Source organism: Equus caballus, chromosome 17, assembly GCF_041296265.1.
Source record: "Equus caballus isolate H_3958 breed thoroughbred chromosome 17, TB-T2T, whole genome shotgun sequence".
Taxonomy (NCBI): domain Eukaryota; kingdom Metazoa; phylum Chordata; class Mammalia; order Perissodactyla; family Equidae; genus Equus; species Equus caballus.
Window position 1 is genome coordinate 17548148 of NC_091700.1, and position 53324 is coordinate 17601471.

At 46.1% G+C, this 53324-nt stretch overlaps 1 protein-coding gene across 1 annotated transcript; it reads left to right on the forward strand.

The window, feature by feature from the left end:
• Positions 1-17062: 17062 nt before the first annotated feature.
• On the forward strand, positions 17063-44630 carry ATP12A (ATPase H+/K+ transporting non-gastric alpha2 subunit). The gene is made up of 23 exons (XM_014731937.3): positions 17063-17208; positions 17820-17978; positions 20894-20953; positions 22872-23075; positions 23845-23958; positions 24926-25060; positions 25192-25309; positions 25588-25856; positions 27063-27261; positions 27428-27537; positions 29070-29204; positions 32820-33012; positions 34962-35137; positions 35830-35966; positions 38743-38893; positions 39413-39581; positions 39669-39823; positions 41570-41693; positions 41873-42018; positions 42497-42630; positions 42860-42961; positions 43472-43563; positions 43649-44630. The coding sequence occupies exons 1-23, from the start codon at positions 17200-17202 to the stop codon at positions 43675-43677; spliced, it is 3120 nt and encodes a 1039-aa protein (XP_014587423.2). The 5' UTR covers positions 17063-17199; the 3' UTR covers positions 43678-44630.
• The last annotated feature ends 8694 nt before the right edge of the window (positions 44631-53324 follow it).

Below are 53324 nucleotides of genomic sequence, written 5' to 3' on the forward strand. Positions count from 1 at the left end.
TTCAGGTTCCTCCTTCCCCTGGTTAGCCCGTTTCCAGAGTTATTCCAGCACAGCAAAGAGAACAGATTTGTGCTGCCCTTTCACTTTTTCGTCCCTTTTACCTTCTATAGGAGACTCTATCCTAAAAGGAATAGTAATAATCAAAGAGGAAAGGCAGGAGGAGAAACCAAGGGCTGGATGATAAATGTGATGGGTAGTCAGCCCTGAGGACCAAGAATCCACATACCAGGTAGAGGCTCTTAATAGAATACGAGGCATCTCGTCACTCACTATCGCATGTGACCCTCACAGCAACCCCATGAACTAGGCAAGCTGAGTGTTACTCCATGAGGAAACGAGATTGACAGAAGAACACAGGTTTTCTGGTTTCTTATCCAGTGTTCTTTTCACTACATCTAGCTACCCCTTGGGCAAATACATCTGACTCCAGACAACTATTTTCCCGATTGAATACTATGAAGATGCCTGTCGAGAGAGAGGGACCCCTAAAAGGCCATTGACCCAGAGGCTGGTTGGAAAGAAGCCACCATCCCACTTCTTCCTTCTCATTGCCTGTTTCTTGGGAAAGGTGGGTCTCCATCAACACAATTCCTGGGTGTCTGAGTCTCAGCTGATACCGGATGGGGTGCAACACTAAAAGAAGGTAGAAGTAAGTAACCAAAATAAGTATAAATAGACTACATTCACCTATTAAAAATCGAATCTATCATGTGGGTCATTTTTTAAACCCACCTATATATTACTTAGAAGAGGTAAACCTTAAAGGAAACTGACATAGAAAGATTGAAAATAAATTGATGGAAAGAGATGTACCAGATAAATACTAACCAAAAGAAAATATGTGCCACAATATTAATACCAGAAAAAATAGAATTTAAGGCAAAACATTATTAATAAAGATGAAAGGACCCTATCTAATGATAAGAGGAAAAATCCATCAGGAAGACGTAACAACATGGCCAGTCATAGAGCCTCTAACCCATAAAGCACAAACTGGCATAAACTACATAAGCTACAGGAAGAAATTAGCAAAGCCACAATTATAATGGGAGATTTTAAGACACCTCTGAATCAGAAACTGAAAGATCAAACATACAAAAACCTTGATAAAATGATTGAACAACACAATTAATGAGCCTAATCCCACGGTGCCCAGACTCTACCTGGAGGCACCCCAGGTTGCTGAAGAGGAGTCATGAAGACACTGGGGGAGACATCAAGATTCAAGGGAAGCAGCTAGACTCAATATCTGTTCAGGCGTTGTGTAAGCTACGAACTTGGGAGAGCTCACAGTTTCAAAACTAATTCACACTGCATTCTTTCCATGACTTCACATCTCTGTGAAGCTGGGGCTTTGTCAGTTGTCATAATAAAAAGCAGTTACCATGGGAAACCAAGATGGCACGGGACAGGAGGGTAGCAGAAGCATCCACCCTGCTTCCACAGTCTGAGAAGTTGTGCAGTGCCCAACAGGCACACACATCCCATTCACAAGCAATGTGGTTATTTAAGAAGTTAAAAATTGTTTCTCTTTCAATTATACGTATTATTTTTTCAAATAGCTACAAGCTGTTAGGCTTGTACAGTAGCAGGTAGGCAGCAGGCCTGTCCTCCCCACACGCCTCCACCCCCAAGCCCCTAATGCCTAACATTTATAGTTGGGGCTCCCCATCTCCTACATCAAACCAACAGCAGTTTTGTCCCTCTAGGAGGACAGAAAACTCCAGATCAGAAGAGTCTCTCCCCAAACACCTTGACCTACCTAAGCCCTCTGTACTACACAGACCCAACACCAGGGAAAGTTGGGTGACTCCCATCATACCAGTATTGACTTTCTACCACCTGGCAATTGGATTGTAAAATAGAAATTACACTTAGTTATAGAAAAGTGAAGTTCCGTTTCTCACACACTTGAGTTTGTGACCTGAGTCTCCCACTCCGTGAGCATTGGTGCTCAGGAAATATCCAGGGGTCATGACCCTTAACCTAAGTCATGGATGCCACAGCTTGGGTGATCTCTACATGTGACAGAAACCTGTGGCCTCTTGAAAGTCTCTTCCCCAGTGAGCTGTTCAGGTGATGATTTCTGAGAACAAGGGAGAGGGAGGGAGCATAGAGACTCTCATGTTTACTTTATACGGTGCTATATGACTTTCATAATCTAAAAACTTTTTTAGTTAAAAAAAAGAACTTCTTTGTGTCAATGATATCTCAGTTTAAAAAAGGAAAAAATGTTTATAATATGCCTAGCACATAGTAAGCACTCAGCAAATGAGAGTTATGAGAAGATCAGTGAGAAAATCAATATAAACAATGATTCTTGGCAGACGGCTGTGCACAAGCAATGATATTATGTCCTTTTCAATGAGGATTTGCTCTTATTGTTATTGTTTTTATTCTGCCAAATCTTTAAATAGGATGTTTTCACTTACTGATCACGCATCTAATTGAATGACTTAATGTAAATATAAAAAGTTTCTAAACAACAGAACGTGGTACATAAACTCAAGTCAAATCTGATACTTAGATGGATATTTACAAAGATTGCGTGTGTATCTTAGTGGAAAAATTAATTTTTTAATAAAGAGATCTCTAAAATTACTTTCTTACTAATTTCCCATTGTTTTGTATTGCTAACTGCGGGGAGTAGGAGAAATAATATGCCAGCCTGAAAATTCTTTGCCTAAAGCCATTAAAATGCTAGTCATTGAAATCAAACAATTGAACACTGATGATTCTCATGGCCTCTTCACAGACCACATTTCCCATGCAGCAGCAGCCTGAGCACCTTTTGTCTACTATTGGCTACCCATTTTCCTTCCTGTAATATGGAATTCCTCATAATCCCCAACTTCCTACCCACTCCTTCACTCTTTTTGGCTTTGCAACGATATTGGACAATACTTTCTTCACAGTCTAACATATGGCACTTTAATTTTGGGGATGGAGAATACACAAAATGAATTATTTCTCTGCTTTATTGGGCTTAGAGTATTGTATGTTGTGTTTACTTAAAAAGAAGATCACTCATACTACATATAACATCCAAAAATGTTCTATAAAGGCCCTTACTGAATTCATACAGCTTTCCTGCTAGAGCCAGATCATCATTACAGGCATTTGTGAAGGGAATGAAAAACATTTCCTATGTCTACTCAGTGCTGTTCCCAATCTCTGCCAGGCTTTGAAAAAAGATAATGTCCTGCATTATGCACATACATAGACACACATGCACACACAAGAATCAGTGTTCCTCATCAGCAAATAATTCTTTATCCATCAGTGATTGATGCTATGAAAATGACAAGTTAAGAGCCATGGATTTTTCAGTCTTAACATTTTAGTGAACACATCAAATAGATAGCTTAACTTAAAGGGTTATCCCGCTAATTAGCCTGAGTTCCCAGAAGTTAAGAAAAGAATGGTATGGATTCAATCACTTCCATATACTTGCCAAAATAGAGGGAAAGAGCCATGCTCATCATAAAACTAAATTCTCCTTTTTAAAGGGAAGATGATAATGCTAACCGGCAAGTGATAAAACTGATTAGACAGTTTTGAAATTATCTAAAGAGGTCATCCAAGAAAAGGAACAGCACTTCATTAAGTACTTCAGTTGTGTTTTACTTTAAAAGTTCCATCGCGGGCTCTGTATGTCGGCCCACACAGGTTCCCTAATACTCCCATAAAACCAAAGCAACGCGTTTCTGCGGCTGCCGTAACTAGCGCTTCAAGACAGAAAACATATCCTTCCATCCGTCCTGGTTCCTTGCCCGCTAGATAAGGAGGTTACTTGAGGAAATTGAATCTTTTGTGGAAATCACACATCTGGCCTTGAAAATGTGATTTTCCAGCCTATATCAGAATCCATATTTACACAGACCTTATGAGAACACAGATGAAAATTCTATTTAAGGATCTGATGAGCTCATAAGGAAACTACAAAGTTTAAGTCTAAGTAAACATATTTGGGGAGCATTCTCTCTCTTCTTAACCCAGGAGTTTCTTCTAGATTGGGAGGAGCGCTCTCTCTGAACTAGAAAGATGAATTCTGTACCTCCTTACATACAAACTCACTTTTCCTGGAAGGAATTTTCCGAGACTTCTAATTTATGTCCCTGTTAATGAGTTTTCCAGGTTTCTGAGGAAAGAATGCTACATTTTGCCTGTGGGAAAGTGCTCTACACTCCGCCCTCCCCTTGCCTGCATTTGCCACCTTTAATCCAGTCAAGGACTTGGGCTGTGGCGCTGACATTCCTATGTGACTGTGAGATGGGAAGCGAGTTTACTCAGCTCTAATTGCCAGTTCTCCCTGGAATCCCTTTTTGCCACCTCTTCTTGGGACACTGACTGTCAGGTTTCCCACGACGCCTCAGTGCGGCTGCCTGCACCTGCCATCAACCTGCCGATCCCAGTGCTCTGAAGGTGAGCCCCAGTAGAATGGATTCATCACCTAGGAGGTTCATAATAGCCTGTGCTATTCTTAGAGTGTGGAGAAAGGAGAGGGCTGGGCAAATAGTTTCCAGTATTTCAGAGGAAGGCTTCTTTCTTCTATCAGCTCCCATAAAATACTCTGTGGAGCTTTACAGAGATGGTTCAGCAAATCCTCCCTTCCCTTTTGCCTGGAGTCGGAAAAATGAAGAAGAGGCTACATAGCAGAAATAACTCCAGGTTGCAGGCCTGGATCTGTCCTTGCGTTGTCACTCACTTGCTCTGTGATATTGTGAAAGCCACGTATCCCACTGAATTTCCATTTGCCCATCTATGAAGTGCTTGTAGCAACTATATTAGTCTAAGTTCGACCAGAGAAACAAAACCGGTAGGAGATAGATAGTAAGAGACCGATTGCAAAGAACTGGCTCACACAATTGTGGGGACTGCTAAGGCAAGTCTAAAGGCCGTCGGGAAGGCGGGCTGGACCTCAGGGACATGAGCCGAGGCTGCCGTCAAGAGGTGAAATTTCATCTTCAGGGAAGCCTCGCTTCTGCCCTGCAGGCCTTTCATCTTCGTGGACTGGGCCCACCCAGGTTATCCAGGACAAGCTCCCTTGCCTAAAGTCAACTGATGATGGGCTTCAGTCACATCTTCAAAATACCTCACAAAGACACCTAGATGACTGATTGATTGAATAACTGGAGGCTGCAGCCACACCAAGCAGACACATCAAGCTAACCATGAATGTCTGTCCTTGCCAAGCCCCAGGCATGGGAAACAATGACCCTCACTCCACGTACTTGGGAGGTTTTAAACTTGCTCCCTGTTAGAAACATGAGCAGTTACGTGAAAAAGAACCCAATGGATATTAAATTCTAAACTACTACCCTCATTCAAATTCTCCCATATTTGTTAACATACATGCATGTAATTCGACATAATTGTAATCAGTGTACACATAACTTAATTTCTGCTATTTTCACCTAACTTTATTTCATTTAGGCATGTCCTTGTATTGATAGTTTCTACATAGTTGTCATTTTTTTTCAATTAATTCATTGCATTCATTCATGTTAGTATGCTATGATTTTAAGCCATAGCCCCTTTTTTTGCCATTTGAATAGTTCCAAATGTCTGTTATTTAAAAGACACTACAGTGAACATATTTATGCAAATAATTATTTTTAATTTTGAATGAAAAACATTGTTACCACTTCTTCATATCCTCCAAGGCACCAAGCCCGCTGCAGACACGGCACCTACACTGCCCTGCTGGGCACCTGCAGAGGTGAAATGCAGGCTCTCCCGTCAGCTCCCACGCGTGCACACAGCACCAGCTCTCCCAAAGAACTCCCGGAGCAGGCTGGATCCATGAAGGAGTTTGCAGGCTTGGGAAGAAAGGAAGCATTCTCACAATGCAGGGTCAGATTCAGCACACGATAACAGCGTACTTACTGTTGTTAACTATATAGTTGGACTAATTAACCTCTTCTTTCTGATTTACCATGACCTTATAAAAATCAGTGATTTTTCTAGGGCAGCTTTTCTGTCCTAGTAAAGTCTCCTCTAAGGGAGGTTAGTGGGGTCCTAGCACCTTTCGAATGCTAATGCATGGCAACTCTCCAAGAGTAAAGAGAAGGCCACAGTATAAAACATGGTTGACTATATTTGTCCTTACGAACACGTTGCAGGACTAATATTCCATGGCACACATTTGGGGAATCACTAATCACATAAATAGAATCCTCAAGAAATCACCTGTGTTTTTCCATTCTCACACATTAATACTCAGAGCTGAATAATCTAATTCTGTGAGTTTGAGACGGAAGAGACCAAGAAAACCAGAGTGTTTAGGCAGTTGTTTGGATCTCTCTGGTTCCCAAATCTCCAAATCTAGGTGATCCTGTGAGTCGCAGACTTGATACCTACGCGGATCAAATCCACCAGAAAGTTGCTGAATGCCGTAATTCCTTTTATTGTACGGAAACAGTTCACATGCTGTATTTGAAAACAGAGCTTATAACCCATATGAAATTTAGCAGAAGTACCTTGGCCTCTCTGAGTTCCCATGGAAACTGAGAATTCAACTCACTTCATTGCAACCTCTCAGATAATTCAGAACAAGAGCCTCTGTTCCGTGTTCCTCTCACCTGGAGCTGATTATTCATTGTCTGTGTCCCCACTGCTGCCCAGACACCCCAAGGCTAGTAAAATAGCTTCAGAACAAACCATAAAGATCTGGTTCTAAAACAGTGTTTATGAAAATGGAGCAGTTGATGACAGCATCTGGTTGTGATAACATCAATAGCTTTCTCCTAGAAACCCCCTCCTAAAAGGCAATCTGATCATACAGGTCTCCTTTAGACTGCAGAGGAATGACAGAAAACTGCCTTTGACATTTGATTTCTTTTCTATATTCTAGAAGTCTTCTGTGTGGCTTACTAGGCCATTGAGCTTAAGCTTCTATTAGCTCAGGATTCTCCAGAGACATAGAACCAATAGGATGTTTACCAGAGAGAGATTTACTTTAAGGAATTGGCTCAAGCATTGATGAGGGCTGGCAAATCCAAAATCTGCAGAGCAGGCCAACAGGCCAGAGACCCAGGAAGACTTGATGTTGCAGCTTGAGTCCAAAGGCAGTCTGGAAGCAGAATTCTCTTCCTCTGGGGACCTCAGTCTGTTTTCTCTTAAGTCCTTCAGCTGATTAGATGGGGTCCACTCACATTATGGAAGGTAATCTATTTTACTCTAAGTCCACTGATTTATCTGTTAATCATATCTAAAAAAATACTTTCATAGCAACTTCTAGACTGGTGCTTGATGAAAAACCAGGCAGCATGACTTACCCAAGCTGACACATAAAATTAACCATCACAGAGCTTTAGCCAGAATTTTCCAGGAGCTAAAAGTTTGCATCAGAAGTAAGATGGAGTGACAGGACTGAGACCAGATTTTTCGGTTCCATGTGGCGTGACTTCCACTACTTGCTAAAGTGGAGCTAGCAGAGGATCTGGTTCCCAAGCAGTGTCAGGCCCAGCCCCTTGGAAAAGTGGAGGCTCCAGGGCACAGCCCAGAGGCTCGCTTCTCCCGTCTAAACCCAACCCCAGCTAGTCTTCCCCGGCCACGTAGGGAGTGAAAGAAGGAGAAAAAAGATGCCTCTAAGCCACCACATAAGTGCCACTAAGCTTCCACAGGCATTCCGTGAGAAGAGGCAGTTAGTGTTAGAGATCCAAACAGCCTATAATTGCTGAGACTAGCACGATTGCCAGTCACTCGCTTACCACAGGAGCAATACCATTCTCACTGCAGATGAACCAGCTCTTACACACTCTTTATGAGAGCATAAAGACCAAATAACTCAGCACAGAGAAGCGGAGAACAATCGACAACACCTGGCATTTGCTGAACTGGACTGGAAAATCTCCTGAAGAGATCCTAGGCGAGAATTGGAAACTGACAATGTGGAGGTAAGGGGTGTTCTGTCGGCCCTCGTTCCTTTCTGCTAATTCAGAACCCTGGCACCTACAGAGGTCCTCCTGCAGCCCTGGAATGCCAGGAGAGGTCAAGTCTCCGTCCTCCCCTTCCTCTGCTCCAGCCCTGGTCACACTCCATCCACGAGACACTAAGGTTTTTCACCACTTCCAGCAAGTCCCTGCTGAACCTCAGTCTTCCCGGAGGCATTGCCACTGTTGGTGCACAGAGCCTGCAGGTGCCAGAACCTCAGCGTTGAGGGAGATCTGTGAAACAGACTTTGAGCTTTTACTGTCAGTCCTCTCTCTTCCACAGGCCAGAGATGCATCCATGGGCTGGGCCATGAGACAAATCAGAATGAAAACACACTGCATCGTCCTTCCAATGACTAAGGTTTTTATACTGGCCCAACCTTTGCATACCTCACTCCTACCTCCCCACAAGGAGGCACCTCACCTGACCTCCTCCCTTTTGGTCTGCCCTGCCGGGTAACCAGACATGCCCAGGTGGTCCTAATGTTGGACACAATTTAGGCTCCAGCTGGAAGCCCTATCACACTTGCAATGTGTTCCTCTGCCCTTATGTAAAAAAATCACACACACATAAGTTACTTTTAAAAATATAGAACTAATTTGAAATCTGGTTACTTTGGGGTCATCACAATTCAATATGTTGTTTGCAGAGTGATTCTACATCCCCGTTTATGAAAAGCTCTACCCGAATGTCAATAATACCTACACGTAACCAGAAGCCAGCACATGGCTGTGGTGCTCAACTTGCTGCTGGTGCCTGTGTACCTGAAGTCTCCCTTGTTGTGTAAGTGGCTTGTGCTGACTCACCCACACCTCACATCCCCTCTCTCTGTGAACAGAGCTGCCCTTTGTTAGGATGTGGCTCTGAAGCATTTGCCCTTGTGGGGGCGGAAGATAATTCCTTTACCTTCTAGGTCCTTCTGGCTGGTCTAAGAATTAAATTGACACGAGACAGAATAATAAGAGAAAATAAAGTTTATTAACATGTATACTTGGGAGAAACCCAGGAAAACCAAGTAACTCACCAGAGTGGCCAAAGCTGCCATCTTAAACACCATTTTCAGCTAAAGACAAAGGAGGATATTGGGGGTGGTGGTTTGAGGCTTCAAAGGGGAGGAAGGCAATTCATATGGAGCCGGAAAAGCAAATGTTCGGTAGACAGAACCTTGACCAGGATGGGCTTAGCAAGGCCCCTCACAGTCTACTGATAGCAGGGTTCTCTATGGTGATGGCCTATCCTGGGGACAGGCCTTCTACCTTAAATTCTTTTAGGCAGTTGGGGGAAGGTCAAAGTTCCTTTCAGAGCCTTTTGTCCTTAACCAAAGAGACACATTTTGGGGTGGCCAATTCTGATACCCCACACCCTTTAGTCCACAGATTTTAGCCACAAGAGCACAGCACCATTGCAACTAAATGCAATAAAACTACCAAACGAGTATGAAGGCAGGGAAAATGTTCTCAGATCATAAAGTATTAGAGGTAGAAGGATCTTAAAGAGCATGTAGTCCAGGGCCCTTGACCTTGCTGTACATTAGAACCATCTGGGGGAGTGGTTCAACCTCAGCTCACACCAGCCCAATGAAGAGACTCTCTGGTGGGCCAGGCATCAGTATGCACAGGTGGAGGACCAACGATCCACTCCAGCGGGTCTCAAGCCCACTGGTTCAGAAGAATCACCTGAGGAGTTTATAAACATAAACTTCCAGGATTTATCCCACTCTTATTTGGGTGTGGGGTCCAGGGAATTTTTAAAACTCCCAGGAGATTCTGTGATCAGTCAGATATGGAAACCATTGATATACTCAGCTCTGACACTGTCTGAGGCCACAGAAATGTTAAATGTCTTACCCCAGCATATACGGTTGATGAGGATTTTAGGCTGGTTACTTTTAAAACTGCAGATGAGAAGCAGGCTCCGAGGAGCAGAGTTTGCTTGCCCTTTGTTGGGAGACATTTACATTTGTAGGGGAAACCCCCACCTGTGGGGATGCCTCCCTCTCTGTGCCAGGAAGAAGGGAGATGACCTCATCTCTAGAAACTCTTAATCAATGCCAAAGGCACGAACTTAAGTTGGTTACTGTCCGGCAACCTCATGTAACTGATTTAGGGTGGTGGCTTCTGGCCTTTACTTAATCCGATTTGATTCTTACCTAAAAGTTGTGGGACCACCCAATGGCCAGACCCCACCTGCACTGATACCATTTTAACTTTTTTACATGTTCTTTCCTTTGTCTTGTAAAGAGATGGCTCACATACCTATGCCTTAAATTTAGCCTTACTCTCCACTCATGTTTGCAGCAGAAGCGGCGGCAGCAGCACCTCTGCCTGACTGCCCATGGGTCCTGTCCCCACGCTATTCCACACTATTCTCTAAATAAAAGAGCACTACTGCCAGATCTTGAGAGTCCAAGAAATCTTTCTTTCGACTCCTCGGCTCACCGACCCTGCATCACGGTCAGCAAACAACAAAGCCAGGACTAGAATTCAGGTCTACAGATTCTTGACTCAGAATTATTTGTAAAGAAATTAAGTCTCTCTCTCAAGTTGGAAAGAAATATCTACTTTTATGTTTTGGGTTTCACAAAAAATTTGAACCACGTTAGTTTTCTCTTATCAGGACCTGCTCACATCCAGAAATAAACTCTAGCTGCAAAATAACTTTTTCAGTAGCTTATAAGGAACTTTCCCAATTGCAAGAGTCAAGCGCTAAAATAGGGGTGATGAAGGGAGATTGTGGAACCTCCTTTTAAAATGATATTTAAAAAATATTCTTTCCTTTCTCCAAGAGAATTGAGACGTGGAGGCACCTACTGCGTGCCAGTCACTGTGGCCATGTCTTTGAGAGACCTAAAGAAAGATAAGACATGGCACCAAAGAGCATATGTCCTTGTTCCTGAAACCCTGCGATCAGGAGCCTGTCAGCCAAGACTATGAATGCCTCAGCCCTTTGAGGAAGGTAGAGTGTGAGGCGGGCTGTCACTCAAAGGAAGCCTCACAGAGAAGCAGCATGCTTCCAAATCCTGTGCAGCCCTGGGAGAAGGGAAACATTCACAATTTGTTTTTTCTTATAATCTTGTAGTTCCTGGCTTCTTTGTGCTGATTATCATTGGAGTTTGTTTGTTGTTTCTTTTCTTTTACTGGTGGGGTTTTTTCCTGGTTGGTTTGTTTGGGGTTTGTCTTTTACCCAAGCTGTCCATTGCTCAGTCGGAAATGAAGCATTGGCACGCGGTCACAGTCTGTGGTGCTCTCTAAATTCTTGGTGCCTGAGTGATCACAGGTGGCCTTGGGGGACGATCTTATCTAGGTATCCCGAGCTCACTTGCCCTTGTAGAATGTACTCCCTCTGCTGGTCACCTTTAAAATTGAAAATTGGTTCTGAGAAGGCATTGAATTCCCACAGCTCTTCTCAGCTCCAGCCATGCGACCCACCCCCCACCACAGTAAAGGCCTGACCCCCAACGCCTCTAGAGAGCAGGGCTGCCGGAGTTAGCAAATAAAAACATCCATTTAAATTTGCATTTCAGCTAAACAGTGAACAATTGTTTTACTATAAGTAAGTCCCATGCCATATTTGAGACATACTAAAACTTATTTGTTGTTTATCTGAAATGCAATTCCCACGGGAGCCCTGTGTTTTATCTGGCAACCCTAAGAGGGAGGAAAGAGAGATTCAGATGAGGAGAATGGTCAGCGCAGAGTCTCAGAGGCCCCTGGGATGAATACTGCTCAAATGTGGTAGTGGCTGGATGCTGGTGACGGTGGAGCCAGTAGACTAAGACGATAACCAGCCCCACTGAGACCCTTTTAATTTCCTCTCCCTACAGCTCCAGACAGTTAGGCCCTGTTCTCCTGCATCTGTTGATTAACTGAATGCAGTTTGTCCTGTGTTTCTGACTCTGGCTGTTTCCCAGGCTGAAATCATGCTGGACGCATGTTAATTAACACGCATTGTGCTTCAGCAGCCAGTGGCTTTATGTCCTAAGGGGACACTTTGACAGCCACGAGAACACCTGTAAATGTCCCAAGGATTTCCTCCCAGCTTTCCCACTTCTCCCCCAGTGCCCAGATGCACTTTGGGAGCAGGTCTGACCCTTTGCCACCTCCCCTCTGTGATGGTGGGTAAAACTTCAGAACCTCAACTACCCACTCTCCTCTTAGGGGACCCTCCCAGGAGAATCTGCAGCCAAGTAGCTGCCGTTTTCTCCCAATTGTCCCTTGGGAGCAGTTTCTCATTTCTTTGACTTGTTTTTATTTCCTCGGGTTTACATACAAAATGCCCAAAGTCTCTAACCACACTTTGAACTCTTCACTGGGTTGTGGCATGGTCCACTCTGTGCACCTTTCTGGATCAGCAAGAACCCAGTTGTGCTCTGGCGTGAACAAGACCAGGAATTTGGGATGTGTTCCTTCTCTTTTTTTCCCCGTTTGCTTCTAGGGTGAATTTTTATGATTTTGAAGTGCTGATCCCAGGATAGATATGTTGACAGGGTTAAACTAACTTACTTCATGCTAACTTAAGATGTTGGGTTATCACAGACAGTTATCTAAAGTACAGCAGAGAGCAAGAGGGAGACGACCAAGAGGATGAAGTGATAGCTATCTGCGCCTGGCTAATATGGGACACTGACCCCATAAGACAAGGTCATTCTTCTGGTGCACCCAAACACCGAAGCTGGCATCTCACAAGGGACAGATCAGGCAAGAAAATTGGGGGAGATGAACACAGTTCTATTAATCACTGGAAAAAGGTCAAACTCTACTTTTTTAATTAACTTAGATCATGGTAAAGAATGACGGCACCCCATCACTATTATTAGATTGACGCTGATCTTTGCAGATGAGACCGGTCATGTCTCAGATGACGTTCTTTAATTCCATAGTTCTCCTCCCCTACACAGCTCAGTTCGCCCTGGAAACACAAGATGAAAATACATCCATTCGGGGCAGGGAGAGGGGAGAGTCCTATAAACTTCTCTAACTTCGACTGGGTGACTATCACTTGCCCTTTCCCTGGTTTCATTTCAAACACTCTTGATAGAACAGATAAATTACGTCTGAAATAACAGTTGCTTAGACACTAGACTTGCTCAGGGGTTTGGGGTACTAAAGCACACAGGAAGAAAGCGGCAAACTCCTTGTTTCCAGTCTGCTCACCGACAGGAACCTCCCTAGAAGAAAGGGAACTGGGTTCGAGTCTCACGTGGGACAGCTTCCAGACCAGCAGCTTCACAGAGTCGCAAGGGCTCTTGGGTTTGCTGCAGAACCTCTTGTGTTTCCCGAAACGTCCTTTTGATTATGGTGCTCTCACCCTCAGGGCTCCCCAGGGCAGAAGGACAGAGCCCAGGCCAGGCACAGGCCCACCTCCGCAGCCGGACCGCCGGCTCCCAGGCCCCTGCTCTCCCCTAGCCGCCTCAATGTTCCTTCCCAGCCTTCTCCTCACGCTCGGCTCCCACCGCCCTCCTCCTCCTTGCTTGTCTCAGGTTATCCAGCCTTCAAAACCCGCATGCAAGCGTCATCCCATCCCATCGCATAGAGCTCGCTCCTTCCTCAGCTCCTCTGGAACCCTGGCGTCTGCCCACTGACTCAGTGCTGGACCACGTGTGGCCTTTGACTTGTCCTGTGTTGACATTCTAATCTGGGGTGATGTATCTTATCTCCTCAACCAGGTTGAAAGCTCCTTCAGAGGAAAGAGCTAGTATAGTGCTACACACAGATCACAAACCCCCAATAAATATTTCACGAATGAATAAATATCACAGTGTCTGCTTTTGGCTCCCTCACTCTGAAGAATATGAGAGCTGGTGACCAAGAGAGTGTCACCTCACACAAAAGAGGAGAATTCCTGCAGAATCAGCCAAGCATATTTGCATGAATAATGTCCTTCATGTTGTATGTGTTATACGTCATATATGTCACATATGTGTATGTATATTATAACTTCCATGACAAAGGTGAAGATGATTCAAGGGGGAAAAACGTGTTTTCACCTTAAAAAGAAAAATCGAAAGGCTGCAGAATGCAATTTTTTTCAACCACCTATTAAAAGGAAATGGTAATTTTTTGAAAAAGGATTTTATTACCCAAAATAAGTCACAGAGCATAAACGCTGTAGTAACCGAACATTCGGGAAGCTAGGCCCACAGGGGAAGACGCAGGCGCTGTGGCGCTGCGCGGGCCGCCCGTTTGCGAAGGCGAGTTTCCTTTCTGCAGGATGCTGCGACTCCCATCCCCGGGGTCCAGATACAGTAAAGCAAGATACGAGGACACCGTGGAGAAGGGTGCCTGGCTGAAGTTTTGTTTTGTTTTTGTTTTTTCATTCTGACTTCAACTCCGGGCGGCTCTCATGGGTGGAGAAACGCTGCCTAGTCACAGCCTGGCACGAAGCGTGGACACAGGTGTGGGGACAGCCCGCGCGCGTGGGAGAGGAATCTGGGAGAGGAAGAGGACCGTGGGCAGCGGCGGGGACCCGCCCGCCCGAGAGGCAGGAAGTGAGCTTCCCCCTGTCGCCTGACCCTCTTCTCTGCGGGTCCACACCCGCACCGCGGGAGGCGGCGGTGCACAGCCGTTTACCCAGGACTCTGCCAAGAGGAACTGACACACTGACCAACCCTAAGGTGGCCGCTATTTCCGCCTCTCTCCTACCTTTCATGGAGAGTGCAAAGGGACAGAAAAAAATCTGAATAACTAATTCTAATAAAGATCTTGCTATCTTTCCTTTAAACTCTTAAAGCATTTAGAGCCTGCACCATTTAGTGCTAAATTCTTTCCTGTCTTAGGTCATTTACGATTGTTTATTCATTAATCTTGCCTCTCCAACTCAAGAGTAACTTCCTCAAGGGCAGAGATGACAAAATTTTAGTACCATTTCCGCCCCCCCACCCTCTTTGTCTAGTACAGTTTCAAATACATTAAGTATATTAATTGATTAAAATGAGCTAGGGGGCCAGCCCCATGGCCAAGTGATTAAGTTCTTGTGCTCTGCTTGGGTGGCCCAGGGTTCGCCAGTTTGGATCCTGGACACAGACCTACACACCACTCATGAAGTCATGCTCCAGTGGCATCCCACATAGAAGAACTAGAATGACCTACAACTAGGATATACAACTATGTACTGGGGCTTCGGGGAGAAAACCAAAAAAAAAAGAGGAAGATTGGCAACAGATGTTAGCGCAGGGCCAATCTTCCTCAGCAAAAAAAAAAAAAAAAAAAAGAGCTAGGAATAGTTACATATATTATGACAGCCTATCCCAAATATGTAATATTTGTCAATCAGAACAGTCCTACAAAAGACTTTTGGGATAGATAGCCCTCTTTTGAAAGACAGGAAAACTCAGCCTCAAGTGGAAGCTGCTCCTAGAATATTCAAGCTGAGGAGGTGTCCAGGTTGTACGTACCCTGACCTTTATGGCCAGCCCAAGAAAGGTCATTAGATTTGGATGGAGTTCAGGGTCATCGCCCAGAACAGCATGGGAGACTGAACAGCACGGTGGCTGAAACGAGATGAGTCTGTGTTTTGGAGGGGGATCCAGGTCACAGTTCTATTAGGTGAGGACTATCCCGGTGCCTGCCTCTCAGATACCTGGAGGCCACTCTCCTCAAGGAATAATGGGAGGTCTGGACTGTGGAGCTGGACAACCAGTGACAGCAAAGCGATAACCTGGAGTGAGGGTGAGTGTGGGGGGGACAAGATTTGTCCTCTTTGGTCGAAGTCACAGTCCAGGACACCTGATGGCATCAGAGGCTGCCACAAGGGCCACAGCAACAGTAGCTGAGACTGGCACCTAGTCTGCAGGACTAGAGGGGTGCTGGAGAACCTGACAATGTTCTCTTTGGTCCAGTTTGATAGCAGCTAACATTTTTTCAAACTTGACACCAACAAGAATAAACAGCAACCTTCTCTAAGGGGAGTTGCTACAATTTAGTAATTTTTAAACCTATGCCATCACCTCTTCATTAGCCTACTCCTCTCTCCACCTCCTGCTCTCCTATCCCCCCCCCCCCCAGTCAAGTCACTGTGAATCGGGGTTTGCCCTTGAAGTTTGAACTAGACTTGAGTTGAGGGGCATCTCTCTAAGCATCCTGCTTCTCTAGTCCATACCTGTCCAAAACGGTGGAGAGGAGGCTAGAACAGGTCAAGGTCAGCAGCAGACACTTGTGCCTGCAAAACCCTTTCTTTTGGATTCCCAGCAAAGAGTGGGAACATCAGTTTCATACAAATTTTGTTATCTCCTTACTGCTATCCTCAAATCTCTTCTCGAAAGAGCATTCTCCAGGAGAGAGGAAGGACACCACTCAGACCTCCCCAGAAGTCCACTCTTGCTTGAGTTTGAACTAGAATTTAATGTGCTCTCCAACACCAGACAACCTGTGATGTGTATCTGTATACCAGATGTCCACAGACTTCCTGTTTCTTACGATTTAGTTAAGGAGTGGCTCATGGGTGTTGCCCCTGCTCCACAAGGGGGGCAGGGGACTGAATTCAAATTCTGTTCTTTTGGAGAGAAAAGAGGCGGGGGAGGGGGAAAGGGAGGGAGGCGGGAAGAAGAAAGGAGGGAGTGGGGGAGGGAGGACCGGCAGATTTGCGCGGAACATTTTCCGGGAGAGGGCGATCTCCATCCCGGCTTGCGGATGGGTGGGCTGTTAGCAAGTGAGCCCACAGCTTTCCTTCTCCCACGAGGCAAGCTCGTCCCCGAGTTCCGGCCTCGCCGCCCTGCGGCTCTGCTCTGTATCCTCCATCTCTCCTGTCCACCCTCTCCCGCCAAAACTGTGTCAGAACTCCAAGTTCTTCTTTGGATCCTGCAAACTAATCCAGCTACTACTCCTCAGAGGCTCTCTCGGTCCTTCCCAAATTCACTCTGAGACCCACGTTTGCTTCTCGAAACCCATTCTCCGGCCACACGGTGGCCTTTCATTGCCAGGAACTGCACTTCCCTCCTCTGCTCACATATTTTTACAAATTCCTTTATTGGCAAGCGAATTAAACTTAAAAGAGCAAAGCGGGTGTGAATGTTCACAAAGCTCGGACCACGGCGAGCCCGGCGCGGCAGGTGCGGGGCGCGGGCCTCAGGGCCTCCCCTCCTGGCCCCCCACCCCGCCCCGCCGCGCGGGTCTCCGCCCCCGGGCCGTCCGGCGCGGCCGGCTGGGCGCAGGCACGTGGGCGGCGGCGGCATTTAAGGCCGGGCTGCGGCCCGGGGGCAGCGGCTGCGCTCGGCCGCGGGAGGCGCGCAGGGACCGCTCCGCAGGCGGCGGCGCCCGTCGCGTCATGGCCCAGGTGCGTGCAGCCCCGCGCCCCGGCCGGCGCGAGGGACGGGAGGGCCGCCGAGCCGCGCCGGCAGCGAGGGGCTGGCTGGACGGAGGGCCGAGTCCCTGCGCGCGGGGCAGCGGCCCCGGGGTCCTGGCGGCTCCGGTGCGGAGCGCGGAGCGCGGCGGCGGGCTGGGGCTGGCGCGGACGCGTGGTGGTCTGGAAAGCCTCCTGCCCGGTGCTGGGTGCACGAGTTGAGTGGGCATCCCCCACCCAAGAAACGGGACGCAGGCCAGAGTGTCCTGCGGGAACGAGGTGCTAGGGAGGCTCTTCGGCCCCTGGGAGGGATCTTGTCTCGAGTTGGGGGAAACCACTTCCCTACCTCCAGGGAGGGGTCCACCTAGGGAGATGCCACAGGCCTGTCCCCACCCAGCCTTTCCTTGAGCCAGGAGGAGAGGACAGGAGAGAAAAGTGAAGGTGGGGAGAGCCCATCCCGCAACGCTGCGCCTTCCTCCCTCCCCAGGAGGGTGAAAGGAGGGCCGGGCTCCATTGCCTGAGCTCCTGACCCGCCAGGAGACATGCTCTGCACCGCTTCGGAAAACCTGCCTTGGGCCAATATTGCACGTCTGCTTCTCTTTCAGAAAACGCCGGAAATTTACTCTGTGGAGCTCAGTGGAACTGAAGACGTGGGGAAAACGGACACGGGGGATGGCAAGGAGAAGTACAGGGGTCTGAAGGACAAGCGCTTGGAACTCAAAAAGAATCACCAGAAAGAGGAGCTTAAGAAAGAAGTTGATCTGGTCAGTTGAGTTGGTCCTTTAGCCAAATGGGTCCCACTGAGGACTGCCCCTCCCCCTGAGAGCTTGCCCCTGTAACCTACCTCTTACTAAAGAAAGATCAATCCCAAAGACTTGAAAATCTCAGATTTGTTTCCTTGTTTAAGATTTTAAAAAACGGTGTGATAGTATCTGCCCAGGGGCCAGGCCTCCGCGGGATTCCTGCATTCTGGTGCAGGCACTCCCAAGTGGAACTCGGGCAAGAGACTCACCCAGGCCCCACAGGCATGGCCGCCGCTCCCCTTCCTGGCTGCTTCATTGACAAAGAAGTAACCATGCGCTCAGTTTTTTGCTGATAAGGTAAAACTATTTGAGCTGGAACCGCCCAGGAGGAAACCAAAACCACTCAACCTTGCTAGATTTCTGGTATAGAGGCCGGCTGAGAAAGAATAGTTCCAGGGGTAAGAACGTTGGGCTTGGATTCAGACGACCTCAGGTTCAGCCGAGGTTCGGCTTCTCTGCTGATTGACCTGTAACTGGGAGCAAGCTATCTAGCATCACTGAAGCTCCTTTTCCTTTATGTAAATTGGAAATAATTTGCGTGGGTCTGTCAGGGGGAAAGTAGGATAACAGGCAGAGTATTTTGTGAGTAAAGTGCTTAATGGAAGCCCGATGTTATTACCATTGAAGAAGCACTTTGGTGTTATTAAACCTGGCCACATGGAGAACAGCACTGCCGCCCTGAGCAGTGCTGGTAGTCGCAGGAGTGCCGGAGGGGAGACCCACAGCCAGCTGAGCTGGTGCTCCATTGTCCCTGCTGGTCCCTGCAGGCTTTAGAGCTCCATGGCTGCTTGAGGTTTGTATGCCGATGCTGGCACTGGCACAAGCTCCCGTGGGCTCGAGAAGCAGTTGTCAGATACGTGGGAATTTGGCAAGCTGACTGACGTGTAGTAGCTCGAAATTTGGCTTTTCATTTATTTTTCCTGGAGAGCTCATTAAGCATTCTTGGCGTGCCACTAGGCATTTGTTCGTATGTGTTCTGAGAGACGTTTAAGAACGCGGCCCTGAAATTGGACTGACCTGTGTTCAAATCTCAGTTCGACTGAAGTTTAGTTTCCTAGTTTGAAAAACAGGAATTAAAAGCGGTGCTTACCCCTTAGAGTTGTTGAGAGCATCAAGTGAGAGAATGCAGGCAAGACTTGGCATAGCGTCAGACAGTAGCTCCTCGTTCTTATTTCCTGTGCATCTCTGGCGTTTAGGATTGACGACATATCTAGTCTTCCTTGAAATTGCTACTTGTAACATGAACATGTATCCATTCTGTTATATGCCTGTTTATTATAGTGAGATCTCCCTTCTTTGAGCATTTTGTCAAGATGTGTAATACAGAAGAATAATTTCCGTAGTATTAGCCAAAGTGTTCCCCCGCTTCCGGGCTGAGAGGAGCATCTTTCTTCCCTGCTTCATGCCCAGCCTTCTCACGAGAATCCTCTAATTTGTGACAGCATACTGGGATGCTCTTGCATCTGGACCTCTCCAGCAAATTAGAACCTGATAAGGAAGCAAGTCTCTCTGGCTTCTGAATAAACAATAGGTTGCTAATGACCCTAGCCTGAGCTGCTGGATGCTGTCCTGTGCTACTCCAGGGCTGGCCAGCAAAGTGTACCCCAGACATCCCCCACCTCCTTCCTCTTCTCCATACTCTCATCCCTGAAGCCAGGGCTAAAGGGGGGAGGAAAGATTTTCTGCCTCACAGTACAAGCCGCTTAAAGTCTGAGGCGTCCATGCAAACAATGGCTCTAGTCATCCATTATTGTATCTGCCCAGAACTGAGCATAGTGTGCCCAGAACTGTGTCTTAATCTGTTGAATCCATATCCAGTTGGTAATCGGTATAATGAATGAAGGGGTAAAGCAGAAGCTGGCTGAGGAGAGGGCAAAAAATTTTTTATTGGTAAGTCTAATCTCTTAATGCAACATGAAACTTTGTTTGCATAAACTTAAGAAAAGAGGTGGTCTGGTACCAATCAGCATAAGTCTTTGTTTCGGACAGTCAGAGTTTACAGAATGCTGAGTGTGGGGTTTTCTGCTACACGAAGAGGCTTCTAGCCCTTGAGTGCAGTAGTTCTCAAAGGGAGAGGAGAGGAGGATTTATCCCCCAGGGGACACTTAGCAATGTCCGGAGACATTTTTGGTTATCACTTCTCGAGAGAGGAAGCAAGTAGGTGGCATCTAGTGGGTGGAAGCCCCCACAATGGAGAGTTATTGACCCAAAATGTCAGTAATGCCAAGGTTGAGAAACTGCTTTAGTCTAATGAATCTGTGGCAAATTAGCAAGTATGGGTCATACTGGTATTTATTTGGCAGGTTTTAAATCTGCAGGTCTTCTCTAACCGGTGAACTGAGTCTCAAGTCCTTGAATAAGGAAAGGCGTGCTTCTCTCTGCCAGAGACTACCTACCAGGGAGGGCTGCACGGGGAGGAGTTGTCAGAACAGATGATGTGCTTTGGTTTTGCTCATCACCCTCAACTAATCCCAGAATTCAGGTCTGAGTTAAGGATCCCAACAGCCAGTGTCTGGACAACAGGTGTGCCAGGACTCGAATGTGTTGGAGATCAGATTGAGGTGAAATGCACTGCTTTGTTCATAAAAACTAAAGACAGCTACTATGTGGTAACTGAGAAATTACGCCTGAACTCTTCGGGGCTGGCCAGAAAGTGCCCTGGCCGGTGTGTCAGAAGGACCAGTCTCTCCTGCAGCTCGCCTCTCCCGTCCCTGCAGCAACCACCTGGCACAAGGCTTCTTTGTTTTTCTCCCACACTTCCTGACCCCCTCCCATCCTCCAGTGCTGCTCCCAGCATTCATGGGCTAGTCAAAGCTTAGGGTTTGAGTCTTTCGGAATTATCTAATTCACTCTCTTGTTCCTTTCATGGACTTCAGGAGGACCACAAACTCAGCATTAAGGAATTGGAAAGGAAATATGGTACCAACATCGTCACGGTGAGTCATCAGGGAACTGGTGACAGGGAAGAGAAGCCCAGTGAGTGTACAAAGGAGAAGGCTGTGTGCTGAGGGTGTGTGGAAAAGAGCACGGCACCTTTAGGATGAGTGACTTTGAGGACGCCAGTGACCCACGCGCCTGGCATGAGAGAGGGCTGGTTAACCTCAGGAGCTGGTGTTTCTCAACCACGGTCCTGGTCAAGCCTTCCGCTGAGCTGTATGGTTGGTCATAATTCTCTTGACTGTGTGGAGGAAAGCTGTGGTGTCCCCAGAACGGTTCAGATGCTTCCTCATTGTCTTGGTCAGAAGTTGCTTTTACTCCCTGCAACCAGGAAGCACAATCTTCTTATTGAAGAATGGGGAAAACCGGTGTTAAAAAGCAAGGATCCAGAGTAAGTCTCAGAACCTGGCTTGTCCACCTCCTCTAGGAAGGGACAACACCTCCAGGGCACACTAGTGTGCTCCTGAGCTCTCACAAATTCTCCTGCTACAGAAGTACTGCTTCCTTCTATGCATTCAAACTCAAATTTCAAGAGTTTTGGTGTCTTGACATCAGGAGATTTGGTAACATCTGTTCAAGTCAACAAAAATGCCTACTATGTGCAACACGTTGGAGTAGCAGTAAGAGGGGCAAAGAGGAGCAGGTGATCCCTGGTCTTCAGGAGGAAGGCAGTGAGCAGGAGAGGCGGGCGTGGAGGAAAGGGTCAGCATTCACCCTCTTCTGCTTAGGTGGCAGATGAGAGGGTTACCATTTATATGCTGAGAGAATGATAAGTTCTGACCAGAGGAGGCTCCCCGGATGGGGCGGTGGTTGAATTGGGGCATAGGAGGATGATTCAGATTCAGTTGGCGGAGTACCCAGGGGGCCAGAAAGAACAGAGTGCATCTGGAGAGCCATCCAGGGTCCCGGGAGCCAGCGTGCATGGGAAGGGGAGAGTGAGGCAGAAAATGAGGCTGGCGCGAGGTGATGCGTGTAACTGTCAAGCGCTTTCGTATTAAACTCAGGGGTAAGGACTATGTTAGTTGTATAAGGGGTACAATTTCTAAACAGGAAAGTGGTTTTATTGATAGGATTAGTTTTCAAAAGGCAATTCAGGTAGAAGGTAGATATAGATATCTAGAAATATATCTATACATATGTATTTTTTAAGTGGGAGATGGAAGGGTCTAGAAGAATGGGACAATAGTCCAGGATTGTGAAATGAGCATCTGAGACAGGGCAGCAGCAGTAAGATGGGAAGGAAGGAGGCGGATTCAGGAGACGTTTCAGAGAAATAACTCATTGGACTTTGTGTTGCAGGGGTTTTGAATGAATCCCTAATCCCGTTTTCCAAGGTGGAGAACCAGGAGGAAGAGGAGGTTTGGTCCCGTGGTGGACGGGGCCATGGCGGGGCAGGGGGTGAGAGACTAGAGAAGGCAGTAAGGAGGAGAAGATAGGAATTTTATTTTGAATTATACTATTTGAAATGTCCTTGGAACCACATGGCGGAAATGTTCAATAGTCGTTGAGAAAGAGGAGCCTGGGGTTCTGGAAAAGGAATTGCAAATAGGGGGTGATGATATCAAGTTGGTGACTCAAAATCCAGTTATTCAACAAATATTTGAGCCTCTACTACAGAAAAAGCAGTAGACCTTGTAAAGGACACAAAAATGAACAAGGATAATGTCCTTACTTGTTAAGTTGTTTACTATATAATTAGAGAGAAAAGGTATGTCAAAAGACTTTCTCCATAAAAGACAGTTTGTGGGGAAAAATCCTTGTGAATGATAGTACAGGATTTCCAGGCAGGTGGAGGGGGCTCCATGCACATGGTAATACCTGCCTCCTTGGGCACGGTAGCAACGTGGAAGTGTGACTTCCAACCCCTGAGGGCGGAGAAATGTCTAATTCCTGTTTCTTTTTGCTTGGCTTTCTCAGGGTCTCTCCAGCACCCAAGCTGCTGAGCTCCTGGCTCGGAATGGGCCCAACGCCCTCACCCCTCCCAAGGAAACCCCGGAGATTGTCAAGTTCCTCAAGCAGATGGTGGGGGGGTTTTCCATCCTTCTGTGGATAGGAGCCATCCTGTGCTGGATCGCGTATGGGATTCAGTACTTCAACGATAAGTCCTCGTCCCTAGACAGCGTAAGGCACAGGGGATCTCCTTCCTGGTTTTGCTAAATTAGTAGCAGAGGATAACAGATCCATAAAGTAAGGTCTTTATGAGCGAAGCCCTGGGCTGGAATCAAGAGTCCATCACTGATCAATCACTGCAAGGGTTTAGGAAGATCAATTTTCCCAGCTGTAAAATAGAAATTATATCTGACTCTCTGATGTCTCAGAGACAGTATGAGCATGAATTTTAATAAAAGAGAGAGAAATACTGTAAGTTCTAAGTGGAAAAAAAAAAAAGGGTCTGTATCCATGTGGAGTATTTTTGGACTCTCTCCCTCTCACACGGAGAGCATCTGTGCCTGCTGAGAACTGAGAACCAAAACCACAGAGCTGAGTCAGCCGACGTGAGGCTAAAAGAAGCCAGATGCAGAGGGCCACACACTGTGTGATCCCATTGATAGGAAATGTCCAGAGTAGGCACATCCTGGAGACAGCTGATCAGTGGTCGCAGGGCTGGGGGCCAGAGCCGGAAATGACTGATGGTGGAGGGGGCGGCACAAAGGGTCTTGTTAGGATGATGGAAATGTTCTAAAACTGGATTGTGGTGACTGCTGCACCTTGTGTAAATTTATTGAAAATCATTTCATTATATACTTATAGTGGGTAAATTTTATGGCCTGTAAGTTACACCAGGACACAACTGCCCTCTCCCTCACCTTCCCATGGCAAGCTCTAGCTCCAGGAGCTGGCTCATTCCTGATGCTTGTTTTTCTGATTGATGTCTCTCCTCCTCACCCAGGTGTACTTGGGCTGTGTGCTTGCCCTGGTCGTTATTTTAACAGGGATCTTTGCTTACTACCAAGAGGCAAAAAGCACCAATATCATGGCCAGCTTCAGTAAGATGATCCCACAGGTGAGTGGCAGCCATCCCTCTCTGGGCTCTGCATGACTTCAAGTGAGGGAGCATCAAATGAGGAGGAGAGTGGGGCCTTAGGGACAGAGGGTTTGTGCTCAAGCCCTGGCCCCATTGTCTTACACAAGTGACCTGATCTCTGAACCCCTATTTCCTCAAGGGTTTTGAGATGGTCACTGAGGTAAGACACAGGAAAATGCTTAGTCAGGAATAAAGTAGGACAGAAGCAGTCATTGCGCCACATTTTCTGGTACTGTCCGTAAGCATTGGTGGACTGTTTGGACAAAAGTAATCCAAGTGCTTGTGAGAATAACTGCAGAAGTTCAGGAGTGTTCACTGGTCACCAGGGAGATCAGCCTGGGATTTTGTATCTGTGACCATTTTTGCTCCTGTTCCGGAGCCTCTGTGCGTGTTGCCCTGACATACTCAGCGTGGGAGGCCCACTGCTCCCCGCTTCCCTCAGGAACCTGTCAGGTGTCCTCTGGGAGACTGTGCACCAGTCAGCACAGCAGGAGAACCACGCTGTCCCTGGGCCGCAGAGCTGCCAGCCAGAGGGGATTCTGCATGGAGTCTTGTGCCAAGATCCACCTCCCACTCCATTCATTTTCCTGACCTGAGCAAGGTCATTAAACCCTTTGGCTCAACCTTCAGGACTCTTGCTAGGCATCCCAGCCAGGATCACTCGTCCTTCATTGGCTCCCTCTCTGCCAGGCCCAGGGCTGTTGCTTTGTTGGATGTGCCCACAGCAGATTTCCTGCTTCCAAGAATTTCTCTATGAGCTCCTCCTCAAGAAGAAATAGTTCTTACGGTCTTCAGGTCCCAAGTAAAAGTCTTTTGTTTCCTTTTTTGGTGTTCTGACAGCTGTGGCTTCCATTGCCTCCCATTCCTGAGGTTTGGTGAGGTGTAGATGGAGGAGAGTCTGCATTATTTCAGGATCTGAGGCACCTGTCATATTTTGCTTTTACAGCAAGCTCTTGTCATTCGAGATTCAGAGAAGAAGACGGTCCCTGCAGAGCAGCTGGTAGTGGGGGACATAGTGGAGATTAAAGGAGGAGACAAGATCCCTGCAGACATCAGGTTGCTGTCTACTCAGGGCTGTAAGGTAAGTGTCACGGGGCACCCCAAGGTTTATGCTCAGAACTAGCTGGCCTCCTCTTGTCTTTCCAGGTCTCAGTGTAACTAGGGCAGGGAACAAGATGCCTAATCTTGAACTTTTTTCAAAATTTCTTCTAGGTAGATAACTCATCTCTCACTGGGGAATCTGAACCCCAGTCCCGCTCTTGCGAGTTTACCCATGACAATCCCCTGGAGACAAAGAACATCGGCTTCTATTCCACAACCTGTCTGGAAGGTAGGTCGGGCTGGCTCTCAGGACCACATGTGCCACCCATATCACTTCTCCGTCCTCAGGCTTTATATTTTTATCTCTTTATCGTCTCTTGCTACAAAGCCTTTCCAAGAGAAAAGATGCAACTGAAGAGCCTAGAGAACTGATGTTTGGCCTTTGTAATGTCATGTGCTTTGTAATGCCCTTTGATTGTGTAGGCTACCAAAGAGAGGACCTGTAAGCAGGCTGTGGTCCTCTCCTAGCTGAGAACCCCTGGAATAAAATGTCTACTTCACCTGTAGGCACAGCAACTGGCATGGTCATCAACACGGGTGACCGCACCATCATTGGTCAGATCGCCTCACTGGCTTCCGGAGTCGGACACGAGAAGACACCCATTGCCATTGAGATCGAGCACTTTGTTCACATTGTGGCAGGAGTGGCCGTCTCCATTGGCATCCTTTTCTTCATCATCGCGGTGTCCATGAAGTATTATGTCCTGGACTCCATCATCTTCCTCATTGGCATCATTGTGGCCAATGTGCCTGAGGGTCTCCTGGCCACTGTCACTGTGAGTCCATCCTAGGTGGCCTGTCCCCTGAGCCTGTTAAGACATGCCATTCTCCTGTGTAAACTGCAAGTCTCCTTCATCTTCAGAGCAACACTCCCTCCCTGTCGGGGACAACCATGGGACATTCTAAATAGACTGTTTCTTAGAGGGATAAACGGAATTATGATATTGTTAATATTTGAATGCACTGTCCTTGAAAACTTCATGTTTTCATTTTCAGGAGATGTGTCTGCAAATCGCTTATATTACTGTGCCCCTTAAGATCTAGATAAAACAGATTTGAACCACTACTTACAGATTTTCTGGAAGTCTGCTGCCTTCCTCACATTTCCTGAAAAAAAAACTTCCTTGACTGTTTCTACAACTGAGGAACTTAGGCACATTGTTTACCTTACTTTTCTTCCTGCTATCAGGCACACACAAATTCCTCCCATTTTTTTCTGCAAAGCAATTCAGCCTTTTCCTGCCACTGACCCTAAATTCAGCTTTGGGTCTCCCTTTGTAAGGGCTCATTTAATTCATCCTTAAATAACCCCTGCTTCACTCCCCCAGCTCTGCCGTGGAGGCCCCATGAGGTGGGGAGAAGGGCATTCACATTTCCAGTTATGTGTTGCTGTGGCCTGCGTGATCACTGGCCTGGTGTTGTCCTGAGCAAAGCTGGAGAGAAGGAGTTTTTGAGCTTCAGGTCTCTTCTGACCCTAGCAGATAATAAGTTGAAGAAATCAGAGCCGAAGAACCCTGTGAGATCTGAGGGTTTAAAAGAGAGAGCTAAGAATCTTTAAAATGATACACAAGTGCTTCTTGATTTCCCAAAGCAACGAGTGAGCACTTTGGGACAAGCTCTGGCACATACCTGTCAACATCCTTCTGACACGTTCGTGCCTGGGAATGGCAGGAGCTGCACAGCCAAAGCTCCCTTTATCGTTACACATGAGTGTCAGCCGTAGCACCCTTGCCCGCCTTTGCCACCTGTGGGTCCTTCAGGATCATTTTCTTCAAGGGGAGAAGGGACAAAAGTGTCCCATATTTAATGAGAGGATTGTGGCATATAGGGCTTTATAGTGGCTTATTAGCTGCTGAATCAGCTGTGCTGCGTCTGTCACTATGCCTGTCCTGAAACTAGTCCAGCTCCAGCTGTTTCTGTTATTGAACCTCAGTTCACAGTGATGATTTTTCTCAAAGCGTCTGTCTTTCTCTCCTGTCTAGGTGACACTCTCGCTGACAGCAAAACGGATGGCCAAGAAGAACTGCCTGGTGAAGAACCTGGAGGCCGTGGAGACCCTTGGCTCCACCTCCATCATTTGCTCGGACAAGACGGGGACTCTGACCCAGAACAGGATGACCGTGGCCCATCTCTGGTTCGATAATCAGATATTCGTGGCTGACACTAGTGAAGACCATTCAAGTGAGTCTTCTGGAGCCTTCAGTCTGGCCCAAAGCCGTGGACTCGAGCAGAGGACTGAGCTGCACGTGCCCCGGTGGTCTGCAGGCCCAGAGAGTTGTTTGTATGGCATGGTTCATGGATAGCAGGCCCAGCCCCTACAACTCTCCCTGTTCTTTCTGTTTTCCAGACCAAGTCTTTGATCAAAGCTCTGGGACCTGGGCCTCCCTATCAAAGATAATAACGTTGTGTAACCGAGCTGAGTTCAGACCTGGACAGGAGAGTGTCCCCATCATGAAGGTAACACTGCATCACAGCTGCTGTGATGTTACTTTCTCTCTTCTGATTCAGTGCTTGATCTGATCTCTCACCTGAGTGCAGTCTGCACTAGTAAGAGCAGGTCTGACTCACAAGACCTGCGAGAAATTTTGTTTGCTCTAACTAGCTCTGAGACGTCACAGAGATGTCTGAAAGTTCTCAGAATGTTGATTTAGGTCTTCTGAAGATTCTGTCTCATTCCAGAAAATGGATGTGCCTTCAAGTTACTTTCCTAACTTCCTTACTAGCTGAGTAGATATAGCCTAAGTTTCTTTATTACATCAATGCTGTTCACCAAAGTTAAAAATATAATTGGATGGAAATAGACGGACTGGTCTTAGAACATAGCCTTCTTGACAGTAGATGGAGCTCTAAGGGCTCTACACCCCTCCCCCTCCCCTCTTCCCCCCCTTCCCCTCCCCTCCCCCTCCCCTGCTCCCCTCATCTTTTTTCACTCAGCAAGTCACTGAATCTATGTTCTCCTGACTTTTCTATTTGCCATCTGTTTCCTTCATTGACTCTTTGTCTTTCTTGTGTGTTTGCATTTCTTTCTCATCAAACAGCTCATCAGATTCTCAGATAGCTCATCAGATTCTCTTTTTGGCCAATCACTTCTCTGTTGCTATCTTTCAAATCCTTATTTCCAGTTCTAATTTCTCACCCAAACTCCATGCATCTCCAGCAAGCTGTGTGTTCCCATTTCGAAGTTTTCCCATGTTAGACTCTCAACAAATTATACTTGTCACCTTCCACCTGTACCCAGCCGGGCTCCAAATCAACATTTTGTCCCGTGTTTTCTATTTTTCTATGACATAACCACGTTAGTTGTTGTCTAGGCCAAAACTTTTGGAAGTCATCTTAAATTTTCCTGATTCCTAATATCTAGTGAATCATCAAGTCATATCATTTTCTTTGAAATGTCTATGAGTTTACATTTGTATTATCACTAATACCTTCCATCTAAATAATTGACCAACCTGTTATTTGGCCTCCGTGATTCCAGCTGGCCCCTCCCCTCGTCTCGCTCGCACGCCACTGGTTTTCCTTAATGCTTCATTAGATGAACTACTTCACCTAACTTTGCACAAAAGCTTTCTGTGCTTCTCGAGGCTCAGCCTGCCTTTCTGGGCCCTCCGTACCTCACCGTCTCTCCACATCCACCTGCACTTCTGGCACCTACTTCATGCCTTCATTCCTGGCATTCTGGTTTCTGCTCCTCTATCTGAGGGTAACCCACCCATCTTTTGGGATCTAGTTCGTGGCTTCTTTTCCCAGGAAACCACCCCGCTCTCACAGAGCCCTCCCATTTCCCAGCTTCCCTCATGCCAGTAGGTGGCACCATTCAGTTTAACACTTTTGCCATGGTCTTGAGTCATCACTAATTGTGGTGTAATTGTTTCATTTCCCTAATTATGTGGTAAGCTTAGTCAGGTTCCGTGCTGGTTCATTGAAAATAATCACAAAAGGACCAGATTACGTGCTGCAAATATTTGTTTCTCTCTTTTGATTCTCAGAAAGTTGTGGTTGGAGATGCCTCAGAAACTGCTCTTTTGAAATTCTCAGAGGTCATTTTGGGTGATGTGATGGAAATTAGGAAAAGAAACCGCAAAGTAGCTGAAATCCCTTTTAACTCGACCAACAAATTTCAGGTGAGTCTTTCCTCACACCCGAATCTTTGTTACCACTAGGATGGTGTTTCTGCCTGTAAGTATCCTTTGGTTAGTACATCTTTGGAACGACACTTGACTTCAGAAATAGTCCTCAGGGATGCAAGGCCTGGGCCTCTGGTAAACCCAGAGCAGGTCTCCCTTGCTGGCCGCCTTCGTTTGTCTGAAGTAGGTAGAGAAAAAAAGCTGATGATCTTGTCAGGGCCTGGCTGCTCCTATGAATGACCTGTCTATCCTACATCCAAACACACATCCACACACACATCCCACTCCCACCCCCACTGGGTAACTTTTACACAACTGAGGGGGGACAGCCAGATCCCAAAGGAGAGGTGAAAGGTGGAGAGAGTTAGCTTACCACACCATTAGTCTGCGTCAGGCACTTTACATACGTTATCTCGTTTAATCCTTATAATAAACCTGTGACTAATTAATCCAGTTTACAGGTGAGGAGACAGGCTCTGAGAAGTGTTATCTTGACTAGAGTCACACAGGCATCTAAGTGGCACCTGCCTGTCAACATCCTTCCGACAGGTTCATGCCTGTGAATGGCAGGAGCTGTGCGGCCAAAGCTCCCTTGATCGTTACACATGAGTGTCGGCCGTAGCACCCTTGCCTGGCTTTGCCACCTGTGGGTCCTTTGACTCCTGAGTCTCTGCTTTTTCTACCACAACACAGGCAGAACAGTTGAGTTCAGGCCATGTGAGTAAGTCTTGCCCTTTGTGAGGACCAGCACACAGCCTCTCAGATGATCAGCCACGCTGTTTCCAGCTCTGCCCACATGCGGTCGATAGGGATCTCCTTTCACCCATTGCTCAGGAGGAGGACGGCCGTCCTTGCCTCGTTGTCTCCCCTCATTCCAGGGGTGGCCAGCAATCAACTGTCTCCATTGTCCTCATGTTAGGACAAGTGACAGTTTATTGCCCAAGGTACTGCTGCCGGTGGGATTTCCCACAGACTCCAGAGCTCACAGGGGACATTGTGACCTGAAGTTTGCATAACAGTGAAGTCTATAAATAGGTTAACCATGTTTGTGTAGAAGTTTCTGGGGATTACTCACACATTTTGTTTGGATGGAATTTAGGATTAGAAAAGAACTGTTTGTGTTGCAAACATCTTTGTGAATAATGAGCCCATAAAGAATCAAAGTTAGCCAAATAGGCAGCTAACAAAAATGTGTGATATAAAATATGAAAGCCAGGAAATCAGATCTCTTGTTAAAAATATAAGTGAAAAATAGAATGAGTAATAATCCTAAAATAACAATAGTAATAATAGCTATTATGTAGTTATTTCCACATGTATTGAATTACTCAATTCCCCCAACGTGTGTGCTCTTAAGGACTAGGTTGATGATCTTTCCAATCAGCAGCAGGACTCAGAATCCTCCTGGGGCTCCATCGACTCCAGTAAAGACTTTCCGCGTCGTGCGAGAAATGAGAAAAAGCAGGTTCTGTGAGGCCTCACGTACAAAACGTTGGCGGAGAAAGTGGACTGTCCCGAGCTGGGGCTAGAAAGGAGAGAGGGTCCTGTCTGGGTTCCTGCAGAAGGGCTCACAGGGCCCCTTTGGCCACTGTTAGCGCCATTTTATGTCAACACATGAGCAACACTCAGTCCTCAAAAAGGAGCTCTAGACAGCAGGACCTTGGAAGGTCTTGGATATCAGTCAACCAAAGGAAACAAAATGGAAAGTCTATGTCTTATTGATCTTAGAATAGCAATTCCCCAAACTGAGACTGGTCCATGAAAATATTTTCACTAGTTTATGGCAAATTGGAAAATTAGGACAATATTTTATAAAGTTTTCTATAAAGATGAGTGTGTTTAATTTAAAAGATTATCCTTTATATCCTGTATGATTAAGGCAGAGACTCTGGAGGCTGCTGGCCTGAATTTAAATCCCATCTCAGCCACCTGTTAGTGTGTGACCTTGCACACAAGTAGTTTACCCTTTCTGCACCTTGGAGTCCTCTTTTGTAAAAGGCCATAGTTATAGTACCCATAGCCTGAGGGTAGTTTTGAGAATTAAATGAGTCAATATGTGAAGCACTTAGAACAGTACACACTATAGAAGTGTTTATTATTTCTACTTTTTAAATGTTAAAATGCCCTATCTTTGAGAAAATGGTAGTGATAATAGATGGGAGGTTTTCCATTTGGTTTGGTTTGTTAGTTGAGGATTTTTTTTTTGGTTTTGGGTCTTTTTTTTTTTTTTTTTTTTTTGGTGAGGAAGAGTGGCCCTGAGGCAACGTCTGTTGCCAATCTTCCTCTTTTTGCTTGAGGAAGATCGGCCCTGAGCTGACACCTGCATCAGTCCTCCTCTATTTTGTATGTGGGATGGCGCCATAGTGTGGCTTGATGAGTGGTGTGTAGGTCCACACCCACAAACACTGGGCCACCAAAGTGGAGCATGTGAACTTAACCACTATGCCACCAGACTGGCCCCATGTTGGTTGTTTTTTTAATGTATTTTCTTGGCCATAAAAAAAAAAAAAAGAACTGAGGGCCAGCCCCATGGCCTAGCAGTTACGTTTGGCATGCTCAGCTTTGGCAGCCCGGGTTCGTGGATTCTGATCATGGGTGTGGACCTACACCACTCATTGGCCATGCTGTGGCAGCATCCTGCATGTAAAATAGAGGAAGACTGGCACATGTGTTAGCCAGTCTTCCTCAGCAAAAAACAAACAAACAAACCTGGCAGCCCTATGTCTGCCTTCTCCTTTTTTTTTTTTTGTACTCATTTCTGATAACCAAAAGTCTAAGAACTACTGATTTACAATCAACTGATAGACCCAAAATGGTAGAATTTTTCTTTGTCACATACTCATTCTCTCCCAAACACTCTGCTTCCTGAAATCCCTTTCATGGACTTAGAAGAGTACCTGGTATATAATAAGGGCTACATAAGACTTAGCCATTGTCTAAATCATTTCATTTTTTTCTCGATTATCTTATTAGGATGAATCTCGAAGTAGAATTACTAGGTCAAAGGGTATCGATGTTAAAATTGTGATACCTGTCCATGAGCATGCCCATGTCCTCACACTCTGCCATTTTCGTTCACTTCCAGACAGTCAAACTGAATCAATATGTACATGAAGTGGCACAGGAACTCCTGCTGCCCTCGTGCCTGCCTGAGCTCAGAATAGCTTGGGTTTGAGAGGTTCCTGCTCACAGCAGGGAGTTTAGAGACGGGTGGCTCTCAGCCCTCCAAGCCCCGTGGCCGCCCCAGGAGGTCTTGTTCAAGGCAGAAGATCTCACGGGCTGACTGCCACATCTGGCCTCCCTGAAGCAGCCAGTTTCTCTGAAAGACGAGCTCTACTTAGTTTGGATTCAAACTCAGAGTGCCCCTCTGGGCTGGGACTGTCTAGGTCTCTGTGTGTTACTTGGCCACAAAATAAGAAAGATGGGACATGCCTGTAGAGAACACTGCTTTCCATTTCAAGGATGAGTAGCCCAATGGGAGAAAGGGATATTTTTAATCTTCTTGTCATATTGCTAATTGAAAGATCTGTATGGTTCAGGCCCTTAGGAGTAAAGACGGTTTCGTTATTCAATAGCATGAGGTGCTTAACGCACTCAATTCCTTTTCTCCAGCTCTCCATCCACGAGACAGATGACCCCAGTGACAAGCGCTTCCTCATGGTGATGAAAGGGGCCCCTGAGAGGGTCTTAGAGAAGTGCAGCACCATCATGGTCAATGGCCAAGAGCAGCCTCTGGACGACAGCACAGCTGAGGCCTTCCACACAGCGTACATGGAGCTGGGAGGCCTTGGGGAGCGCGTGCTGGGTGAGCGCTGGGTGGCAGAACCTTATTGGTCACCTGTTGGTGTGAGGCTCTCTGCCACGTCAGCACACAAGCTGGGACAGGCTGATGATCTATCAGAGTAGCTGTGGCATCCACATGAATCATAGAAAGAATATGGTTAACAGCGTGGTAGATAGCATCAACGGGGGTGGTTAGTTCCAGATAAGGAAGATCTGGGACAATTTTATGGAAGGAGTTACGTTTTCAGCTGGGCCTTGAATGGCAGTATTTGAAGGGAGGTGGGGGAAAACATTCACAGGAGAAGGAGGAACACAGGCAGAGCACAGAGGTGGAGGTGGATAGATTTGTGCACGCACTGTTGGAAGCCCAGTCTGTGTTGAGTGTTGCAGGGTGGACGAGATGATGTGGTCATGGGAAATGGGGCTGGGAAGAGAAATGGGGGACGGTGACATGGAGTGCCTTCTGTGGGTGAGTAGCTGGGGGTCCACTCTGCTGTCAGTGGAGAGTCACTGAAGGCTTTGCAGCGAGCGAAGTGGTCAGTTATGGTGTTTTTTAAAGGATCCTTCTTGGCAGCAGCAGGGAGAGGAGAAGGATGGGTCTCAGTAGCAGATGCTGCCCCACTAAGGTGAAAGGAGGCGGGAATTTGATCCAAGGGGATGGGAATGTGAGGAGGGGTCAGATAGGCAAGACTTCAAGGAGGCAGAATTGGCAAGACTTAGCAACTAATTAGAGGAGAAAAGTAAGTTTAAAAAATTTTTGAAGTTTCCCACTTAACGGTTAGGGAAAAAATACTGCCAGTAACAGAGACAGGGGCTGTTGGAGGTGAAAGGGACTACATAGGTCGAACCACTGTGGCAGGAGCTTAATTGTGGTGACTTCGGTGGCGTCTCAGGATGTGTTCTGTTGTGAGCATCATGGGTTGACAAAATGGCACCTCTGAACCACAGAATGATGAATTCAAGGTAGCAAGATGTTCATGGCTGATGATAAGGCTCATTAAACATCTTGAAAGTTCTTGCCAGGAGAGATGGAATCTGTGGAAAGTGTTTCTAAAGGATATTTAAGTTTGTAAAGCAAATAAAATATACAAAGGAGCTGATGATGCTTTACGCCTGCCTCAAAATGCCTGCAGCACCAGGCAATCTTTTCAGTGCAGGATTGCTGCCCATCTGACTAGAGTCGCTCTAGGAGCCTCATGTTTGACTCTCTAAGTCTGTGCTTTACTGAAACATGTAAAGCAGTGGGCCATGCTGAGAATCAGTTTGATGTAAAAGCTGACGGGAAAGTCACACGATCTGGGACGTCCCCCCAGGGGCAGGAATCCCGTCTACTTCAACCTGTGAGAGGCCGATGCCTGCTCAGTAACCAGTGGTTCTACTCTGTCCCTCCGTCTACTCCTCTCTCTCGCACTTATCTTGATGAGAGACTAAGCTTTCTACCATTCCCCTGACACCCCAGATTCTTGGCTCAGTTTGTGCTTTAGTGTGTGCTGTTTCCTCTGCCTAAAATGGCCTTTCCACCCTTAATCCTCCCTTCTTGCTCTGGAGAGTGTCTAACTCCTCTCAAGAGTCAGCTCCCGCGTGGCCTCTTCTGTGACTCTCTTGTGGTTCCCCAGGTGGCAGAAGCGTCACTCTGTACTGCAACACTCCCCGTGCTTCATCAGGCTCTCTCTCTTTGTCTCTGTCCCCACACGAAACTGGGACATCTTCAGAAGTCAAGGCTGCCCACTCTTGGTCTTTATATCCCTGGAGCGTAACAGAGAACCTAATTGGCACACAGTAAATTACTTTTGGATGAAATATGTCTTTCCTAATAATGAAATGCATTGTAGAGTTGGAAGAGACAATTGTGGTATACCCTGAAGTATTAGTAAAATCATGAAGGACCGAGGGTCTATGACAATGTTCCTCCTTTCCTTTTGTCATTTCATATCCTAGTTTCATTGACTCCCAAATTCATGCCCATTCCAGGTTTCTGTCATCTCTACCTGCCAGCAGACAAGTTTCCAGAAACGTATTCATTTGATGTAGACACCGTGAACTTTCCCACTTCCAACCTCTGTTTTGTGGGGCTCTTGTCCATGATCGACCCACCTCGGTCCACCGTGCCTGATGCGGTCACCAAGTGCCGCAGTGCAGGGATCAAGGTGGGGTCATTTTCCTGACTTAAGAAGTTCTCCATGTATGTTGTATCCCTTTCTGAGAACATTTATCATAGGAGTTAGTATTTAGGTCTCTCTAAGTGAATATCATAATTCCCTTTTCTTAAATCTCTACTTTTACTATACTAAGATTTCAGTACCTGTCCAATGAAAGCAAAATGACTTTGTCTATGTGGAATAAACCACAATGACAGCTGCAGTGAGAAGAAAGCTATCCCCTTGTGCCATGAAGTGTCTATGATAGACAAGAAAAGGTTTTGTTACTTAATCTTGAGGTCTAGCCTCCATAATCCATTTGCCTTCGTGATATTGAAACCAAAATAGTAATTCCATTACCATGTTAATATCAAGGCTGTTGAAGCACCATGAGGCTGTACCAAGTAGACATCTACTAGCCCTTTCACCAATAAAATAACATCAAAGAGAAAATTCCTCTAATGTCAGAGGAGGAAACGTAAGAAGCTTAGGAGCAAGAATAGAGCCAATGGGATCAGTGTGTCCTTCAAAGACAGTTGTGTCTTTGAAGTAAAGATTAAGAACTACCCATAAGGGCAAACCACAGTAGTCACTAGCCATGTTCTGCAGGTCATGGTGGAATGGGCAATACTGAACTGTGCCTTCTCCAGCCAGCTGAGTTCCTCGTTATCCACATATCTTTCTTGTTGTTTCTGTTCTAGGTTATTATGGTTACAGGCGATCATCCAATCACAGCCAAAGCTATTGCCAAGAGTGTAGGTATCATTTCAGCCAACAGTGAGACAGTGGAAGACATTGCAAAGCGCCTCAACATTCCTGTGGAGCAAGTGAGCAAACGGTGAGCCCAGAACTGGTGTAGCAGAGACTCAAGCTCTTCTCCACCGGGCCTTGTTGGCTCTAAAGAGCTGTACTGTTTGAAGTAAATCCCCTTTTTGCCTAACACTCTCTCAGGGTAATGGTAGGCTGGTTTCCTCTATAATTCAGATATCTGTTCATCCACTCAGAATTTTATCAAGCACCTAATATGGGCCAGGCATTGTATTGATACCACTGTATTGAAATTGGTATTGTATTCCTTGTATGAAATTGCAAAACCCAATGAGGTAGATCTGAAAACTTAAGTGCCCAATTTAGAGAGGAAAACTGAAATAAGGAGTTTATATGAAATTACTTGCCAGTGATCCAGTTGTATAATCAGGAATACTAAGAACCCTTTGGGTTCTGTGCTCTCCCCTAGTGCACATTTTAAGTATCTGCTCAGTTGCTTCATAATGTGTAGCTATGTAAATTTACGCTTCTTTTATTTTTTATTTGGTAGTAAATAGAATGGAAGCTTCCTAAGAAAAGACTTGGTTTTTCCTGTGTCTCTTAATTCTTTTAATTTTGTCCATTCTCTAATCCATTCATCTACCCATTCATTCATGTATTAATTTTTTCAACAATTAATTGCTGAGTGCCAACTACACACCAGGCACTGTGCTAGACACTGGAATCAGACAGATCTTCCTTGACTTACAATGCAATTACATCCTGATGACCCATAGTAAGTTGAAAATGTCATAAGTTGAGAATGCATTTAATACATCTCACCTACTAAACATCATCGCTTAGCCTCGTCTACCTAAACGTGCTCCCGACACTTCCGCTCGCCCACAGTTGGGCAAAATCATCTAACACAAAGCTTATTTTATCATAAATATAGAACATCTCATATCACTTATTGCATACTGTACAGAAAGTGAAAAACAGAATGGTTGTCTGGGTAGAAACAGGTGTAAGTGTATGGATTGTTTACCCTCGTGCTCACGTGCCTGACTGGGAACTGCATCTTGCTGCTGCTGCCCAGCATCACGAGAGAGGATCCTACTGCATAGCACTAGCCAGGAAAAGATCCAGATTCAAAATTCGAAGTACGTTTTCTACTGAATGCAGTTTGCTTTCATAGCATCGTAAAGTTGAGAAATCATTCAAACCATTTCTAGTAGCAAACAGACCATACAGTCTCCCCACCCTAGGGGAGCTTTCCATTTAGCCAGAGGGACAGAAAAATAAAAACGATTTGTGATAAGTACAATGAAGGAGACCCACAGGGGATGAAGGAGCTGGCAGCAGGAGGAGAGTTACCGGACTGTTGATAATTTAAATGATCAAAGACTGCAAAGCCTCAGTTTGAAAATAAATGTAATTGGCTTTATTACAAATGTGGAGAAAAAAGGGAACGACCAGTGAACCTCTTCTAGTTTACCTAGGTATTCATGCCTTTTAGGAGTCCAGAGCTGTCAGGTGCTAAGTTATTACCAGGGCAACAAATCACCGCTTAAGACAACAAAATAGAGTTACAGCCTCCGGGCACAACAACAATATCTGTAGTCTGAGAGTGTTCCAACACGTCTACATAATAGTAACATTCATCTACAAAAGCAGGTTTGGAGCTTTTATTAGTTTTGTTTTTAAAGATAATAGGATTCTACATTTTCATACCAGTCACCACACTGAGCAGGAGAGTGGGGTGGATCCTTTTGTGAATGTTTTCAGTTATCCATTTTATCAGCTCTAGCTTCATGACCATGTAATAACTGTATTTTTGCAGCTGTAGGGGGAAAGGAAACACCATTTCCTCCTTATCTTACTTTTATATTTTTTTTTTATCAGAACTTTGGAAAACCTGTAGTTTGAGCCAAGTGCTGGAATTCCAATATTGAGTACCAATAGGAAAAAACAGACCTGAAAAAGCTCAAAACTTAAAAAACGTATAGAAAAAGACATGCAGTGTTTTGTACTTAGAGTGTTTAAACTGAGATTTGAAGGCTGAAATGTGGAGTGTTAGCCAAGGGCAGGTGAGATGAAGGGTGCCCATTCTGGCAAAGGCAGCAGGACCCACACAGGCCTCAGGGCAGTGGGGGATAGAGGGCAGAGACCCGGGAGTCCAATGGGCAGGAGGGAAGAGCAAAGGAGAGGTGAGGCTCAGCGACACGGGCTGCACCGGCCTCCCAGACCAGGGAGGGACTCAAGGAGGGTCTGCCCTCAGATCTGGAAAGCCTTTGAAGAGTTTTAGCAGGGGACACCACCATCAGATCTGCATAATCAGTAGTTTCTAGAACCTTACTCTTATGGTCAGCAGACACTAGTTTTCCCCAAAGAAGACCTCAATAAATTTTTCTCCCTACATAGCTCATTGCATAGGAGACACCCTATACATCAGAAATAAACAACAAAGACCTGTTACCCATGTGTTTGGCATAAGCTAAATCCTAGGACCCAAAACATGTAAACAGGCAGGTTTTTTTTACCCTCCTTTTACTTGTTTAGTGAAACATTGCCCCAGGAAGTACCACTTCGCACCCATTCCTGTGAGGAAAAGGCTGCCTGGCTTATTCCTATTGTTGTTTGATACCAGGAAATGGCCTTATTTTTAGCCTCAGCTTACTGTCTTGAAATGGAGACCAAAGGGTCCCCAGTACCCATAACTCTGTCGTCCCACTAGAGTATTAAGTGTTGGAGACAGTGGGTTCCAGATAAAGCCAAAGAGGCTTCAGCCCACTTCCTGCCCAGAACAGTGTTTTAACCTAAGATCCAACCTTTGGCCTCACCCGGTTCCTTCTGGCCTTTCTTAGGGACGCTAAAGCCGCAGTGGTGACCGGCATGGAGCTGAAGGACATGAGCCCAGAACAGCTGGACGAGCTCTTAACTGACTACTCGGAGATTGTCTTTGCCCGGACGTCTCCCCAGCAGAAGCTGATCATTGTGGAGGGCTGTCAACGGCAGGTGGGTGGACAGCAGCACCCGGAGGAACTTCCCGGTCTGTCACCGTCCCATGGGGAAAAGCGGGGCTGAGATCTGGATCCAGATCAGGACTGTGGTGCCTTGTAAACCTCTCGAGGCAGTTCTTTGCCTGTCCTCATCACCCCACGTTTCTACCCTCTCGAGGGGCTGACCCTCTGCGCTCCTTTGAGACTTTCCCGCACGCAGCACCACCCTCCCCAGAAGGCTTTCTGACAGTATAAAAGATTTTAAAACGTAAGTGACAGAACAAAAAGTGTAAAGACATAAGATATAAAATAGCCACTTTCACCTCCCACGCACACTGGTTTAACTATTCGAACACATCTTGTTTGCAGCTCATGGTTCTTCTGGGATTTCTCATCTTTGTCTTTTGCCCAAAACCTAAAATCAACCCCTCATTTCAGCTGCAGTTGTCCTTGCAGGCTCAGGACGAGACGGGGCCTGTGTTGTTCTTGCCAACTTGGAACCTGCTCCCTCCCATTTCCTCACTGTGTCCCATAGGATGCAGTTGTTGCTGTGACAGGGGATGGAGTTAATGACTCTCCGGCTCTAAAGAAGGCGGACATTGGGATTGCCATGGGGATAGCAGGTTCTGATGCAGCCAAAAATGCAGCCGACATGGTCTTGCTGGATGATAACTTCGCATCCATAGTCACCGGGGTGGAAGAGGGTAAGTGAGATCTCAAGTAGTCTTACCAAGGGCTGGGGCCCCCGGGAGACCAAAAGCAAGTCTATAAGGAGAACCATCTTTGCCTAGGTCGCCTGATCTTTGACAACCTAAAGAAGACTATTGCTTACACCCTGACCAAGAATATTGCTGAACTGTGTCCCTTTCTGATCTACATCATTGCTGGGCTTCCCCTGCCCATTGGCACCATTACTATCTTGTTCATCGACTTGGGCACAGACATAGTAAGTAGCACGAAAGGGAACAGGATCTGTTAACCACCCCAGATGATGTGAACTTCAGAGTCCTCACCTTCTAGAGCAAGCAGATGGACTAAATCGTGGCTCCTCAGACTCGGATGGGAAGGAGCCTGAAGTCCTGCATTTCTAACAAGCTCTCAAGGGATGCTGATTCTGCTGGCCCACCGGCCACACTTCAAAGCAAATGACAGAGAGATCTGTCAAATGTTTGGAATTGAAAACCGCTTCACTCCATTTAAGAGCTTTTCAAAACATGAGTTCTTCACCCTCCAAAAAAAAATATGCCATTGGTCAGTTTCAGCTAACATCCTTCCTTTATTTTTGGAGGAAGATTAGCCCTGAGCTAACATCTGCCACCAATCATCCTCCCTTTTTTGGCTGAGGAAGACTGGCCCTGAGCTAACATCCGTGCCCATCTTCCTCTGCTTTATATGTGGGACGCCTACCCCAGCATGGCTTGACAAGCAAGTGCGTAGGTCTGCACCTAGGATCCAAACCGGCGAACCCCAGGCCGCCGAAGTGGACCATGCAAACCTAACTGCTGTGCTACCGGGCTGGCCACCTTCCCTTTTCTTTTGAGAAGATGGAGCTATCACCAAAATAGTCCCTCTGCTGTTGGGGGCCCAGTGACCAAAGTGATGGCCCACAGCTGCCCCTAGTTAAGTAAAAGCATCTGTGATCAGGAAGCCCCTTGCCTCCACACAGGAAGAAGTAGCAGTGATGAACACTTTACAAAGCTTCACAGTGACCTGCAATGGCATCACGTAAACCATTTAAGAAAGTTTCAGGACAGTTATTCATGTGGCTCTGGCTTACACAGCAAAGGGGAAAACAGCAACAGGGAGCAACCTGAGCTCACAGTGCCTGCCAATTGCCACCTTCCCTGCTCCTGTTTTCCACAGTACCCAGGCAACCTCCACATCCCAGGGGAGCCAGAGACATGTTGACCTTAGAGGGGAATGGAGATCCCCAGAGTTTACAGTCAGATCACTTTCCAGGCCCTTTTTTTTTTCTCTCTGCTTTTTCTCCCCAAATCCCCCCAGTACGTCGTTGCATATTTTAGTTGTGGGTCCTTCTAGTTGTGGCATCTGAGACGCCGCCTCATTGTGGCCTGATGAGCGGTGCCATGTCCGCACCCGGGATCCGAACCAGCGAAACCCTGGGCCGCCGAAGCGGAGCACACGAACTTAACCACTCGGCCACGGGGTCCAGGCCCTTTTTATGTGCTCTGTTTTCTCCGCTGCAGTGTTTCTTCCAGTGTGACCCAGGCATCACCTGGGAACTTGTTGGAAATGCAGTCTCTCTGGCCCAGCCCAGACCTTGTGAATCAGAAAGGTTGGAGGCGGCGCCCAGCGACCTGTGTTTTAACAGGCCCTGCAGGCGGGAGGACCTGTGAGGGAAGCACTGTGATCCAGTGGCATGCCCAAGCGGGAGCGGGTGGCAGGAGAAATCTGCCCCAGAGGAGAAAGGTGTTTTATCGCCAGCATTGGTTAAAACTGCCAGCACATCGAAAAGCAGACTGATTTTTAAAGCCAGCTGCTCTTAAGTTCTTTACAGAAAATGCACCCCATTGCCTGTACCCTGGATAGACAGTTCCATAACCCCACTAACCACCGCCCATGAGGCCCACCCCTGCTCCGTGGCCCTTGGCTGTGCATCCCCCTTGCTGTCCTCATTCTACGGAGAGTGTGGTGTCTTGGTGTGTGGCTTCACGGGCTCTCTCCCCTCTAGATCCCCTCCATTGCCTTGGCTTACGAGAAGGCTGAAAGTGACATTATGAATAGGAAGCCTCGCCACAAGAAGAAGGACAGACTGGTGAACGCGCCACTTGCCATATACTCTTATCTGCACATTGGTACGAGGAGGGTACTTCTTGCAAGTCACACAAGGGACCACCCAGACAGTTCACAGTCACAGTCAGAAACTGTTTTTCCTTGTGGGATGGGTTGGGATGGGAGGAGGAACCAGAGGAGAATGAGGACAGGGCGGTTCTGAAGTCATTTTAGCATCTCTCCTTTATCTCTCTTATTTTAGGCCTCATGCAAGCCCTGGGTGCTTTTGTTGTGTATTTCACCGTGTATGCACAGGAGGGCTTTAGACCCAGCGCTCTCATTAACCTCCGGGTGGAGTGGGAGAAGGACAGTGTGAATGACTTGGAAGACAGCTATGGACAAGAATGGGTAAGGGAGGGGCTCTGCCATCAGCATCCTCCTGGTCTCCCATTCTCCCCTCCTGTCCCTGCCTTGCCAAGACTGATTCAGAGCTCTCATTTCCCTGACAACCTTAATGCAGCAGAGAGGGTGAGAGTTTTCTCAGTTCATAGGGCCTGGGGGCCACTGGGTTACATTGGTTTGGCCTTTGGTGCGATTCAGCCTCATCCCTCACATTAGATGCCGGACCTCACTTCTATATGTTAGCTTTGCAGTTAGTATGAAAGAGTAACCAGTTCAGCAGTGCCCACAGTTGGGCCAGATCCATTAAGTCAGCATCTTTCCCTTCTCACCTGGTTAAAGAAAAAAAAGTTTCTTTCCAAACACAAGGAGGTGATCCTCTCTCAGTCTTGGTGAGGTAGGGGAAGAGAGTAAAGCTTTACAGAACTGCGTGGAAATCTCCCTGAAGTATAGTCTCACGGCCTCCTCTTTCTCTGCCCGTGGACAGACGCAGTACCAGAGGAAGTACCTAGAGTGGACAGGCTACACCGCTTTCTTCGTTGGCATCATGATCCAGCAAATAGCAGATCTGATCATCAGGAAAACCCGGAGGAATTCTATCTTCCAGCAGGGCCTCTTCAGGTACTGCCCACGTCCGACTGCAGGGTCCAATCCTGGGCCTTTGCTGCCGGGATGATGAGGGCTGTGCCTGTAACAGGTACGGCCCACGTCCGACTGCAGGGTCCAACCCCGGGCCTTTGCTGCCGGGATGATGAGGGCTGTGCCTGTAACACAGGGCATTGCCCCTGCTGGGCGTATGGTCCTGGGGCCGTGGGAGTTCAGAATCTGTTTGCTTTTATGTGTCTTGTAGAAATAAAGTCATCTGGGTGGGGATTGCCTCACAGATTATCATCGCATTAATCCTCTCCTATGGCCTTGGAAGTGTCTCAGCCCTGAATTTCACTATGCTCCGGTGAGTTCCACTTCAACAGTGGGGAGGAAGGAGCCAGCCCCATTTTGAGTTCTCAAAGCCTAAAGAAACATTAGGATTCCAGGGAGTTCTTTGCCCTAAGTCTTTCAAAAGCGGTAAAATGGAATCAGTTATATATTAATCAGAGGCTTTGACCTCTTCGTTTTCCCTGAAGAGCAAATGGGTTTTCCAAACCTCACCATCTCATCTCATCCAGCAGGTTCCTTCAAAGGCAGATGTTGCTTCCAGGCATCACAGTGCAGGTTAAATAAGCATCTTTCCAGTTTTATGTTGTATATGAGTATATGTTGCCATATACTCTCACCGGCACATTGGTATGAGGAGGGCATTTCTTGCAAGTCACATAAGGGACCACCCAGAGAATTCATTCCAGACCCAATATTTGTTGTTCTTTCCAGGAAGGCAGGGAAAATGAGCAAGGAGCCCTCTGCCTATTGGCAGGGGCGAGGCCTCTTATGCATTAGGACTCACTTTCCTCCTTTCTGCTTCCAGGCCTCAGTATTGGTTTGTGGCTGTGCCACACGCCATTCTGATTTGGGTGTATGATGAAGTGCGGAAACTTTTCATCAGACTCTACCCTGGAAGTAAGTAGTACTGCGGTTTCTGAGACTCTGTTTATCTACTTCAACAGACTCTCCATTTCTAATTTACTTTCTTCTACCTCTACAGGCTGGTGGGATAAGAACATGTATTATTAAGACGGCTTTACTTCCCAGGCCTCCCGGCTGCATGCTGGGGATGTCTTCATCTTCTGGCCAGTAGCTGGGAGATCGCTGCAGCAGAGATGTCATCAAAACGCGTATAAGAAAAGGCAGAGAGCTATCTGGAAGATGGTCACTGATGTTTTGTACTTTTAAAGCAGAGATTCAACTTTTCATCTCTATATCCATCTCCTTATTTAAAAATGTGTGAATTTCAAGGTCATGGTGTAGGGAAGAAGGACATGTTTATATGTATATAAAGCTCACTCACGTTAAATAGGTAATCCAGACGTCTGCTGGGGTCTCCCTCCTCCTTAAGCTCCAGACAGGACTGCTCAGACCTCCGTTTGACACCCTTTAAAAGTCCGATGACCTCCCTAAGATTTCTGTGAATTCCCAGAGAACGTGTATTTTCAGAGTCACCTTGCTCAAAAAAGGCTAATTCAGCTGAAGGTTTGCAAGAGATGGAAGTGATGCCAGGTTTACATCACAGCAACATGGACAGCCTCAGCTTTGACTATGAGACCTCCTTCTTAAAGATCTTCAGCCACCTGGCTGTGCACTCCCTCATCCCACCTCTCACCATCTCACCAGTCCTCCGTGCCCTCCCAACTCCCATCTTGACTCCTTGCTCCCTCCCGCGTTGCCCTCACCCCTACCACCAGATCCTCCAGAACTGAGCTCCGAGTCCATTTTGCACCTCCTAGCTCCAAATGCTCTCCTGACCCAAAGGGGTTTTCATTTGCCACGATTCAGCCTCAGTAGAGAACCTTTGTGGTTTCAAACAGTAATATTTGTTTCTTGTGAAACTGTTGCAAAGCACTCTGCAGTACTCATTTTATGTCAGTCATGTTTCATGCTGTGTCTTAGGTTTATTTATGTGTGACACATACCCTGTTGACAGCCCCTGAGAAGCCTCATTTTTAAGTAAAAGGTATTTTATAAAGCCAGGTCTAATTGTGGTGCTCTAATTGTTTGAGTTTTTCTAGAATCCAGAGCATAGGACACAGAAAAATGAGATGTGATTTTAATTTTTTTTTTTTTTTGCTTCTGGTCATTTTACTTTTCTATGGAAGGTCTGAGAAGATAGGATTTACCTTCACCCTGCCCTCTCCACGCTCTCCACACTGTACCGATCTCTGACGTGGCCACATTTTTAAGGCAGGATTTCTGTGGGACGGTACGTCTTTCATCAGCAGCACACCAGGGAAAGTAGTTTTCACAGCCTTCCCATCAACCTTACACCCAGCACAAACTGATTTTCCAGAACCTTAAAATTGCATTTGGTTAAACTTTTCTCATTGAGTGGCCGTACCCCATCACCTCTCCTCCATTATCCCTTTTGACAAGGACACTGCTGCTGGTGGCTCTAGACTGGTATCTCTGCAACAGAAAAAGGGTGGGCGACTCAGAGCCACAGTTCTCTACCTTTTTCTCAGAGGTGACATGTAGAGGTATGAAAGAGGTCAGGGGGCCGTGATTGTAACTTTACATAAATAGATTATAATGCACAATGTGTATTATATGTGTTTAAGTTAAATTAGTGCTGTTGTCCTCAAGGTTTTTACTCTCTGTTTTCAGCCGCAGTTGTCACTGCACTAACCTCTGTTCCATCAGTAGTTCCACTGACTGGAAGCCCTTTCCAGGCAGCACCCTCATGGCGGTCTCATTCCAGTCTTCACAAGACAGCTAATGCTTTCTGAACTTCAGCCAAGAATAATTTGTCCCCGCTCTTTTTCCTGCCAGACTGTCTCAGGGTCACTGGCTGTGACCATCCTGTCAGAGCCAGCCAGAGAAGGTTGTAAATAGAGCACCAAGATGTAGGGGGGTTAACTTGGGGTGGGTTAAGTTCAAAAGGAGTTAAATTTGAAATAGAAGTCTCTTCACAGCAGGAACCCTGTCTGGAATAACTTTCATATTGTACATACCTACTCTTGCAAGAAGTTGACACTCAAATATTTGTAAAATGAACAAATAACTAATTTAAGGAATCCCAGAAATGAGGCTGGTATATCAAATAGCTTTATTAAGTTGTAGACAGAAAAAGGCAATAAAATCCCACATCAGAGGTTTTTTTCAGAGGGATTACTTGATTGACCCACTAAGGCCTAGATATTTTTTGGAAAAACTAACAGTTAATTTAAATCTAATTGGTATGTCAGAGTAACTCAGAGATATAAAGGTGAGGCTGAATTTATAGAGTCTTCATTTTTTTAAACAATCTATGTTTTATTCTGATTATACAATTACAGCTCATTTTAGAAAATTTGGAATATCCAAGAGTAAAAAAATTAAAAGTCACCCTGAATCTCACTGCCAAGTGGTCTACCTAAACGATAGAGTCAGTATTTCTTTGAGGGTTTTCTATACATATATTTATTTTTAGGAAACACCAAAATATAAAGTTGTCTCTTCTGCCTTTTTCCTTAACATTGAAGATGTGATCTTAGCGACTGCAGGACTCCATGTTGAGAGTATTTTCACCATATCCCCACTGTTGGATGGTTCATTTATTTCCTACTATTTATCTTTTTTTTTAAAAAGCTGCAACTTGTCATTAAATCTTGTATCACATCTCTTATTATTTTATAATAAATTCCTCAAAATGGGTTTAAGAGCATTTTCAAGGCTCTTGATACACATTGCCAAATTTATTTTCAGATAAGCTATATTAATTTACATTCCTGCCCAGCAGTAATGAAGTGAAGATTTATCTTGCCCGTCATTAGCGTATGAGAGATCTGTCAACTGTAAGAGATTTTTATTCCTTCAACCAAGATGTCCAGAGTGCCTGCTGTTCAGTCTGAGAAAACAGCAGGGAATGAGACAGACTCCTGGAGCTGGTAAAGGCATGATGGGGCTTGGGGAGTCAGTTAAGGATAGGGCAGTGTGGTGAGCCTACCTTAAACGAAGTGGTCAGGAAAGTCGCTTTTGAGGAGGTGAGTAAAAAGGAACAGCCACTGTCAAGGACAGAGAGAAGAGAATTCCAGGAAGAGGAGACAGCCTGCACAAAGGCTCTGAGGACAGAGAGGTGCGGCAGGAGCACAGACAGCAACAGGAAGACTGGTCATCAGGCAGTAGGAAAAATAGGCAAGAGTCTAATCATATAGGGTCTCAAAGTCCCTCTGAAGGAGGTTGGATTCCATTACAAATACAATGTCAAGCTATTGAAGAGGATTAATAAAAGCAGTGACTTGCTCCAGTTTACGTGGTAAGATCACTGTAGCTTCTGTGTGGAGGATGGAAGGAGGGCCAGGCAAGAATAGACACAAGGAGGTGAGTCAGGAAGCAAGGAAAGCCGCAACTTAGACTCGGTAAGCGGTGACAGTAGGAGACCAACGTGTGAAGCACTGGTTCTTGTGAGTGTGTGTGTGTGTACCTTTAACTGGGTGAACAGACTTCCATGGAGCATTGTGTAAGGGAGGTTACCTGGAGTGGTCCCACTCAGGCCCCCAGAAAGGCCACCACTTTCCCTGACTGATAACATTATTATCAAGATGGGGGGAAGGGAAGATATTGAGGCAAGGATCTTCTCAGGAAACTTTCAAAATGGAACAAAATACATGTCTAAATGCACATGTGCTCGTTGCTTCTGACAAAGAAGCAAATCTGTTGACAAAGATTTTAAGGTCTCCATGTGCATTCGTTCTGCTGTCATCATTCCATAGTGGGGCTTCATGTCTCTTAGCAGGACAGTGATAGCTGACATTTATTACACACCTGTAGGTCCCGGGCCCCGTGATAACCCCCTAAAGCAGTATCTCATTAATGCTCACAACGACCCCAGCAGTTAGTAGCATCAACTTTGCATTACAAATAAGGAAACCAAGACTTAGAGGTAAGTGACTTGCCCAGCACTGTCCGTGTCTTTGGCTCCGCTAAGCAGCTCAACTTCAGAATCTGAAGTGTGGGGAGAATTTGTGCTTCTCCGGGAAACCATGTGCCCTCTAGAGCAGACCCTTCAGGCGTGCTTGACCGAGTTAGGTTACGGAGAATTGATTGCAATTCAAGATAGTCCTTGTCTCTAGATCCACAAATGAATCCGGTCCTGTGACAGGGCAATCCTTCCTCTGGAAAAGCCAGTTTTGCTCCCTTTGCACAATCATCTGACATTCCTTGACTCCAGATAAATGTGTGCTTTGCTCCTTTGAACCGGTTCTAACAACTGCCTAATTCCCTCATCTAAATAAGAAGTTAAATCTTTAATACTTGTTCATTTTATATCTGTATGAGAGTCATGATTTTACCTTCTTCTTTGAAAAATTATCCTGTCACAATGAAAAGAGGAAGAACCCCACCATTCACTCCTTCCAGGGCACTCTTAGCCTAGGCACGGTCAGACATCTGCCCCTTCCAGCTACGCATGCGTGAAACTGAAGGTCCCAACTCCAGCTCAGCTGAGCTGCCCAGCCAGCCGCCCACGCAGGCCCCAGGGCCTGGCTTCTGGTGTTCACTTCTTCATCGATGCTGTTTTTGCCGCTTCAGACCAGATCTCTAGGCAGGCTCCTTCCTCCCCTGACCCCATTCCTAGGTCCTCACCCTCCCCGCTGACATACCAGAACCCAGCTCAGAGGGTTTTATCTTCTTGGTCTAGTGGTTCTAAGATAAAGTTTAATGGAAATTTAAGACAAAAGCCTGATTCATTTTAAAGGGCTAGAAGTTCCCCTCTCCAGAGTCGTCGTGAAGATAAATTGAGATATTGTGAAGAAAAGCATTTTGTAAGCCTGAAAGTACTACAATTTATTAGGGGCTTTTTGTTTGTTTTTTTAACATTTTATATTTACAACATGGGATGTCTTCCTTTTGCTTTCATTTTTCAACAAGTTAAGCCCCTGCTAGGTTCATGGCACCAGGCTAAACGATGTGAGAAGCAGTAAGATGACTAAGATTGTGGTGCCAGCCTCAGAGGAGCAAATGATGCAACAAGATGAGACAAAACATGTTTGTAAATAAGCTGTGGATCAAGGACTGGATTCGATGCACAGAGTCCTGCGGGCATTGAGGAGACCACCCTGGGCAGGCCCAGCTCAGCCCTCAGGAGGGGGGATTTCAGTGGCAGACACGAGAAAGAGCCTCAAAGTATAGGGCAAGGAAGAGGCAGGGGCCAAAGATGTGTCCCAGTGGGTCACGTGTGTAGTGGAAGCCAGCTCCCTTCCAGACAGGTTTCAAGCTACCTGGGCGAAGTAACTGCAGGGCAGAGACATGTATTTCGGCTCTCAGAACCCACTGTGTGCCTGGGCCCAATATTCCACCTGGTCAACCCTGGGGGGCTGTAGTATCTGTGATCAAACCCCTAAGAGACAGAAATAAAGAGTGCCTGAGGGAGTAAAACTCTAACCAACACATCCGGGGCCAGAGCGGAGATGGCAGAGAGTCACCTTCAATAAGGAAACTGCGGCACTAAAGATATGTCAGTCAGGAAGCAGCCCTCCACAACAGAAACAAAGAACAGGGACACAGGCCCAGTTGACGTGTCCACCCAAGCCCTGTCAAGGTGCGAGGGCCTGGTTCTACTGAACCGATGGCATCCCCACAGGTCTAGTCCTAATGCGGGGACAGGCAAGTCTGGGCCACATCAAGTCACAAAGCCACATCTGCTTCCTCTAATTCCCTACTTGCCTGTCAACTTTCTGAATTCTGACACAACCAAGGAAAGAAGGCCTGGCAGGAGAATATGAAGACCTTATGCCCTTGACAATTATTTCATAATATAAGTTAATAAATTGGCATCTGGTTTACATACTTGAGCCTCTATTACTCCAGTCATGGTGGAATCAGCCTCTGGAGCTGTCAAATCCCCAGAGAAGACTGAAGGGCCATTGCCCCTGGCAGATCCATGATTGTTCCCTTTAATATCTGGAGGGGGAAAGCACGGGCTGGTCCTAGGGGTGACTGGAAGATAAATCAGGTTGTGGGCAAACAGCAGACCTTGAGTGTCTCTCTTTCTAGGTTCAGACATGAACAGAGTAGTCATATTTCCATCCCGTTCCATCCGGGTCATAGAGTGGATGTGTCCGAGTCTTGTTTAGAGTCTGAAAATTGTTCACGCTCAGTTGGGAACATTATGGCCTGGCTGTCAGCTGCCAGGGTGGGTTCCTTACTTACTCAGTTTGATTGCTCTCCACTTATTAGCCATGAGGGCTTGTGCAAATACCGTTCTCTCTCTGTGCTTCAGTTTCCTCATCTGTAAGACGGTGATAATAATATCTCACCCAACAGGACTGTTGTGAAGACTAGAAGAGTTAATGCATGTAAAGGGCTAAGGACAGTGCATCGCACATAGTAAGCACTCACTAATTGGTAGCTGTTATTAGCAACATCATTCTCATTGTGACTACTTTCCATTAGCTTAGAGATGACTTTTCCAAAGGAGAATGGCTCCAAGCAGGTGTGTTCACTTGTGTGAGCGTGTACACACACATGACTTTGAGGTAGTATTTTTCCAATTCTGCTCTCTGAAGAAGCTGCTCAAAAGGCAGTATTGGTTTAGATCTGTTAAATAAGAAAGTTCTTCAGCAGCCTGAACAAGAGAGTTAATTACAGAAAAAGTGCACTCCTGAAGCACGGGAGAGAATTCCAGGAGGCCTTTCTGGACCCTGAAATCCCCCGAGAATCTTTGCAGAGTGCCAGTTTCCCAAATTAAATATGATCTGAGTCTGATAAGAACAATAAGCACTAATGCAAATCACTACAGGCCGTTAGTCAACTAAAAATGTTCTAGAATCTTCTGCATTAGGAAGGTAACCGTATAATTTGTCACTCAAAACTGGGATACTGTTGAAAATTAAGTGAGATACTATTAATAATTGTGCTGAGATAAGATGCATAAACCAAGATGTCTTGATGTTCTCGGGCTAACCAGGATGCATGGTCACCCTGTGCATTAGATGGCATGATCTGGCAGAAAAAGCACAGGTCTGGGGCCCAGAACTCCCTACCCAAATGTATTCATGGACAACTCATTTAACCACTCTGTACTGCAGTTTCCTCAAATGTAAGACGGCAGTGAAAATAACCTCCATTCATCTCAGAAGGACGACTTGAGGAGAAAAGAGATGGTAGTACTTGTTTAAGCCATATCGCATCAAGTGTGGGATGACAAGTTTCTAATGTTATTGAACATTTTCTATAGGGGTTCTGAGAATCTGGCTTCTTAATAAATTCCTAAAAAAAGGATTTATGCTCAGAATCAGCAACCTTTTTCCTCCTCAGCTGCTGGAGTCTAATAAGGATAGAGTTGTAGGGTTTTCTCAGGGTAATGGTGTCTCCTCTAACCACCACCTGTTTAAACAGCTTCCATGAGCGCCAGTGCAGAAAGCTGCTCAAATCTTCAGATACTAAAACCAAATGCTCAGACAATCTCCAGAATGGTTAGATCCTCAATATGTATCTTGTTTGTTTCCAAAAAGCAGTAACATATTACCACCTAAAAGTGAAAGATTTGGGCAACAGGGCAAATTTGTATTGTCTTGCCCTTATGATTTATCTAGATTCTCCAGAAGGTAGAGCCATTCTATTTACGTATTAATTCAGCTAGCTCTTTCATAAGCAATAACTGGCTATTTCACAGATTGCATTATTGGAGAGAGGGTATTGTCGCCGTTCTGTAAAAACACAAATGTATCCCACCCAAACTTTGGTTCAGATATCAAGACTATCGATGCCATACACATACCAAGAGGATATGGAAAGGTTTATTACTCACACAATGAGACTTTCTGCGGAGAGCAGAGTAACACCCAAGCAAGTCCAAAAATGGCTTGAAGAGCAGAGAAAGGAAACTGGCTTGGGCTTTTATCGTGGTAGGGGTGGGGATGGATTGAGGGTTCCAAAAGGGAGAACATCCAGGCTTCCTTATTACCTTCCCCAGATGTGGAGCAGAAGGAAAAGGGACAAGCAATGCTTAAAAGCTGTCAGCACTCAGACATCAAAAGGATAGAGTCTGACTCTTTATTACAGGGGGCATGTCTGAGTCAAGTCAGCTCAGTGGGGCAAGGAGGACAACCAACAGGGACACAGCTGATGAAGGCCTGCTACCCAAACTATACAAAGAGCTCAAAACTCAACAATAAGGAAAGAACCCAAGTAAAAAATGGGCCAAAGACCTTAACCGACACCTCACCAGGGAAGACACACAGATGGCAAATAAGCATATGAAAAGATGTTCCATGTCATATGTCATCAGGGAAATGTAAGTTAAAACAACAGTGACATACCACTACACACCTATCTGAATGGCCAAAATCTGGAACACTGCAACCCTAAATGCTGGTCCTCATCTCATCCACTGCTGGTGCAAATGCAAAATGGTGCAGCCACTTTGGAAGACAGTTTGGCAGTTTCTCAAAAACTAAATATTCTCATCCAGCAATCGTACTCCTTGGTATTCATCCAAAGGAGTTGAAAACTTATGTCTGCACAAAAACCTGCACATGGATGTTTATAGCAGCTTTATTTATAATTGCCAAAACTTGGAAGCGACCAAGATGTCTCCAGTAGGTGAATGGATAAATAAGCTGTGGTACATCCAGACAAGGGAATATTACTCAGCACTGAAAAGAAATGAGCTATCAAGCCATGAAAAGACATGGAGGAAACTTAAAGGCATGTTGCCAAGTGAAAGGAGCCAGTCTGAAAAGGCTACATACTGTATGATATTCCAAGTATATGACATTCTGTATACGGATACAATAAAAAGATGAGTGGTGGTTAGGAGTTGGGGGGAGAGATGAGTAGGCGGAACACAGAGGATTTTTAAGGGCAGTGAAAATACTCTGTATGATATTATAGTAATGGATATATGTCATTCTACATTTTCCAAACCCATAGAATGTACAACACCAAGAGCGAACCGTAAGGGAAACTACGGACTTTGAGTGCTTATGACATGTCAATGTAGGTTCAATCTTGGTTAAAAAAAAATGTACCTTTCTGGTGAGTGATGTTGATAACGGATGAGGCTATGCATGTGTGGGAGCAGGTGGTATATGGGAAATCTTTCTACCTTTCAATTTTATTGTAAACCTAAACTGTTCTCAAAAAAAGAAAGAAAGGAAAAAAAAAACACTTTGCAGGCAACACAGTTCTGGAAGCCTTACATTGTGCTGAGAACTGTGCGAGGCACTGACTGTAGGGCCTTATTTAGTGCTTGTTATTTGCCAGATACTATTCTAAGCACTTGTATATATGTTAACTCATTTAATCCTCGCAACACCCTTGAGAGGTAGGTGTTCTTATTATCATCCCATTTTACAGATGGAAAAACTGAGGCACAGAGAAGCTGCATACATTGCCCAGGGACACATAATTAGCTTTAAGTAGCAGAGCCAAGAATCAGACCCAATGAGCGTGACCCCAAAGTCTGTGCTCTTAGCCACTGTGTGATACTGTCTCTCATAAATCAGGGATCAGTCAGCACCTGTGAAGTCCAAAGATATTTATTTCAGTCTCTTGGAGAGAGCACAGTCTCCAAGAATACTTTCCATAGTGATTTTTATGTTTCAGCATAGCAAATAAAACCTCAAAAGTATTCAAACGGTCTTACACAACTTTTAAAATTCCACTTAGTTTCATAGCATCAGTGGGAATTAATTGGGGAAGTAGGTTTCCTCCTATACTTCCATTTTGTAGGAAGGAGAACCAAG

Bases quoted from the DNA above. Each gene is read 5' to 3' on its own strand.
- ATP12A (XM_014731937.3), top strand. The intron at 39,582-39,668 runs GTAAGTGAGATC...ATCTTTGCCTAG, and splicing joins AGTCACCGGGGTGGAAGAGG to GTCGCCTGATCTTTGACAAC. The intron at 42,631-42,859 runs GTACTGCCCACG...TGTGTCTTGTAG, and splicing joins TTCCAGCAGGGCCTCTTCAG to AAATAAAGTCATCTGGGTGG.